The sequence below is a fragment of the Ammospiza caudacuta genome, chromosome 9 (assembly GCF_027887145.1).
Source record: "Ammospiza caudacuta isolate bAmmCau1 chromosome 9, bAmmCau1.pri, whole genome shotgun sequence".
Lineage (NCBI taxonomy): Eukaryota > Metazoa > Chordata > Aves > Passeriformes > Passerellidae > Ammospiza > Ammospiza caudacuta.
This window is the reverse complement of record NC_080601.1, coordinates 14,986,890-15,057,806: the sequence shown is the minus strand read 5'-3', so window position 1 is coordinate 15,057,806 and position 70,917 is coordinate 14,986,890. Positions and strand designations below refer to the sequence as shown.

General features: G+C 40.3%; 2 protein-coding genes across 3 annotated transcripts; one reads left to right on the top strand and one right to left on the bottom strand.

The window, feature by feature from the left end:
- Positions 1 to 35,990: 35,990 nt before the first annotated feature.
- On the top strand, positions 35,991 to 56,154 carry ANXA11 (annexin A11). Of its 2 annotated transcripts, none has more exons than XM_058810955.1 (15): positions 35,991 to 36,062; positions 44,238 to 44,298; positions 45,390 to 45,502; positions 46,629 to 47,003; positions 47,550 to 47,637; positions 47,993 to 48,087; positions 48,532 to 48,645; positions 48,861 to 48,951; positions 49,066 to 49,145; positions 49,303 to 49,359; positions 50,165 to 50,258; positions 50,955 to 51,050; positions 53,639 to 53,697; positions 54,257 to 54,379; positions 55,421 to 56,154. In XM_058810955.1, exons 2-15 carry the CDS (start codon positions 44,247 to 44,249, stop codon positions 55,478 to 55,480), a joined length of 1,497 nt encoding a protein of 498 aa, XP_058666938.1. In that variant the 5' UTR covers positions 35,991 to 36,062; positions 44,238 to 44,246; the 3' UTR covers positions 55,481 to 56,154. The 2 variants fall into 2 exon arrangements, with proteins under 2 accessions (XP_058666938.1, XP_058666939.1); XM_058810956.1 differs by lacking the exon at positions 35,991 to 36,062 and adding an exon at positions 42,105 to 42,152.
- A 917-nt stretch (positions 56,155 to 57,071) lies between these two features.
- Positions 57,072 to 68,680, bottom strand: PLAC9 (placenta associated 9). Its single transcript, XM_058810773.1, has 4 exons — positions 68,552 to 68,680; positions 59,498 to 59,595; positions 58,404 to 58,524; positions 57,072 to 57,254 (listed from the first exon to the last, which is right to left on the bottom strand). Exons 1-4 carry the CDS (start codon positions 68,607 to 68,609, stop codon positions 57,244 to 57,246), a joined length of 288 nt encoding a protein of 95 aa, XP_058666756.1. The 5' UTR covers positions 68,610 to 68,680; the 3' UTR covers positions 57,072 to 57,243.
- Between the last annotated feature and the right edge of the window lie 2,237 nt (positions 68,681 to 70,917).

Here is a 70,917-nt window from a genome sequence, read left to right as displayed (position 1 = left end):
GTGCGGCCGCGGCTGTGCCCGCACCACCGGCCCCTGCCCGCCGCGGTCCCACCGGCTCCCTCGCTCACTCCCCGGCCTTCCTTCTCCTCCTTCCTGAACACGCGCAAAGCCCTCCCGAGGGCTCCTCGCTGGGCCCTTTTGGGCTTGTTTTTAACTCGACAACTTTCGCTCGGCTCTTGTCAGCCCGCCCGCTCTTTTTATTCTCATTTCTGTTTCTTGCTGGTGCTGGGAGTTCATTGCAATCTGAGGTTCCTTCTGGTTAAATCTCTGTCAGAGCTCCGGGTTTGCGAAGCGCTGCGCGGCCGCTGAGGTTGTGCCAAGCCGTGCAGAGTTGGGTTTTCCAAATAAGGCAGGCGAGCGGCGCGATGTTCCCTTTGAAATCCATCTAGGTAGCCCTGGCGTGGGCTCGGGGGAGCCTGGCTCTGGTGGGATACCCGGGAGTTAAAGCTCACTAGGCCTTTTAAGGAGTCGGTAGCACAAAAGAGGATGATGAATGATTCCTGCTTTAGGAAGGAGCCTGAGTGGGTAAGCTGGTAATTACAGTTCATAAACTCTTCCCTGCTGCCCTCCCTGCGATGAGTGGAACAGGGCAGCTATTTCTTGCTTTGGTACAAACACCGTAGTAATCAAACTAGGAGTTTTCAAAGGAGCTCTCAGGAGGTAACTTAAAACTTGATCGTAGCTCCTTGTGCTCTTTGCCGAGTGACAAAAGGGTAGAAATTAATGTGTCTTCCCAATATGGTTTGGGGGGGGGGGAAGCCTTCTTTACTTAGATAACAGAAAAAAAAATCTGACCTTTGAAACATCAAAGTTGGTATCTTGGTTTGCTGTAATAAGCCATATGTCTCTGCCAAGATAGGAGAAAAGTCACTCTTCTGAAAAGGCCTGGTTACAAGCAACAGAAAATGAGGGTCAGTGTACACACAGTAGAAAAAGCTGTTCAGTTGTCAGCTGCAAACACCAAAGATGGATGCATTCAACTTTTGAGACCTGCTAGATAGGGCAGCAGAGCTATCTGTCTGCAGGAATTTAAATGCAGGTGAAGATTCTTACTTTCCACAACTGCAAGGTCAAGCTTAGAACAGCTGGATCGAGCTGAATTCCTTTAGAGAGGCTACTTTTTTTTTTCTTTTCTTTTCTTTGGGCTTTCTTAATTTTTTTAGTGACCAAGTCCTTGCAGCACAAATGGAGTTCACTCTTTTGTACACTCTATTAGAAGCCCTTTGAGGCACATTTAAATGTGTGTGCATCAGCATGACAAGGAACAAACTTCTACCAGTGTAAAGGGTCTGTATACTCTGTCCACAATGGAGATCATAACAGAAGAATTCAGTCAAATTGTATCCCATACTCAAACAGTTCCATAGTGTTTTAAACAAGGAAAATATGGATGAGGCTTAGTGACTTAAATTGTGGAGGAGGATTTTCCATGATTTGCTGGTAAATGAAGAAAAACCCCAAGAAACAGATATCACATCTGAGGAACTTGCCTTTCTGGCAGATGGTATTCAAAAAGTCAGGATATGGTAGGAAGTCCAGAAGGGGGAACTAGGCTGAAGCTGCTTGTTTTGTTGTTGTGGACTTGTTTGGATTTTTTTTTTGTAAGCATGCTAATTCCTTCCTTAAAGACAATTTCTATTCTTATCGCTTCCCTCTTTTACTTGCTAAGTTAAATACATGTATTTGTATTTTGCAGCTCCACTATGCACTCTGTTTAGTAAGATGCTGTGAAGGAAATAGGAATTCTGAACAGGCAGAAAAGATAACAAAAAAGGGTTCTTGTAGCAATAGAGGTCAAAAGCAGAGGTCGAAATAAAAAGTGGTCAAGGTGGTGCAATGTTTTGGATGAAGAATTTTTGCTCTATTTTGATACTTTTTCTCCTAAATTGAATATGGCTCTTATTGTAGGTGGTTGGATTGCTTTAGTTAGACAACACAGTAGAGATTGCTGTGCGACAGGGGAAGGTGGAGTTAGGGTGCATTTATTGCAGCAGCTGCATTTGTGAATGCAGCAACCCCTTGTGATGTGAGGGGCACCGTGTGCTCCACCAGGTGCATTTGAACACCCAGAGCTTTTGGCTGTCCCTGCCCCTTGGCAGCAGCCCTGGTGGCTTCTAGTAACCATGCAGAGTAAATTGAATAGATCCTTTGTTTGGCATATCAGGGAAGGGAAAGGCTGCAAGTGCATGCATTATGAGGAGCCTAGCTGAAAAGCACCCACTCTGAGGTTCAGTTGTCATCCTGGTCTCCTGTGCAATTTCTTCTGGAACAGTTTCAGGAAGTTCCTTCTCATTTCTGTATTTAATACTGCTCTTAGCTTAGCAAAATGCTGCTGCCACACTTGTTACAGTCCACTTAGGTTCATGATAGCAATTTTTTCATTGGAAGGCCACTCTTCACCTCTGGGAGTTGTAGATGAGTGAGGAGAAGATGGATACAAATGGTCTGTTTAGCAGAGACATAACAGTGCGGAAAAAAGTGCTAAGGTCAATTGCATCTATTTTTCTCAAATACTTGAGACAAAAGTGCCCAATAAGGTAGTGAGATGGCTTTGAAATATCATCTAGATATGCGCAATATCTTCCTATTGATTATTTTGGAATGGAGTATAAGTGACATTAACTACATGGATTTTACATCTGCCTTATGTTGCCAAAACATCTATGAATCCTCTTGGTTTTATTTGAGTACTGCTAATGAAATAAAAAACAACTGGAACTTTAACATCAAACATTGGATAAATGGAATAGCTTAAGTGACCTGGGAAATAGAAGCCTTGAAACAAGGCAAAGGCAAACACAGGGACAGGATTCAGCTGCTTCAGTCCTATTGTTTAAGTGATCATGTATTTATCCAAATTCTCCTTATAACTGCTCACTCAGCCTGTCCCCTTAGCGATCTGGGCATCTTGTGGCTGCACCCTTCCCACAACATCTTTGCAAGAGTAAGGAACATGATTTTCCACTTCTGGCCAGGACTTGTTTCATAGTCTAATGTATTTATGTTCTTGCTTGCAATGTTCATACCTTTAGATGATGTCAGCCTTTAAACGATATATGTGATTTAATTTTCTTTTAAAGAAAATGTTTATGCTCCTCCATATTTTAAAAATGCGTGTGCCCTACTACAGATATTCTGGATTCTTGTGCTTTTAAATTTGTCTTGGTCTGAATTGCTGTCTTAGTCATCTCCCAGATTAGATGGGGCTCCAGTAGGAAAATAGAGCAAATATCCAAAACTGCCAGTAAGACTAGAGAACATGGGTAACTTGAGCCCACTGTATTCTCTGGTTTCTGTAATCAGGATATACATAATGCAATAGGCTGTTCATCTGCAGTGTAGCTGAAATATTCCAAACAAATGTTTTTCATCTGCTGCAGCAGAGATTCTTATCTTATTATGAAATAATTTTGCTATGCGGTGGAAACGGTGTGAGCCCTCCTCGAATTATGAGAAGGCAGTTCAGCAGAGTTGTAAACTGAAAGCACATCTGCATGTGGCATTTGTGAGTTATGGATGTTAAAACCACTTGTGTTTGCTGGGTAGGTACAACAGTTCCACTGCCAGCAATGAAATGTAGCATTAACCAAAGTCAGTCAGAGTGAGTCTGGGAAATGCTTGTGCTTGGGTATGGAACTCCATGGATTTTTGCACCTATCTAAAGGATCAGCTGCAACCCAGTGCTTAAGTACAAAAGTAAAAATTCCTGTTTTCTTCCTCCTATAGTTTTGACATATAAAATCCTGGAAATATATGGGTATAAGGTATAGTTCATCCATATGTAGAATGTTAGTAAATATATACCATATGCAGTAACAATGCTGTGGATAGTGTGTGAAGCACAATTCCTGCAAGGCTGTCTCAAGCCACCAAGTAGGTAATTGGTGTAACAGATCCTCTTGGAGCACACAGATCCTGCACCTGGCCAGTTTGTGGTTTCCAGGCCTGGGGCCTCCTTGCTTGCTCTCTGTTAAGATGTCAGTGCATTGCTGAGTAATTGCATGAAATAAGCCCTGGATCTGAGTAGCTGTGTGAGAAATAGTGGTTGATCTTTCTGTATTGTTTTATAGAGCTTCCTGTACCTTCAGCTGCAGCACAGCCATCTGAATTGTTCCATTATTTCAGTTTTGAAAGGCAGTATCTCCTTGTTTCTAGTACTGATCTAAAAGTTCGGCATCCATGTCCAAAACAGTAGCTGAGGTATCTTGTTCCTTCTCCTTAGCCCTGCCTAACCCCTTTGACTTGCTTGACCCAGGAATCCAAGAGAGGGATTCCAAGGAAAAGAGCAGAGGAAATGAGAAGAGCAGTAGCAGTTAGGGAGAAGTGGGTGCAGGGGAGCCCATCTGCCTTACCTGAAGTGTCTGCATCGGAACAGCTGCTGATGGTTGCTTCTGCAGGCAAGTGGGGAGGCCCAGGGATTTTGTGTCACCTGGGGATCCCTCTAATCTGCTTTATGCTGTAGGAGACCCCTTACTGAGGGTTAAATGGCCTCAGTGCTTTGGTTCCCAGCTGAAGAGTAAGTTAGGTGCTGTTTACGGAGCCCCTTAAAGACCTTGGTGTTAAAGTGGGCAATAAAAATCCTCAAGCAAATACCCAAGGAGGGAAAGGAGGATTCTTTACTTGATCCTTTTGGCAATGCATGGATGGTTTGATTTGCATTTTTCTGTGTCCCTTTACTGTATACAGTATCTCTGCCCATCTACTTCTCTCACCAGTTCCACGGCACTGCAAGCTCCAGGAGACAGAGATAGTGCCTAATTGTTTGCCGCTTCTCTGCTTTTCCCTAAGAGCTCCACCAGATCTTTTTCTTACACCCTGCTTGCTGAGGCAGGACAAGGCTTTGAGTTAGAGCAACTGCAGGAGACAAAAAAGAATGCCAGAGATAAAGGTACATGTAATGGTGATTGGTGGATGGTACTGGCCATAGTGGTAAATAGGAGATGAAAATGACAAGAGGGAACTGCTGGGAGCTGCAAACAGAGTGGCTGTGCTGGGATGGGAAGCTGGGATTGTATCTACAATTGTCTTTTGATTAATGGATTGTTTGACTGCTTTTTGGGATTGTCCTGAAGTCAGATGGGGTCTGGAAGCAGTATTTTATTCATGGTATGGCAATCTGCTGTCACCCCAGCCATCACAGAGCATACTGCTACTCCCTGTGTCAGTGCTGCACTCTCATTAATTTCTTCTTAATGCTTTCTTTACATACCCAGTATTGTCAGTGGGTTTGCTTTTTCTGTTTTATCCCCACTTTCTGTTAGTCTGGATAGCAGAATGATTTATTTGTTCATGAGTGTAAATATTTATCCATGCTGAGCTGCCATGTTAATTCTAGAGCAGGCTAGAATTAGTTGCCAATCTTAATTGGCACTAACCCTGTTGCAGGGAAGTTTGTTTCCTAGGTACTTTGAGTCAGCACAATGTTTGTATCAGACTTGAAAGCTCTCCAAGCAGGTTTCGGGCAGTCCTTCAAACAAAAGGAATGAACTGCAGATGACTGAAGACACAAGGGTTTTTTCTGAAACTTGGACCTCTGTCCCACACAAGGGCTCAGTTCTTGCCTCAGCACACCTCACACACCCACAGAGTTTGCCAGGGCCATTTGCTTTTAGGCTGGCTGGGGCAGGCAGTGGAGTGGCAGTAAGTACTGATGCTTTCACAGCTCTGTGCAGGAAGAGGCTGTTCCCTGCTACTGTCCCACCAAGGGCCTAAAACCATCAGCTTTTATAACACAAATGTGCTCTACAGGTTTTGGATTAGGTTTATTACATCAGTCCTGGTATATGGTTTAATGAGAACAGTGATATTGGTGCAGACACATATGGACTAAATTCTAGTTAGAGAACCCTTTCCATATATATATATACACATCTGTCAATCATAGATTAAAGTCACAGTGATATTGCATAAGTTAGCACTGCTAATGGAACCCTAGAACTACTTCAAAACATTAAAATCTGTCCTCTTCCTTTTTAATCCAGGGTTGTTTTTCACCTCAATTAATACAATTGACAGACATCATTCGATCTCACATGTATGTCTTGTTTAGTAGAAGCACTACATTCCAGTCACTCACCAAGAAAAAGGAAATACTCACAAGGAAAAAAGTGCTCTTTTGAAGCCTGTGTAAAAACAATTCTTGGTATAAAACTGCTTGTCCCTACTCAAATCCCTATTCATGTTAGTCCAGTTTAATTCAACTGAAGGCAAAACAGGAATTTCTAGCAAGACATTTTCTTTGTTTCTTCAATGCAATCCTGAATAAGAAATATTCAGTTATAGTGAAGATTAAAGTAAATAAATGAACCAGAAGGGTAAAGGCATTCATGCCGTAGGGAAAAGTATACAACTCTTCTTGGTGTAAAACTGGAATATTTTGAATTCTTATGGTAATTTTTCTTGCCTGCTAACCTGAAACTTTATTTTTACTCTCTATGTTGGCCTAAACACTACTGCAGACCCTTACAAAGAACCTCTTAAGCTAAGACTGGTGCCAGCCTGTGAGTACTGACCTGACCCTGCCCAATGCAGTGAGACAAGGAACTTCTCCTATAAAGGGCTGAACAAGCCTACCAGTGTCTCTATCTGAAACCCAGCTGTTAATTTGGAAGTGTTAACATGTACCACCTGGTCCTGTGAGGATGGGATTAGCCAAGGGTATCATTAACACTAATAACTCATTGAATGAAAAATAAAAATGAAAGCTGAGGAAGTCTGCAAGGGTATAATTGCTCCAAAATTAACTTTCCAATATTTCTACCTAATGGAATGTCATATTTGCTCAGAAATGTAGACAGCCAATGAACAGATAGTATGTTTATTGATTACAAGTGAAAAAAGCTTATTTTCCCACCTTTAATATTGATTGCACCTTGTTTGCTTCCACTTGTCTCAGCCCAAGCTGCAGGCCAGGGCCAGCTACGGAGTGTGTATGTGACTGTGTAGCTACAGAAACGCCTTCTCCAGCTGATGTGTGTGTGTCCACCTCACTTTTTCTGCCACAGCATCCCTGTCCCTGAGTCAAAAACATTCATCCCAATCAGCACTGTCAGAGACATTCCTTACAAGTGTCACAAGTGAATTGCTAGGTGAATAAGGACGTGAAGGAATGGGTGGATGTCCCAGTGGAATCTTAGTTCTCACCTTACAAACCATAGCAAAAGGTCTTTTTTACCCTGGCAAATATAAAAGCTAAGTATAGAAAATCATAGTTTAACTCTTTTCTTGGTGGTTTACTCCAATGCTGGTTGCCTTTCATGCCTTCAGGTGAAACATCTTTCAGGAGAGGTGCTCCAGCTCAATTGCACAAACACCAGTGCTGTCAAAGGTACTCTGTGTTCCTGCCATTGCCAAATTTCAGCTTTGTCAATAGCACAGTTATGTATTGCATTCACAGTTGTTTTTTCTATATCTAAATATTTTAATTAAAAAATGCTACAATAAAATTATATTCAACAAGAACGTATCCAGTTCTCTAGCAAAATGGGACACTACTTGAGCAAACTTAGCTGGTTTTGTTACATTGTTTCTGAGTTAGTGACATGTCTACTAAAAAAACCTATATTACTTGATAATATTTTCACTGAAAAAACCTAAATTAAAATCATCCGCGTTGAGTCTGTGGGTCCCCAAACCAGCTATGTTTTCCAAAAAACAAAAAAAAAGGTTGAAATTTTAGCTAGTAATTATGCATTTATTTTACATATGTGGAATATGCAGTTTGTTTGCTGTCACTTCTAGTGGTGCAGATGAAATTATTGAACATATGAAATTGTTGAACCTTTTTTCTGACAGTCTGGCTTGTTTTTGCTTAGTTGCAAATGTGCTTTGAATCAAGGACATGGCAGTGAGTAGGAGTTCAGCTGCTAGTCTGTGTTCATCTTTGCTGTCTTGGGTTCGGAGGAAAGGAGAATTCATTTAAAAAACCCTTTAAATGTTAGAAATGAGTTATTGTCTACCATTTTAAGAAATAGAACACTGTCATGTACAGATTACTTCCAAAGGAACAGATGCAAATTGGTTTTTATGGTCTGAAAGTTGGGGTGCAGGGTATTGCCCCTCATTAATGACAACCAGAGGGGTCCAGAGCACAACTGAAGGCTCTGCAGAAAACAGTTCATGTTCTGCTTTACCACTGGTGTAATGTTATATGTGCTTGTCATTTTGCCTCTGGTGTAAGCATGTGTGTTTTGACTGTATCTATATCAAAATACAGCAAAATGGGGATGACAAATAGTAACATCCCCAAGGAGGCACAGCACAAGAAAGGATCATGCTTTTCAGCTGTTTCTTTCTAGGTCATGAATGACTTGCATGAAGATGTTGGTATCCTGCATCTGTTTCCCTATTTTGTCAGATGTTTTGAGGTGAGATAAGAGGATTCATGCAGCTAGGAAAAAAAACTCCACAAGCACTTATCTGTATTGTGGTTTTTATTGTGTTAGCAGAAAAATATCAGGCATCCCTTGGCAAACTGAGTGCTACCAAAATGTTTCACTTGTCTTAAGCTTACCTAATTTTAGTAGAGAATTCAGCAATATATTAGAAATAAAATCCTTTATTTATTTTAAAACTTTCTCCTTGATGAACTGAAAATATGACTGTGCTGCAATTATTGCCAAAATTATGATTCTCTTTAAAAAGTCTTTTGAGAAGAACTGACAGTGACAACTAATATCCCCAGTAAAATGTTGTGGTTTGGCTTTGATTTGTGGTTAACTGTGGCTGGGGTGTCAGCTGGAGTAGCAATTTGCAGAAGTACTTCCAAAATCATAATTAATTTTCAGCTGTAGTTGGACAGTTTGAACAGGGTTCAGATTTGGTTCTATTCTCTGTTTTAAAATACCTTTATCTTGTACTGTTTGTACACTTCAAATATTCTCTTTTTCCTTCCGCCATCATAGCAAAGTGATTGTAATTCTTTCATAAAGAATGGCTCTAGAAGACCAATAAATAAATAGTTCATGCTATACCCCATAAAGATCTGCTTTCTGGATGGCTTGATGGCTGTATGGTAGTAGAGGACTTGGGTTACATTGAGACATTTTTAAATTAACACTCACACTTTAACACGAATAATTGCTTTTCCTCATAATAGCAGCCAGTCTGCAAGGACCAATAAATTCCACTGAGTTACCAGAGATAGAGCTTAGTCCCCTTGGGTTCTAGAATGCATTTTTAATTGGACTACTATGGCTCTGTGGTACTTGCATATTCCATTGAAAGCTTGAAAATCACTCAGTTAGAACTCCAGAGAAATTGAAAGAGTAATATATCCTGCCCAGGTGCCTTAAATTTTTGGCTTCTTGTAATTCTCAAAGTTTGGGAGAAAAGCCTTATTCTTTTCAATCTGCTTCTCTAATCATTCACTTCTCCTTATTGAGTTACTCTTTATCACTGAATTCTCTGTTCCATTTCCTGGCCTGTAATAGTTTGTGTGCTTATTGTTTTGAATGTCTGTTTGGAGAAGTACCAGCCCAGCCCAAGGGGTGGATGGCAAATAGGATTATATCTGTGTTAGTGATTTAGTTCTTTATAAAAGGCTCAATGGATCTGGTATCCCCATCCTACACATTTTTGTTGTTCTTTCTCCCTAAGGCAAATGATGGTCTTGCCATCTAGACCAGCAGTCAGAGCACAGATTTATTTAGCACGTGCTATGGATGCTCTGGGATGTGAATAAAAACAAGTGAGAACAGTCCCAACAATATTTAAGATAGGAACTGCTCCTGGTCTGGATTAAAGCATTGGCATAATGTTCTCTAGGTGAGCCTACCTGCGACCAGAACATGAACTCCACTGCTCCTCTGCCTTTCCTCCTTGCCCTTAAGAGAGATGAAGTGTATTTCTGTTACTTCTGAGCTGATCCTGGGGCTAAATGCAAATTTCTGCCTTTCCCCTTCCCATCCATTCAGGATGTATTATGGTAGTTCTCCACCTCGTGTGGGTTTTTGTTGTTGTTGCTGGGTTTCTTTGTTTTGGCTCTTTGTTTGATGGGGTTTGTTTGTTTCTGAGGGTTTTGTTTGTTTTTTTTTTTTTTTTTTTGTTGATTTCCTCACCCAGTTATACAGCTTTTTATGCTTTCTCTTCTGTGGAGGCATGAAAGACAGCTCTCAACCAAGCATTTTTGTTAGCAAGGGTTTCAAAACGGTAAGATGACCCCCCTCTGTGTTTTTGAAGAGCACAGAATATTACATGAAAGCTTGCCATACTGACATTTCTGGAATCACAAAATGTTTTCATGCTGTGATACCTTGAATAGTTTGTCTTTACTTGTGCTATTTTTATGTTTCTCTCATTATGGAGGCTATTTGTCCTTTCTCTGAGGCTTAGTGGCCCAATGCAGTACTGATGTTTACTTATTTGCTTGGAATGGAATCAAAAGTATGTATTATTTGTCACAGGACACTAAACACCCATTAAGTCAGGATTTTATCAGTGGTGTGAGACAAGTTTCAGCCATCAAGGGAAAAAGAAAATGGCCTTGTATAATTATTTTCACGCTCTAAAATATTTTTCTTCAGTGGCCTTCAACTCAATGGTACTCTTGAATTGCTAAATCCTTTATCAATATTAAATAAGGGTTGGTGTATCCATTTGCTAGGTGTTATTAAAACAAACTCTGTAGGTATATAAACTTGGGCCAAGGACCTGATTTGAATGTGGATAAATGTGAACCCCTAGCAGGAAGAGACAGGCAAAGCTCTGACCTCTAATTTCTAACTCCAATCACTAACTCACATAGCAGGGACCTGATGAGTGTGCTTTAACAGTGGGTATTCTTGAAATACATCCCCTTCCTTGAAAAAATGGTCTGCACTTGGGATGCAAAGTCTCATCCTGCCTTTACCTCTGAAATTAGAAAAAATTTCAGTTAAAAAAAATCCTAGTCAGCCAGTCTGCTTCCAGAACTTTTGTCCCACTGAATTCTAGTCCTCTTTAAAGGGCTGACTAGAATCTGGACACATCAAGAATATTTGTCTTTTATTTCATTGTTTACCTTTGAACTAGTTTTCTGCCTTTTCTAATGAGCTGACTTGACTGCTAAAGCTGCTGGCATCCCCCAGGACCCGGGAGCAAGGAGGTCTCCGAGCCCTTTGCTTTAGGCTGCTTTGCCACATGAATTTCAGGGGAATGGTTTCCACTGTTTATTGGCACTGGGATTAAGAGTGGCTGTGTTTTGAGTGACAGAAGCTACTGGGGAACTCTAAAAGCCGCCATTTAACTTTCTGCTTTCTTTTCACAGCACTCGGGCAGTGCTGTGAAGCTGCAGCACTGTTAAGGCAAGTACCCTCACCCAGAGCCGTGAATTTCAAGCGCCCGTCTGCCTTTGGCTCCTCCGTGTTCAGGCTGGGAAAGGCGGTAATGTCAGCCCCACCCTCTGCCTGTGGGACACTTGTGGGGAGCCAACACAGGGTTCTTCTTGTTCTTGCCATGATCGATTGTGTCTGTCAGACACCTCACTGCACAATGTCAGCTAGTTCTGATATCCCTTCAAGCTCCAGGTCGCCAGGAGAAGGCAGTGAAACCCCAAAACTTCAGCGGTGGCTTTGGAGCCCTGCAGCAGCCAGGGTTTGTTTGGCCACCTGTGTGTTTGTGGCTTTTAAGTGCCTGCCCAGATCCCTGAAGCTTCGAGCCTAAGCTAAGGATTTATTACGAGTTTTGGACTTTAAACGTTTTTTTTTCACGTTAAGTTCTTCTATTACTGTTCAACTTCTGCTCATGCAGCAATATAGGTACAGGCTAAACTTGAGTATTGGTGGTTTTGGATGACATTGTTAGAATTAATACTAACCAAAACCCAACAAAAACCCCCTAGCTTGCAGTGAAAAAGCCACTTTTGCTATAGCTTCAGTGGAATATCTCCAGCTCCCTTGTTTCCCACTGGCTGGTTGTGACAGTTTCCCAAACTAATAAGCCACCCTCTTCTAACAGGAGGAAGGCTCTGGCTCTGCCATAATCACTCCTAGCACCCTGGCTCTGTGTGGAATGCTCCCACGTCCTGGGAGGAATCCAGCATCAGCTCTGCAAACCACAGTGCATAGTTATGCATATTAGAAATACTTTCTCAGAGATTTACTTTCTCAAATATACTTGTATAAAAAGCCATGACCTAACAGTTCTTACTGGCATATCAAACAAAGTTATTTGGTCCTGACTTTACACTTGATGCCCATTAACATTCTTCTTGAAAAATCATATTTTAAAATTATTTATTTAATAGCATTATGCTCTGCCTTTTTGTGTAATAAAAATTTAAGTATTGATAGTGTATTTCAATATAAGGCAACAGAGAATATACTTTTCCTCTTGATCCCCCGTATTCCTCTAATTCTCTCTAAAAAAAGAGTTCCTTTGCCTATTTATTCAGAGCACCTTCATTTCCTGACTCTCTTCTGGTTTCAAATCTCTAATAAATGTATCAATAATACAATTAATAAATGGAGATTGGTTGTCCCAGTACTATTGTTCTTCCCTAGCAGGAAGAGAGGTGGATGTCTCTGGTTACGTGCATGTGTGCTCACAGTTACTTGTTTTCCTTGTTAATATTTGTGAGACAGCTCTTCACAATGCCTTGTGAAAAAAGCACATAAAACCATATTATTGGCTATTCTGTTAACTTATTAGTGTAGTCAAATTGTTGAAGGAGGAACAGATTTTCTTTAGAGGAACCACACTGCTTTGACTGAGCAGCTATTGCTTTTTATCTCAATGGTCGACTATGCTGTCTCCAATAACTTTTTCACTAGTTTCCCAGTAAAAATTTTATTATTATTAAAAAGGAATTATTTATTATAGACTGTGGTTAGCTAGAACTTCTCAAGTATTCTACACTGTAAGTCTTTGAGTTGACTGAAGCTGTAGCACTGACAAACTTCCTCCATGTAGACCTTTAGCTTTTTTTCCTTTTTTTTTCTCACACAGAAGGAACATGAAGAAAGAAGAGTTTAATGTGGGGTAAATATTTCAGTCACCGAGTGATAAAAAATTATTTTGGTCACTCTAAATTTAACAAAATGAAACATATAGGATGCCAGCATTTATCTCATGAAGCATTGTGAAAAAAATTACAAATTAAAAATTTAAAGCAGCTATTAAATGTTAATGTGCATTGTTAGCATAGTTCTGGGGTTTTTTTAACTATTATTTGCTTTTTTAAAAATGCTACAGAGTACCTTCTGCTTTGAAGAAGTACATTTTGAAATACTGAATTTGCTGCCTCCTAGCTGAGGCTGTACCTGTCTTAAGAATAAAGCAATAACCACTCAGACTTTTTCCAGCAGCAGTTATTATAATTATCAATTTATTTGTTTTCAGGTTTTAAAAGTGGCTATTGGAATGGTGCTTCTCAGTTGTTTATTTTAACCACTGGTTAATCAAGACCCAGTGATTCTGTTGCTTGCTCTACATGGACAGTAAGTTCATTTTCTGGAAGGCTTTTGATGATCTGTTAGCAGATAACACAGCTATTTCTTTTCAGCTTTCACCCAAAAGAAAATGTGGTATAAGTGTAAAGGGCTGTGCTTCTTTTTAGTCTTATCAGCAACTTCTGATTACGTCAGATTCTGTTGGAAAGTGATGTACAAATATGACTGTACAAATTTTTAAGAGAAAAACAGTGTCTTTCCAAGGACAAATTATTAGGATGTTATTTTTCTTCTTTGACTATCCTGTCCAATATCTGACACCTGTTATATTTTTGAGATTTAGCTTAAGCTAGATTTTCTTGCAGAATTTCTTCAAAACCTCTTGCATTAACTGTTAACCTGGGAGTGCCTAAGGATGCATAAGGGAATTCATTATTCACATGACTATGCATGAGCTAATTTTTTTTTTCTTTACAGGTCTTTCTCTACTGTCTTGAAAATAATCACTGGTTAAAGCTCCTCAGTGCTACACAAAAATTTCGGATGAAATTTCAGCTATAGATTTGAGATGTTGCTAAATTGCATAGGTGCTTAGATGAAGTGAGTTAGTTTAGTTTAGCCTTTCAAGTGTACATGTCAGTGGAGCCTATGTCTTGGCAGACTAGGAAATCATATATATTTATCCTTTGGCCAAGGGTTGGCCACAGTGCTGCTTATATAGACAGTGACACAGCAGATCTTTCCAATCAGTAAACCACAAACCTTAGTCCTACTGTGTAGGACCACACGTTTCCAGTCTAAAGAGAAAATCATGTAATTCTGGCAGGGTTTGTCACACAGCATCTGTACAGCCTACAGTATGACTGAGCCAGTTGAATGCACAGGCTCTTGTCTTTTGGAGTTCTGACCACTTTCCTCAAAATACCTGTTTTTAACCTTAGCTGCAGTAGATAATAGTAAAGAAATTTCTACATTTAATTAGTTTGGCTGCATGTTATTCTGTACACTTATTAAGCACACTGTAAAATATTTCTTTATGCAGTATAACCTTTCTGTAATTACCCATTAGGACTTGCTGATGTGTTCTTTATCTAAGAAGAAAATTTTCTTACTTTTTACTTTGCCATAGAAGAACAAATTACTTACATTCATAAGCAAAAGCAGCGTGACTAAAAATCAGTAGTTATATGTTGAGAACTGAATTTTGATATCAGTATACTACTACAGTGGGCTTCTGATAAAGGATTGTCAGTGTTTCTAAATGGCTGCAATAAAAAAATAACCAAAACCCCAACACAAACCCTTTGCTCCTCTGCAGGGTGTTTAAAGCATTTTGTGTCAGTAAAGCCTGCTGTTTTGAATGAGTTTCATATCAAGACCAGAAAATACGTGACGTGGCTTTATCAGCTTTGCAGCAAGTCAGACTTTGGGAATGTTACTGTTATCTTGTTTGTGCCTCGGATAACTAATCTGCAGGGAAAAGGCTATCTTGACCTATCTTAGAACATTTTTATAATTATAGATTTATTGTCTGTAAATAAATTTGAGACATTGCAGGAGTCTTTTTAGAAGTCTGAGTTTTCACAACTGATGTTTTGACCTTTTTCCCACTTATTATTCATCGCTAAAACTTCTCCTCTTCTTTGGGGAATTTATTTTCACTGCTGAATCTACCAATCTTTTCTTTCCCCCAGCCCCCTTAAAGAGCTTGACAAAGAGCTAAGAAATTTTAAACCTTTAGCTGCTGAAGTATCTTCTTGGAAATTGAACTTGGAAAAGTATGTCGCTGCTTGGATTAAGAAGGGCTGCATTGTTGGTTGGAGAGCTCCCATAAATGCTGTGTGGAAGCATCTCCTGGCAAACAATGGATGCTGGGAAGGAAATTAACAGTGATCCATTGATTTCTTACTATGCTTCTGAACTGTTTGTCTGTTTCCAGCTTCTAAACAGTGAATCAGGACACAGGCAAGTCTTGATCTCATAGAATAATCACTGGTATGCAGCAGCACATCTTGTGGTTAGGGCAATACAGGGAATTTGGGAAGAACTGTATTGCAATTACTTGTTTATTACTTGTTCAGCCACTGAACTACTCTATGGCATTAGAAAAACCCTTTCACTTCTTTCTGTTAACTTCCTTTTTTTTTGTTTTTTTTTAGATTTTGTGGACATTTTTCTAGGTATATTTTATCCCCTGTTCTCTTTTGCCAAGCTCAGCACAAGGCCTGCCTGGACAGAGTGGTCACATCTACATAGCTCCATCCCACGTGCCCTTTATTGTAAGAAAAGCAGCCTAATAGGTTTATATTGTTACATTGGTTGTACTGTAGAGGAATGGGAGGCAAAAATCATATATTCTTTTAAGTATTTTCAGGTTAATTCCTTGGCTTGACAGATGTTGCTGAGTAATTTCATGGTGTTTGAAAAACAATCTATGGTGAAGAGCACAAAAAAGTCAAAATTTCTCCTTGGGAAAAAACCCAAAACCAAATAAAAAACAATACCCCAGCCAAAAAATAGAAGAATTGAGGTCAGAAATAGTAACTATAAAATTATGGTGAGCAAAAGAAAAAAGGAATGCTATATGTTGTGCCCAGAAAACAGAAATGTATGAGTTTTTGTAGACAAATGTAGGTGTTCAGGAGGTGGCTGTCAGCAATCTATGTCTTTCTTGCCTCTTATTTGTCTCTTCAATTTCTTAGCAAAGAGCTTTTAAGCCTATAAGGAGGCTTCATGATGGAAGTCTGCATAGTTCCAATCTCAAATACATACTCTTAATGGTTTCCTTTATTTTGATCTGTGTCTGCAGTAGTGCATAGCTTTGTGCAGGCACAGCAAACCTGCTGATCCAGGTTTCAATAATGAGTTTCCTCATGAGTGTTTTCTGGTGTGTTTTATCAGTGTGTGATTTATTCCCATTCAGTTTTTCTTGGAATGGAATAGGAAAAAAAATCCCTGTTATATTGCTGCCTGCTGTTTACAAACAGACTTACCTAATTAGTTGACTACTCAGCCCTACAGACACGGCTGGAACATGGCTCACTTTGCTTGAGCTTGCACTTCAGCACTGGGTTTAACAGCTTTGTTGTGTGTGCTCATATTTCTTCTCTTCTACTGCTGTGAAGTAGCAACCTTGTTAAAAATACAGTTGTTGTTACAAGATACCTTAGTGGATAGCAGGAGTTGGTGTAAAAAACTGAATAAGAGCCTTCACCTCAATATGTTTAGAAGAAGGTCTAACTCTTCACAGAGTTTAAAGCTGGAAAAGGCTATGGAAATGTTTGCTCTGAGCAACCCCAGTAAGCAAGAGAGTAAATTTTGCCAAGAATTTGATAATCTTTCTAGTATCGTTGGCTAAAAATATCTTCTTGATCATCTTCTTGATCTGAAAAACAGCCCTGCAGCAGAAAGGGCATCAGCTCCAGTGGGTAATCACTCTCCAAATTAAAATTGTCCTCAGCTGCTAGTTATCAGATTTTTGGGTGGGGCTAATTTTTTTTCTGCTGAGGCTCTCCAGGCTAATAGGTTTTGGTTTTTCTAATTACATGGTGCTTCATTTCTCTGAAAGTTCTTTTGTTCCATAATCATATTGCCTTTTCATTTTACTATAATAAATTGTTTGAGGCCCTTTATTACCAAGTAAAAAATCAATTCTAGAATATCTTTTTAAAATTTTTAAGTGTTTCCTTCCTGCTACCCTGCTCTCCAAACTACATCTGGTCTTATTAAAATGTGGATGTCATCTGTACACAGTTTTCTAGTACTGATACCATATATAGAGATAAATCACTCTGCCACTAAAAATCAACACATCTGCTTTTGTTTGTATATCTAAGAAACTTTTTTTTTGCCTGGAGCACATGGAAAGATAATGCTGGTTCCAAACTCTTTTTAATATGAACTGCAACTACATTACTTGCTTTTGGATATCATATTTTGTGTACCTTTTTGGACTTGCAGGAATGTGGGGTTTTTCTACAAGTAATTGAGGGATTTTTATCATTTGCCTTCTCAAAAAAACCTCAAAGTAGAACTTTAGAAGTCTCTAGAATCAGAATTCTTTAATGACTTCCTTCTCTTTCCTGTTTCCCTGTACCTGTACTCCCAAAGCTGAGGACAGAGCTTCTCCATGTTACTGGTCTAAGGCCAGGTAATAATAATAAAGTGTGAAATTCTGCACCTGCAAGAAGTGACTGGAACTCCAGGCAGGTGGATGATGTACTGCAGTGCATGCAGTTGTTAACTTGTGACACTGTTACATTTATAACAGTTGTTAGGTTTATAACATTGTCTTGTTTATAAAAGTTGGATCGAGGTAACTCTTGGAGTATAAATGGCCCAGAACTGTCCAAATATGGGTAACAGGGCTTGAGTTGAGGCTGAAGCCAGCAGTTGGAAAGGAGCAGTGAAAGGCTCCCAGGGCACAGGAGTGATATTCTAGCCCTTAGGGGGAGATCCTATCAAACATGTTCTCACTTTTCAAGATGCTTCCCCCTCACCCTACCTACTCCATTCCTCTCTTTGCCTTTGGTGCATATTACTTTTCATGGCAATTTAGGTCATGAGCAGTATCATGAGTAGCTTGGTTCTTGCTCATGTTTGAGGTGGCCTCAGTTTGCTTGTTTCATCAATAAGACATTTTTACAAACTTCTGTTTGAAAAAAGAAAATGGGCTAGACTTTTCCAGACCTGTTGTTCTGTAGGTTTCCATTTGGAAAGTTCATCTATGCAATAATTATGCTGACAAAAAACATAAAAGAAAAACAAGACTGCAGATAGCTAGTGACTAGTTTGAATGTTTAAACATAGAATAATGGAGACTGATTTTAAATTTTTTTTACATTCAGTTTACTTGCTCCAGAAATTCCATTTTAATAGTTGAAAAAAGACAGGAATGTCTTTTCAAGCAATAAACTAGAAAGTGCTGGCTCATAGAGCAGTGCAGAAATGGAGGCCTATACTCTCCAGAATTTGGCAGAAGAGATGTTTTAGAGTAACACCTAGATGCTACAGAGCTTCGTTAAAGGAGAACTTAAGATTTAAAGCTTAAGTTGCACTTTTTCAAGCCTTTTTAATTCTTTTGTTATAATATTTGATACTGCTTACACACAGAATGCAATTATTTGATGTATATGAAAAGAAACTGCAAAGCAGAGTTTGTCAGGAAGCATTCCTGCTGCCAGAGCATTCACTGCAGCTACCTGCAGCCATAGGGAAGCTCTGGAGCTCTCTCCTGAGGCACCTGAGTTACTGCTGCACATCCTAGAAGCCTTGCTGAGGATTTTCAGAAAAACCCCAGTGAGAGACCAGCTCACATTTCCCTAAGATGAGCAGATATCCATAGAACTGGGACTTTGCCTGGGTCTTATAACTCTTGGTTCTTAATGAATTATGAGAGGTAAATTCTTTGATATTTATGGAGTATTTAACTGTGTGGGACAGGAATACTGAAAAATGTAATGCAAGGGGAAAACATGACACCACAGCTGTGCAAACAATGCTAAGATGTTCTTCATGCCCTCTCCTCACTCGCTGATTTGCATCTCCTTCCTCCCCTCACATGGTCAGAGAACACCAAGTTTGAGATGCTCGAGGTGCAGAAAATAGCTACACTCTCATGTGGTTTATTATGGGTGTAAGTTATTAATGATTGTTTAAAGAGCACAGTGAGACTCATTCTGTTACAGCCCCTGGGACATCAGCCCTAGTTTGAGTGTCCAAGAGGATTCTGAACTATGATCAACATGACACATGCCAGTAGGTGTATCTTCAACAGAGGAATTGCCATGGGGCTATTTTTAGTGTAGCTATCAGATGTCTTAGGATGGAAAATTGTAGAGCTCTCTTCCAAAAGATTCTACAAAGCCAGACAGGATGGCCACAAAAATAAAAGTAGATTTTTAAGACTCTAGCAAGCATGAATATGTTTTCAGAAAGATGAAGGGGAATTTTTGCTAATTGTGCAAGAGATGGAGGGACATGCCTTCCTAAAATTGTGGTAAATTTTGAGTTCTTTAAATTTGTTTCACAGGTTGTTACTTTTTCTCATGCTTCATAGGGTCAAGTCCTAATATCTTCCTAATTTACACCTGCTACATATAATCCCCTGCCTATTTTAAGCCTTGGCTGTACAGACTGAGCTGGTACATTACTGCCACGTAGAGTTCAGTGCCAGCTACTGAATGCTTTTTATTGAAATTTATACAGCCCGTGGTAATCAAGAGATCCTTACACAGGACTGCTTTCACTAATCATGCAAATAAATCAGTGCCACTTTTTCTTACTATTGTATATGCAGCTTCCAGACAATAAAGCAGGATAGCATTAGTCATGTGCAGCAATGCTAAAATAGAAACTCAAATATTATAGCAGGTATATATGGTAACAGCCACATTTGTTTGGAGCACAGAATGCATATGCATATACAAATGCATGGGCACACACTGCGTAGCTGCACTGAATTGCATAGTACTGAAGAAGTATCTGCTAAAGATTGTAATGAGAGAAGGAACTATGCTGCAAAGCATGACATGTGGCTCCAGGATCTTAATTTTAGTAGTATCTAATCTCTCTGTGGCAGCAATGCAGCAGCTCAGTTTCCACAGTCAGGTGTAACTTCTTCTTAAAGTCAGGCTTAACTACATGAGAACAGAAACAACTCTGAAGATATTCCTTTAAAATTCCTTCCCAAACTCGTGTAGAAGTGTATGTGAGGATGCTTGCTTGAATGAAGAAAAATCAGTTTGAGGACAGGACTTAAATAGTCTCTTGTTTCACCAGCACTGTGTCACTGATCTTATTTTCTGCAAATATGCTGGTGGAGGTTTTCTGAGGTTTTTCTATTTATCTTGGATATGGAGGTTTTCTGAGATCTTTCTATTTATCTTGGTTATGGAGGTTTTCTGAGATCTTTCTATTTATTTTGGATATGGAGGAAAAAAATTTGCTTTACTTTTGAAGTGATAATCATGACAATTGAGTGGCTGCAAAATTGTAGTCCTCCATAGGAGTTTTAATTGTTTCTCCTCATCCTTTTTATGCAACAATTGATACAAATTTTATTCCAAGCCAGGAAACGATTGAACAAAGGCTCACATGTTGGTGAATATCAGTGAAATGTTACCTGAAAATGTCTGTAGACGGATGTGCCTGCATCCCACTTCAACAAGTGAAGTGTGTGACTATTTCCTGCTGTTTGCAGATGGTGATCCATAAGGGTTCTTGCAGGTTACATGTTACATTTTTTACTAGTCATAGTATTAAAAGGAGTTATAGGACTGTAACTGTTTTATTGTCTATCTGGGCCCTCTGAAAATCAACATTTTGATGGTAATGTGATCTCCCCATTTCCTGTGCAAAATCTTTTACTGTGCTCCCCAGCTGGAATTTCTGCACTTTCCTGTTTCAGGGTGTTCATGTACAGTGACTGTTGGTATTTATAAGTTTGCCTTTCCCTAGCCTAAAGATTTTTTTGATAAAATGTTAGCACTTCTCTGTTGCTTTATTTTCTTCCTTGTCCTTTGGCAGCTTTCCACAGCTTTTGGCAGTCCCAGCTCTTTGCCCAAGCTGTCCAGCAGGAGATATTCTCATTCTGGGTACATTTCTCAGAAAGGACAACTTTTGTTGCTGCTCACAGAAGCCTCATAGAAATCCACACAATGTTTCCTTTTCAACCAACAACCTACTGTATCTCTAGGTTCTAAAGGAATCTTCCTGCTATCAAACTGCACAGAGGTGAAAGTCATCTCTTTCACCTCACCCTCGGCCTTTCCTTACACATCACATTAAGCAGTTAATTATCAGTTTAGTGTAATTACACTGGGGACTGAATTTTATTTTTTTTTTCTGCCAGAAGTGCTGTGCCCTAGTCTTGAACTGCAGACATTAGATGGCCTGTTGAATGGAAATCTCAGTGCTTGTGGAATTATTACACATATAAAGTGGCTTTTGTACTTAAGCAGTAATAGGATCAGTAGTTGTGTCAATTTAAATGATAATTTATTAAGGACAGGATTATTAACAGCTCACTTGCCTTTGGGAGTAGAGTTAGAACCTTGCTCAAAATCCCATCTAAATCTTCTGTGCCTCTCTTTAGCCTGCCCTTGTTTCATTGTGTTCAGCTGATCATTCAGCAGAACTTAAAATTAGACAAAATTAGGCACTGAATTAAAGGTTTTATTTTTATTTTTCTTAAGTTAGTAGTGCTTTTTATTCCCTTGCAACTTTCAAGCTGTCCTGCAAGCACAAGTGCATTGCAGTCATAGTAGCAGCTGCTATTTTCTATTGTTCTAAGCAGGGCATTCTCTGCCACTCTATTCTTATCCCTCTGCATATTCAGTTTCTAAGCAAGAGCCTGTTAAAGGGTTATCTTGAGGGGAGAGTTCCCCTATTTCAGTGGGCCTTTCCTGACTAGAAATCCAAGTGTATTTTGAATGTAAACTTTCTTCAAACACATCAGGCACTGTTTTGTGGAATATTCTGAAGAAGCTCTCTCACTCATGCAATTCAGCTTAGGTTTTATGAGATTTGCTCATGTCAATCTCTTGGACACTGGTAGCTAATATGTATGTGTAGGTGCACAGTTTGTGTTAATTGGGGTGGGGCTGGGCTGAGCCTCATCCCCCATGGGCACAGCTGTGAGCAGCAGGTGAATCCCATTGGAGCTGATGAGCCATGGAGCGCCCAGGGGCACTGAGCAACCACCAAAGGGAACAGAGGGCACACAGGGGCAGTGCATCAGCAGCAGGGGATAAAAGCCTGGGCTGAAGAACAAGAGGGGCAGACACCTGAGTTCTTCTGATGGGGTAAGGTGTTACTCTATAAGGGTGAGTGCTTAAAGCCTTCTGGTGTTGTGTCGTGATACTCTGTGTGTTGTGGCCATCTCAACTGTGATGTGTATATATGTATATATATATATATATATGAAGGTAAGTAATTCCTGTTAATAACTTGTACCTGGTAAAGTGGCTGCACTATTAAAGCCTTCCCCCACCTTTCCCCAAATCCTAGGAAAAGGATTTTAAAAATTAAGTTCCTCAGTTCTTCTATTTCTGGCAATTGAGGTAGAAGTAAGAGTCTAATTTGACAGAGATGGTAAGTAAACTGTTTCTTCAGTTTCCACTATTAGGACTGTAGAGTTTGAATTGATAAGCTTCAAACAAATTTTAAAAGCCTAGAGAATAATAAATTTAGAATTGAACTCAGGGTTAGATGCAGTAGATTGCAAATGCAAGGCATAGTGGGAGATAACACTGAACAAATGCTTAATCTTTTTTTTTTGCTCTCATGTACATACATGAACTACTGATTTAAATGCATTCATTGAAAGAACATCATGAGCCTATTGTAAAAGAAAATAGAAGCAGCATATTAGTAAAATATTAATATAATACCAGATTTAGAGAAACTGTAAACATTAGAATGGGCTGAGAACTAACTGTGGAAATGCAATCCCTGAATAAGAGATAAATTATTCAATGTTCTGGCAAGGAAATACATATGATGCAAGCTTGGGGTTGTAGGTGCAGAAGGTAGTGATCAAAACTGGCCATTTTATTGATAGTCAGGACCCAGTTATTATATTTGGAAAACATGGACAGACTAGAAAATATGTGCAGGGCTAGCACTTCATATAGTACATTAGTAGAGGCATGAATAGGGAATGTAATTTTCTTCAAATCCTCAAAGAACAGAAGTCCTCCTGCAGAGAATTCAAGGTAAATGCCAGCAAATACTTGGTGAACTCCAACATTGGAGAGTGAAGTGAATTATTAAACAGGTGCAAAACAGAGGCTATCAGGTTGTAGTCAGGAAAGAGAAATTCTTCTACTCTGTTGATGGTGAACACTATGAGACTGCAAAGATGAAGGCAGTGGAATATTTTTTTCACATAGAGAGTAATTTGGTATAAATGCACAGTTGAGATCAGATTTGTTTAGGTATGGAACACAACTAGATGAATCAATGGTATGTGCTCCCCATTTTTAGCATCTGTAATCTCACTCCTTCAAAACTATTTCATTATAGGAAAATAGATAGCAATCTCTCCTTTGATATACTTTTTCAGGGTGCTCCAGGGGTGCAAAGCCACCATGCTGAGCTGTCAGAGTCCTGGATAAAACCCTTCCTTCACTGTGCATGGTGTGCAATGGCAGGCCATGACATGGGCTGCAACAGTAATTAGGTTTTATAGCATGAGTATTTTTGCCTTTTTACCATCTATTGCCAGACTGTACTATTTTAAGAGGTGAGCATGTGCCTGTTGAGGCTTGATCTGAGCTCACTAGCTGGGGTCTTGCATGCTACCAACAGCTGACAGAACAGAGAATTTAGCTCCAGTCCTGTACTGAATTTCATGCAAGCAGCCCCTGAACACTGTTTATGGATGTGCCTCCACAGATCTCACTCTGGGGGACTCAAGCAGGCACCAGATTGTTCTCTATACCTGTTTTTCACTGTGTGTGAAGTGAGGTGGTTCGTCTTTGTAGCTGGAGCAGGCTGCTGGCTTACTGAGGAAATGCTATGTTGCCAGGATCCTTGGAAACACCAGAAAGGAATGACAATGCTTCTACGTGTTTTCTTGATTTTTTTTTCCTTTGAATTGTTTTCCCAAATGTTAAGTTTAGATACTAACATCCTGCAGTACATGCACTCTTTCTGGCTCATCTTTGCCAATGCTTTCTGTTCCTGATTGCAGGAGGAGGCAAGCCAGGCTCCCCCAAGGCAGAGCTTCCTTTGGGGTGATGATAATGCAGAAATCACCAGAGGGGAGGGAGGACACAGCAGCCTCCATCTCAGTCCTGGTATGCCTGGCCTTCCCTGCTGCCTGAAGCTCCCAAAATCGAAGGCTGGCTTGATCCCCTCCTGCTGTTCTGTCCCACATACTGCAAGCATTTTCTCACAGGAGTTTTGTGACCTATGAATAACAGTCCCAATTTTGGGGACCATCACATTCTATAAATTAGTCAAAAGTCCTCCTTTTTATTTTTTTCCTGTATGGAGAATGGTATTATTTCAAGATCATGTCAGGACAAACCTGACCATTTCAGACAATTTCTTTCGTATCTTTGAGATGCTCCAAAGATGCTCTATGGCCAGACAGCAGTAGAAATGTACATGAGACATGCAATGTTCTGGTTTGAGCAGTGTTTCCAGCAGTCTAGGAAAAAGTGAGATCTATGTCAAGTCTTCAGGTATAATTTCAGTGATACTTAGCTGATATAAACCATCTTAACATTACAGCACTCTCCTCAGTTTTGTAGATCATCACCAGGACTTTCAGGTGGGTGAATATATTGCATCTCCACTTGAACTGATTAAGAAAAACTATGTTTTTTGAAAATAATTTCCTTTACACTTCCCTTTGTAATTTCCATGCTTTTACTGTCACCATGTCTTTAAAAAGATCCTTTTACAATAAAACAGAAATATTAACAGAAAACTCTTGCAGATTTTAGTTCCTTTGAAAACACTAAATGTATCTTCAGTTCAGCATAGTTACTGTAACTCACTTGACATGGTTCAACTTCTAAATAACTTGGAACTTTGAGAAAATTGGAGTAAGGAGCTTTTTTAAGCATAGGTGAAGTAGTCTGTGACAACGGAATAGTGATGCCAGTTTTTATCAGCTGGTTCAGGAACTGCTGCCTGATTACCTCTGGGCTCATCTGTTCTGAGTCTCAGGTAACTTCACCTTACCAGACTTGAGAAGGAACTACTCTGACCCAGTGAAAACTGACTTGCCTAAGCCATGGACAAAAGACAAAACATAAAAGCTATATTTGATTACTTTACACTGAGGGATTTGAAAACCCAGGTTAAAGCCTGAGATGGTTGCTCTTTGAATTCAACTTGTTTGAGCAATGGGCTCGAACTGAGGTTCTGAAGGACTCGATAGAAAGATGGGAAAAGTTTCTGTCAAGAGTTTTTTCCTTTGTACTGACTTAGTCTTGCAATAGTACAGTAGTAACTCTGCTCAGAAGGCTTACACATTCAGCTTGTGTCTTTGAAAAAGCTCACTGTGCTGTCATGAGCAAAACAGGAAACGTGTAATGGTATGATCCCCAGAGGAGCCCATCCAGGGCAAACTCTTCTGACCTTGTGGAAAACGCATCCAGCCCAAACTCACAGTCAAATGGAAACATACAAGTTAACCACAGAAGTTAAGAAATATCCTCATCATTACGTTGTTTTAACGTGGAAAGTCTCTACATGAGCAGCTGAGCAATGAATAACACAGCCTGCAAGCTGATGCCACTGCAACTCTCTTCATCTTGTTTTCCCTTTTCTTAGAAGCAATATTGTGCCCCAGCTTGTTTTCATTTTGCAAGCAAAGTTGTATTTTGGAGTGAATGATATACTTTCAGATTTACACACTATTAGATATTGTTGCTTTCCCCAAAGAGTAAGCAAAATGTAAATAGCAAGAAGAGAGAGACATAATTCAAATGAATCTTAGCAGCAACAGCTAGATTGTTATTTAAAACTAAGATTTGATTGAGAACAGATATTTTGGTCCAGAAATTCTCTATTCTGGACCAGACCAGTTCTCTGCTCTATGTAGTTTTGCATGTGTCAGGGTACATTCTTGCCCTGCACAGGTACAATAACAGGATCCAAACCCTGTTCTGAGCAATAACTGAGGCCGTGTTCCTTGAAATACATGGCCAAGATTTATTTCATATTAAACTAGAATTAGGGAAGGAACATAATATTTGAAACCCAAACAGCTACATTCTAGTTTTAGAAGTTAATGGCTATAATAATTGTTTTTTAAGGATCTGGGAAGAGTTTTAAAATTAGAAACCCTGTGAACCGTGGCAGTTTTATATATTCCAACTATAAAGCCTACTACATAGAGATGTATTAAATATTTATGGTCAGACTAGTATTAATATCTTTCCTTAAAATTTTGGTTACTTCAGTAGCATGTGTCTTCACCTACTGATTGAAACAATATTACTTTAGCAGTCTTTCTGTTAAATACAAAGCCGAAGTTAGTCAGTGCAACATAAACATTTAGCTCTACAGTTTAGTCTGTAAACACTTAAAAGGTTGGAATGTTTATCTAAAATGGCCAGACGTCCAAAACTTGCAAAGCTGATCTGTTTGCAGTGTTAAAAGAATTAGAAAACAAAGAACTTGACTCATCTGAAAATGAAGAATAAAAAAATCTCAATTTTACTCCCATCAATAATTAAGCTCAATTTAGGTGCAGTTCTGAGTTTTCTTGGCACTGATTTACTGATCCTGAACTCGTTTTAAAAGATAACTGGTTGAGATTAGGACTGCTGCTGGAATCTCAGTGTAAGTCCAGGTCCCAGTAAAAGGATGAAAGGGGATGGAACAGATGCAGGTAATACTGGTTTTAATTTTTATTTTTCTGAAAGACTCACTGGGATATATCAGGCTGAGAAAACCCACAGGTTTAGGAGTGCTTCATGAGCACTTCAGTCTTGACTACTGTAAAAATGGCAATTTCTGTGAGAAGGAAGGAGCTCCTTTCACACAGATGTGATTGTAACCTCATATTTTTGTCCTTATGCTACTGCTAGGAAATCACCAGACCTATTTGCTGCTCTGTTCTTGGTTTGATTACTTAATATTTCACAAAACTGTAAGCTCTGGCAATACACTGTAGTTGTAAAGTGTTTACTTTGATGTAATAAGTATAATGCTGTTTCTGCCTTTTTAAAAATTTTCCCTTAAACGCACTGAAATGCTATGTCCAAGCTAATCTGGAACGTGATGCATGTCATTATCACATCAGCTGTTGAAATCCTTTCATCAAGTCGTAAGGGAACTGAGCACTTCAAGTAAGGGGTAAGCAGCAGAAACCATAATGATCCAAACAGTGACTATAAAATACTATATTAGTATTTTCATAGTTCACAAGAAAGTTTGGTTTATTCTGTGATGAAAAGGCAAATGAAGTTCTGAAGGTCTAACTGTATACAAGTTAGTTTGGTTGGGATTAAAATTATATGATCCTTTAAGGAAATCACAATGTAGAAGAAAATCTTGGGTTTTGGTTGGTTTCTTTGTTTGTTTGAGGGGGGATGGAGGGGATGTTTTGTTTTGGTTTCTTTTTAATTATTTTTTTTCTCCAAGCCACAGCCTGAATAGTTGCTGTTTCATGAGCTATGACTGTAACAACAGGAAAGAACTCAAAGGAGTTTTACAGTTAAGTATTGATTTGCAGTCATAAGGGAACTATATGTTTATCTGGCATAATTCTTCTCAATGTATTTAAGAGTAATTACTCTAATAGATATTTCATAGCTCTGCCCATAGTTATAATTGCTGTAATAACACAAACGACCGCTTGAATCCTCCAGTGCACTTCTAGTGATTGGATGTCTGATATTACCCCATGTTTTGATTTGCTAAATACCCCGAGGTGACTGTTTTGCAAACCTTTTTCATCCTTGCTATTAGTGCAATGAAAGCTGCTCAGCAGGGACACCGTCACTCCAGCAAAGCTTTGGTAGACAGTAAGAGGACTCCCTCTGTTGGCAAATCTATGGGTAACTGAGAGAGAATGAGCATTACTGTGTGCTTGTATCTTCCTGGGATGCTTGAATTTTGTGAAATCTCTGCAATTTGATTGATGATGTTGTGCTTCAACAAACAAAACTAACTAGCCACAATCTGCAGCTGAACTGTAAACTCAGACTTTAATTATTCTGGTCTATTTACATCTGAGCATCATTGTTAAATTGTTTCTCTTACCCCATTTTTGTGTTCTCTGCTGTACAAGCAAATTAAAACTGAAGGAAGCAGGAATATCAGTGGGTCATATTTATGAGTGTTAAGTATTTCTCAGGTGAAATAGTATGACTATTTTAAGAAAAGAAAAATGCTTTTCCATATTTTAGGAGAGGGCTCTGACTCATCATAGAATGTTTTAAAATAGACTGAAAATCTGAATCAAATGTTAGCACTGAGCTGTCATTCCTTTGTGCTTTCAGCCAGCTCAGATAATAGGCTTTGCTGACAGCAACTGCTTTGTAGAAAACAACAATTTCTTTTTTTTTTATTACTTCTAAATATGAATATGAAAGTCTAGTTCAGAATGCAATGAGGCTCCCTTCCTTAACACTTAAATCAAAGGCGGTTTGCCGTGTTCAAAATAAGGATAAGAGGTGCAAACCAAAAAGCATTTGAGGCCAGCTGTAATCACCAAGGATGGGGGGAGTTGGAGAAAGAAAAGAGATTTCCTTGGCAAGGGTGGATGACCATGGCAGTGGGCCTGTGTATTGCAGAGCTGCAGGACCTGTGCCACGAGGCCACCCGGGGCTGCACTGCTGGGCACTCCCACAACACCAGGAGACTCCTGCTCCCTGCAACTGCAAGGCAAGCCAAGAACTACGTGCTGATTCACAGTTCAGCTGGGTGGGCAATACTTGTTGGAAAAATGCTTACTTAGCTCTAAATTTGCCTTCTTCCTTTTACACAAACGCTGCCTGGTTGCTGCCAATACCAAGAGCACAAATCTGACTCTATTCAGTTTTAGTTAAATACTGTGTTGTCCAGCTCCCTCAGGATCTGATCCCTAGTCTGTGGTTAGGGTGCTTACCTGCAAGCAAGGCTGGGCTGTGACAGCTATGAAAGGCAAAATTTCAGTGCTTGCTTTTCTTAATAGTTGCGAAATATTTCGAGCAATCTTGCTTAAAAGGTCATCTGTGCTAAAGATGGCTTGAATGACATGGTTTTCCTTAAATGTGGAAAAGGCTCCTGGTGAGTCAGGGCTGAGTCATGGGAAGATTATGCTGCTTCTCTATACGAGACTTGGTGTATTGTGTCCAAGAGTTCTGTCCCAAAGAGCTGTTTTGCCACAGCAGGAGGCATGGTTTGAGGAAGTGCTGACCCATATCATTAGTGAGGTGAAGAAGCCCCAAACACCTCGCTGTGCACAGATGACCCCCACAGGCATTAATGATCAGAACTTCTGAAAAGCTACACTTTTAACTGCAGTTTGAACTGGTTTTTTTGTGGTCTTGAGAATTTTTTATTAAGCCTTTCAATTCTGACTAATAGTTACAAAGAAGTCTAGTACATGTAGGATATTTATGTAGCCCTCTTAGTTTTTATCATCACACTGAGGATTGATTAATGGTATTTATTTCCAGTGTTAAGGAAGAAAATTTGAAGAATGAACAGGCTAAAGTCACCTACTAGGCCTATAGTCAGCTAAAATTACCCAGATCTTGATGTTTACTGAGTAGTTGTATTTTCAGCTCCATGACTGTTTTGATGTATTTAGTACACATATAAGCTATAGGCACTCCTTTGTTCACAGAATTACCACACAAATATGAAAGAGGGGCATATAGCAGATGAAGGAAAAGAAGAATAGTTCAATATGTGTATTCTGACATTGGATTTAAAGGTGAGGAGAGCAGAACAGAAGATAAATGAGAGGGTTCAGTTCTAATAAATAGGACAGTAAAGGTAGAAAGCTGTGGGTTCATGACCTGATGGGAGGAGCTAAAAGGTGTCAAACCAGAATCAAGGCTAAATGGACCTTTGTGAGTGACTCCAAATCCCACCTTTTTCTATTAGGAGTACAACAGAAGCATTGCTGTGAGACAGAAGTATCAACAGTTACATCAGAAGTGAAGGAGTATAAGAATTGAGATCTTTCTTTCCCAAATCCTTTCTCAAACTTTATGGTGTAATGGGCACACCTGATCTGCGTCAGTGGTACACCATTTGTTGGCATCACCAGCAAATGGGCTTGGCTGGAGCCAGCTCTGCTGTGCAAACCTTGAGGAATTATGCTAAGCTGTATCTCTTCACCTGAAGAGTTTGGGTCTTACTGGGAATTAACAGGACCAGCCTGAACTGAGACCAGACATACCTAAAACTTCTGTGGCTGCCACCAGAGAGGAGTTTGACTACAAGCCAATCGCTTTACACTACAGGTACAGTCCAAGTGGCAGTGGCTGCACAGTGGTGATGTCCCCTTGAGCAGGGGTGGCTCCCAAGGCCACTCCTCAAGACCAAGAGATCCCTTGCCTGGCATCTGAAATCTACAGCAAGGTAAGTGACACTTGATGTTAAATCTAAAGCATCCTCTACACAAGCTAGCTTAATTATTACAAGTGTGGTAAGTAATAGAGTGTTTGACCACCTTGTTGTAATTGTTTAGTAGCTGTTTAATCATCATTGTTAAATCACTCTTTAACAAAACTTTTTGCTTAACCCTACAATAATTACTTCTATTCATAGCTTGAAAACGCTTTGATACTGCTGAATGGCTGAGTTGCTTTGCTCTCTACTTCCTGGAGGAGCAAAAAATAGGTAGGTATTTGTGTTTGCATCATATTAAGTTCCACCCAGAAACTTTGTGTGGCTGAAATGTCATTTACAGTGATGATGCAATCAGCTCAGAAGGGCATTACAAATTGCCACAGCTGACACATAGGGATGAATGTCTCATCCAGAATGCATTCAGATGGGGTTCCCATTCAATCAACTGAACTGCATTCAGCAGTACTTAAAAATACTAGCAGATATTTATCTATTTCCCTATACTGGGAGCTTAAACTCTGTACGTGAAGTGTGTGTTCAGTCTGTTTCTGTGAGTTCCTTTTCCTGTTGGCTAACTCTGTTACTTAGAGTTAAATGTTGATTGGGGTTCAGAATTCAATTTTACACAAGACACAATGCAAAGCAGAAAATCTAAACAAATGGTAGAAAACCTGATCAGTAAAGGGGTAGACTAGTGACTTCTATAAGTGCAGGTGGTGAAGTGTCAGCCCACAAAGTCAGCCAGGAATGCCCACCAAGCAGGAAAACACAGAGCTATCCAACTGTAACATTTCAAGAGTTTAATGAGAAGTTTCTGTTAATACAAAATGAAAATGAAAACACTTCCATCTGTCATTCCTTGATGAAAATGTTTATTTCAAGGCTATACTCTGCTGCATGTGAAGGGCAATGGTTTACATACAGATGCATGCTCAACACTCCAATTCACTCTTAACTTAATTTGAGTGCCTTTAGTAGCAATGAAAGATGTTCAGATTGACAGCCTCACAGATCAACGCTTACAGTGTGATGGTTTGGGGGAAAATGTGAGATATAGGCAAGAAAATAATTTCAATTTTTTTTTTATGGTAGAGACCTACCCAGGTCTAAGGCAGATAGTTTGATAACATAGTTTGTACAGTCCATCACAAGTTCTGGCCCAGTTATAAAATGGCTGTAGGGTTGCATTCCTCAGCATACAGCAAGTCGAGCCCTAGGCTGTATTACCTTTATTCCAGACTAGTGGCAGAGCAGACATTAAACATTGCAGTCTCCTGTTGCAACAAAAATGCACTGAGGAAACTAAGCTGGAGTGCAGAGGTCATTTCAGCTAAGCCTGCCTCCAAGCAATGGATTTTAAGCAGTAAAATTTTCTCAGGAGTGTAACACAGATTGAGGATAGTGCTGTTATCATCAAACGCTTGTTATCTTCAAGTCTGATAAGCTGGCATATACAAAGAACCTGTGGAGGAACAAGCAGGGGAAGCAAATCCCAATGCATGATATTGTCTTGCAGGGATCTGGTTTAACTGAAGGCCCAGTTATGAAGAAGGAAAACAGGTGCATAGAAGAGTTGCAAGCTGATGGAGTTAGAAACCATGTGCAAAAAAAAAGTAAGTATAAAATCTACAGAATGCTCAGGAGCAGTAAAAAAGCAAGGAGGGAAGATAAATGTCTTTTGTGGCTAAAGCAGAGTGAAAGGATTCAGGCCAACGTCTTTCTAAAACCTCCATCAACCAATAGGACTGTAAAAAGAGTGAATTACAACTCAGCATGACTGAGAGAACATCTTTTCTCATAACAGAGTGAGTTACAGATGAGGTATATCAGTTCCTTAGGGCTCAAAATGAATGTAGGCTGTATGTATGTGCACCTTCAGAGATGTGGACCTGACCTCTGGGGTAACCTGGACCATTTGGGTTCCAGGCTAGCACTCTCAAAAATGTACCTCACACTGACTGGTACTTCAGGGTCCTAGACTGTCTAAAAGACAGTGTTATAATACTTGAAGATTTTATGTTTTCCTTAGTATTTTCTGCTGGCTTTTACTGTGTAAACACCCAAGGTTTTTCTGAGTTTTCAACAATGGAATATTTTAATGATAGAAATGAAATGCTGTAAAATGAAGAAGACAGCACCTGTGAAATCAGGAGTGTGGATGTTTTGTTGTATTAAGTTTCCACCACTCAGTTCTGGTCTGTGTGTTATAATGGCACAAATCCACTTGGAAAAGTACAAGGCTGGAGCTTGCAAGCTTGGAAGGATCACTAGGAAAATGCATTGCTTGCAGGAAATGCTGCTGTGATTTTTGTGGTTTCTCCCACAAAGGTTTCTCTGTTTCAATTGGTACTGAGTCAGTATTGGCACAATGTCAGAAAGCAGTGGGACTATGCTTGAGATGACACGCAAGCTCCCACTGTCCCAACACCAAGGATTCTAGTTTCTGCTTCATTTCTGACTGTGGCATCCCTGTCTGTATGAATTTGGTTTGAAATGCCAATACAGAGTGACAGTTTTTTTAATATGAGTAAAAGTAAACCTCTGTTCAATTGCACAGCACATGGTGCTTTGGGGTTCTAGCCTGCTTAAATACCAGCTTAAGTATTAAAACCCAAGGAGTTGGTAAATAAAAAGATATTAAAACTCCTGGAACTTTAAGTAGATGCTGACAAGTACATATGCTGTCTGTAGCAGTTTTTGCAGGAAAAAGGTTTTACTCCAGCCAGAGGTTCCAAAAAGCATGGGCTTAGAGGTTATCATTCTTGTGGAAAAATTTCCAGAAATAAAGTTTGTTAAGCAAATGTCTCAGTCCCTGACTGTCTGAAAATGGCAGGTAGTGAGGTTTCCATACAATGATTTCTTTGTCAGAAGAATATTCCATATGCTGCCACAGCTAGTCCAGTTTTCTGTTTATGAATGGAGCATCAAAGGTGTGAGACTTGCAGTCACTGAGCCTGGATAAATAGAGGGATTCATAGAAGTAAGCCAAATCTAGACCTTGGTTAAACCCATGGAGGATTGCAATTGACTTGAAAGCAAGCACAACCTGGTCTGGAATGAATACCAGGCCAGTTGCAGCAGTACAAGCTTCCTTATACACCCCCTCCAGCCTAGGCATTGATACTCAAAGGGCTTTTCTACATGAAAAAATAGCAGTACTAAAGTTGTAGAAATATGAGTTTGGTTTTTTTTTTCAAATGCTCCTGGAAGAAATAATGCTTTGTAGAAGTTGCTGTGTTCTCATCTGATAGGAGTAGCAGCTCCTCTGAATGGCTCCTAACCTGTTTCAAAGCTACTCTGGTTAACAGAACTCTTTTGTTGGAGCTAATGTGGCCCCTTTTGGCTGGCACAGGTGAGAGGCGTTTAACTCCCAAGAGAAACAATACCAGCAGACTCAGAGCACAAAGATCCTTGGCCTTCTTTCCACCTGAGCTGCTCTGGGCACATCTCCATTTCTCCATCTGCCTGCACAGTGAACATCAGGATACACTCTGCATCAGAACCTGTGTTGATGTTTAGCTTTGCCTATTAATGAAAAATGTCTTTATCAGTGAAGCTTAAGGTATCTTAAGATAATTTATAATTTGTGCTAAACCACAATAAGCTAATGTGCTGGTTTGGACTGAGATGCAGTGTATCTTCACAGTGGCTAGTGGAGGGCCATGTTTTGGATTTGTGCTGAAGACAGTGGTGATAATAGAGAGGTGTTTTTGTTATTGCTGAGCAGGGCTTGCACAGAGCCAAGGCTATTCTGCTTCTCACCCCACCAGTGAGGAGTCTGGGGGAGCACAAACAGTTGGGCAGGGACACAGCTGACCCCAAGGGATATTCCAGCCCATTTGTCATTGTACTCAGTCTCTGAAAGCAGGGAGGACATTTGGAGTGATGGCATTTATCTTTCTAAGTATGTGTGGTGGAGTCTTGTTGTCCTGGAAAAAATTGAACATCTGCCTGCCCATGGAAAGTGGAGAATTAATTCCTTTTTCTTTGCCTGTGTGCATGGCTTTTGCTTTTCCTATTAGACTGTCTTTATCTCAACACATTTTCTGGTTTTTACCTCTCTCATTCTCTCCCTATCTTACTGGCCAGGGATGAAGAGAGGCTGTGTGGGGCTTGGCTGCTGGCTGGGGTTAAACCACCACAGATGTTCTTATATTCAAATATATTCACCTATATTCAAATATATTCACTTGCTTTAGACTACTTTAAATGTAGCTGTTTCCCACGAGTGCAGCCTTGGCCTCTACAGTAACAATTAAAATTTTGATGAGGGAGAGGGGAAAATGACAATTTCTTTTCTCTAGTTCAATCACAGCTGCTGTATTTCAATGATTGGCCATTGTGGTATGTGAAATTTGTTTGGAGGAGAAAAAGCCCAGGTCCTCCTCTGAAAGCTATTGGTGAACAGGATGCTTTAAGAAGTGTGAACATATCTATCCAGATTTAGTTTCATTCTAAATGAAATTACCTGTTACAAAGCATACATATTAGAGAAGCAAGTGTTGGAAAAGAGGTTCTGGACCCTGCTCACAAAATTCCCAGCTGCCAAGTTCGTTCTCCACCCAAGTTGTATAATGCTGTGATTCAGTTAGATAATGCTGTGTTTGCTATTTTTATTAGTGTCTTGGCAAAAGAAATATAATTGGAAAATGTTAGCCCTTTTTATTTTCCGTTTTTATTATCTTGGCTTTCTCTCTCTAAATGCTTCCATGTGAGCAACTTCACTCATCTTTAAAGAATGCATGTAGGGGGAAAAAAAGTTTATTGACGCCTTTAACTGTTACTGCTTGTACTAGAAAAGGTCGACACCATCAGTCTCCTTCCTCTTGATTTTTTGTGGAATTTTACTTAAGGAAAAGTATGTTTTATACAAAATGGGCGGGGGGGGGGGTGTGGTTCTGTACCACCGTGTTTGGAAAGCATGTTTTCTGAAATTCCTGGTGAGAAAAGTCAGGGATGGTTTGGGGTTTAAATCCGACGTTGTGCTAAACGTTTACAACCTTGCCTTGACCCAGGATTTGGTTTTGCCGTGTCCAGGTCGGCAGGTGCCTCGGGCGAGGCTGCGCTCCTGGGGAATGCCCGGGCTGCCCACGTGGCGGGCGGAGCTACCTTTCCTACCCCGGGTTTGTTTTTATACAATGGGCCTCTGGCCGGAGCCGCCTCTTGCTCAAACCTGCTGAGCGCTTTCCACCCGCGGCCGGTGCGGGGCTGTCTGTTCACTCCGGGGGCCGGTGCGGGGCAGTCTGTCCGGTGCGGGGCTGTCTGTCCCCGCCTGGGGCCGGTGTGGGGCTGTCTGTCTCCCCCTGGGGCCGGTGCGGGGCTGTCTGTCCCCGCCTGGGGCCGGTGCGGGGCTGTCTGTCTCCCCCCCCCGGGGCCGGTGCGGGGCTGTCTGTCCCCGCCTGGGGCCGGTGCGGGGCTGTCTGTCTCCCCCCCTGGGGCCGGTGAGGGGCCTGTCCTGCCGGGGCTCACCACGCCCCGCAGCTCCCGGCAGGTTTTTCACCGGCCGGCCCCGGCCCTCCCTCGCACGGAGGCCGCGGCGGGGCGGGCAGAGTGAGCCGGGGCCGCAGCGGCTCCTCCTCCTCCTGCCGCTCCCCGGCACCGCCCTGCAGCGCCGGCAGCACCTGGGACGGGCGGTGATAGCAGCGGCTCCCAGGACCTTCGGTAGGCGCGACCCCGCGGTGGGACGGGACTGGGGCGAGGGGCCGGGGCCGCCCGGTGCGGCAGGACCGGGCCGGGGCTGTGGGGTTATGGGCTGGGCCCGTGTCCCCGCCGGGACGGGATCCTGGGGCGGCCGGAGCTCGCAGGGTGACAGGCAGCGGCTCAAGGGCTGGCCGGGCGAGCTCGGGGCTTGCGGCAGCTCCGCCGCTGGGAGGAAGCAACGCCTGCTTCCTGGGGAAGTGTGCTTTCAGAGCAGAGGGCATGTTTTGGTGTTGTAGCTGCAGTTCGGTCCTTTGCCTGTGTCCGTAGTTTATCTTGAGTTTATAATTTTGGTGTGTACAGTTGTCAGGAGAAAGCAGCCTAAGATGGTAGGCTGGCCATTACGCAGTGCTTTTTTACTCCCCCCGAAGGCCTCTTTCTCTAAACTGCTCGTAGTATACTTTATCTCTTCTTATACCATATGTACTTCGAATGTCTTTAAGATAATTGTCTTCAAGCCACTTCAGTTGTCTTTAAACGAAAACTCTTCAAACTCTTGCTATGCTGTAGCTACATGTGTGACAGAACACAGCACAAATATCTCCATATTCAGAAAAGCAGTTCCTTCTTGTCCCCATCCTGTTTCTGTAAGGGAATACTTCTGTAAGGCAGTACTTCTGTGGAATATATTTTTCTTTTTAAATATATTTATAGTAGTTCCTGGAAGCTTCTTCCTGTTAAGGAGGAGCTGTCGAGAAGTAACGTTCTGAAGGGAGTGGCAGAAGCATGGGAGGCATCTCAGCCTAGGACGGGGACAGATGGCACTGGGGCAGGAGGTGTGGAGGGAAAGCAGACCGGCCAGAGAGGAGAAGTGCTGCTGCGGTGTGTTTCGATGAAGGAGCTGATTATGGGGGTTATGCCCCTGAGAGCCCGGCTGCTGTCGGTGTGGGAGGTTCATTCCCTGATACCTCCCCCAGCATACAGTTATTTTCTGTGGAGTGAGTCAGTGCTTTGCTGGAACACCCCGGGTCACGTCAGAAACGATACAAACGCAGTGCAAGTGTATGGTTGCTGTAAAGCCTGAGTGTATGAACCCTTTCCCCATAGCTTGGCTATTTCTGTAATTTCCTGTATTTTGAGTTGCTGTAAGAGTCATGTGTACCACTCTCCTCCCACTGATGCAGCAGATAACTTGAACTGAGTATTGCTTATGTGTTTGCCTGTAACCCTGTCCCCAGTACATTTCTGCTGAGTGCCTAATGATTTTATGTCAACAATATTTATGATATTTTTATTCCTTTCTCTTGCCTGACCTTAGTATAAGGTCAGAGGCCAAATGTCTGCCTGGATTTAAAATTTCTGGAGTAGCCATCACATTCATTCATATGATTTATCCCCACTTTAGCTCATTATTTATAGTCCCCAAAAGTTTTGGATTGTTAGACTGAGAACTCTGTGAAATGTCAAAATCACTAAAAATGTAACAAAACCAGCAGTGGGATGGACCTATTTTATTGGGGGTGTTTATGTAGTCAGCATTGTAAAGACATAGTGTTAGATAACAACTTAAAATACAAAACCTGATCTGCTATAAAAAATCAAGCCGAGAAGTTTGTCTGATTTAAAGATTATGGGAGATGCTGTTTGCTAAACCTCTAGCAATTTTGGAAGATGGAGCTTCAATAGGGTCTGTTCAATAGCACTGCTTTAATCAGGGCCAAGATAGAGCCAACCTAATTCTAGATCTGTGATAGCAATGGAGGTATATATAAAAAAAACCTAGTTGAAGCAGTGATGTAATTGAAAACAGCAGATGGTTGAATTGTGACAACAGAAATAGTAGGGCTTTTCAACAAACTGCAAGTCTCTTTTTAGCCAAGCCTCTATATAATAATTTGTAGAAACTTCTCTGTCAGTTTCAAGTTGTGCTTGGAGGCTTCCATTACATCAAGTATTCAGCTAAGTAATGGCACCAGTGTTATTTCTTTTGTTTATTTCGTACTTTCATGTTTACTACCTTGAACCATGTTTCCTATTGTATGTATTTTTCAAGTGTTTTATGTAAACTGTTGGAAATAAGGACAGGGACTTGTTAGCTGCATGCAGTGTGTTTTGTTTTGAGTTTCTTTTGAAGGTAGCAAAAGACTTTTTAAAGGAAAGGAAAAGGCTGCTTATTTACCCTTCAGTGAGCAGCACTTTCACCTATTTGAAACTTGAGTTGTCCCTTTACTTCTGCCAGTTTATTTGAAAGTGGGTGTGGCTGATACAAATGCTGAATTTCCTTCTCAGTTCTCCAAGCTGGGAAGAATGTAAAGCAGATAAGCAAACCTAAGAACAGCAATAGGCATTTATTTTGTATTGCTTCTATTGTTGCTCTGTGCTTGTTCCTGATTTTATCAGCACTCGCTAGACAACCTTGATAAGAAGTTAGATCCTGAATGGGTAAACCTGGAATCAGCTATGGGACAGAGCTGTGGGACTCAGTGGTGTCCTTCCAAGAGACAATTCTGTCACATTCTTGTGTGATTCTTGCTTGGCACCTAGTTTTTTTTTTGTATGTATATCCATACTGTTCAGCGGTGACAGATGCTGAATGTGGAGCAGTGCCAGCCGTTAGATTGTGAATAAACTGAATAAAACAAACACAGCCCCACCCAGCTCCACTACCTGGCTGTTCCTGTGCCGTGCGCTGACACTGTGCCCTCTGCTCGGTAGCAGTGGTCTTGTTTGAGATCTTCAAAGACAGGGAACCAAGTGTGGCCTCCTTTTTTGCCTTATGTGCTGTCTGTTTGAGAGAGAACTTGCTACCTTACTTGGTAAGGGAAGGTTAAAAATCTTTTGGAATTCTTATTTTGGTTGGTTTTATTTGTTTTGGGTTTTTTTTTCCCTTTTGCTGCAAAGTATGGGGGGTGAGGGTTTTTTTGAGGGCATTGGGAAATTCTTCACCAGTAGGAGAGGTGGGCTTCCAATTCAGGCTTTTAGATCTTCTGGTGAGCTTAAGAACTGTCAGATACATCAGTTCCATATTAAAGATCCAGATGAGTTTTAATGCTTCTGAAGGTCTCTTTATTGTGCTAAACTTTACTATAGTCAATATGTAGCGAAGTGATACTTGCTATAACTAATTTTTGCACCCCAAAGACCTCTGCCTTGGCTAGAAAAACATGTCTGATTTTGGACTTGGGCCTATTAAGTTGCTCTGAATTAAATGCTTAAGTTGCCTGAAGCAGACAGGCTGAATATTTCTTTTATTATTGCTAGAGATAACAACTTTAAGCTTGGGAATTTGCACTTATTTAGTAAACAGTGTACTTATCTATAGTCACAATAACTGGTTGTTTGCTATGCTTGGCAGTGTTTTAAAAATACTTGGTTTTCTATTAGCTAGGAGAATAAATGCATCTTACAAATGTTGGGATTCTGGGGGAAAAACACTTCTCAGTAGTAAGCTTTGAGGACTAAAGCTTGCTGATCTCAAGTGCAGTCTAGATTTGAAGGCTATAGTCTTGCTTTCTTTTCACATCCCCTGTTAATGGTTGCTTGGAAATACTTGTCTGTTTTACTACTCCAAGCTGGTTCTTGAATAATTGTGTTCCTGGAAAGAATTAATCAGCTGAAAATGACTAACTCCTTATAGCCTGGAGTGAGTGAAGGTTTGTCCATTTGCCCACTGAGTCAGTAGAGAACATAGCTCAGACTAATTATAGTAATTTTTTTTTTGCAACAAATTATTTTCTGTAACAAGTTATGAGTTTGAAATAGGAAAACCTCATTCCATTACTTCTTCAAACATCTGTTAACCATAATTTGTTTTGTTTTTTTTTTTTTTCTTGCTTGTTTTGTTGTTTGGAAGGTGTCTATCTGTATTGTCATAAATATTTTGACTGAATATTTTATATATTTGAGAGTGTTGATGTGTGCTACAAAAGGAAGAAGTTGCATCAGGGCAGAGTAGGGATCCAAAATGAAACTCATCTCTTGGAATTAACTAATGTTTTTGCTGCATATAGATCTTGAAAGTCCATGCAGCTCAACTAAGTTATTTGGGTTTTGAAGCCCTGCGTAGGGCTTCTGTCACTGGAAAGGCTACAGGAATGTTATTAGTAATATTTTTACAGCTCAGTTGTAGCTTATGTGGGTGTGTCTTCCCACTCAGCTTTTCTTTGTTGAACATGGCATCTCTTTTCAGTTCAATTTTGGCTAAAGCTTGCAAGTGCTACCTTTTTCACCCCCTTGCCCCAGCAGGTCAAAGTGCTAGATTATTTATTGTAATAAAATAGATTATGGTATTGAATTAGAAGGATCACTAAAACTGGCAGAGCTCCTGAGTCATAATACTGGCAAGCAATTCAAATGGATAGTTTTTAGAAAAACTTCATATATGAGTTTGTTTTTGTTACACCATCTATTCACAGCTGTGAGTTGGTTTGGGCTTTTTGTTAAGGAAGCTTTTTTTTTTGTAGGAGGTAGATGATGTGTTTTAATACTCCTTAAATATACATTGTTGGATGAAATCCACTAAAAGTTTGTAAAGGTGAACAATGAGTGATAAGATCTGTGTAAAAGAGGTTTCCTGAGTGTTGGCTGGCATGAACTCAGCCTTGTTGGAAGATAAATCCATTCCACTAAATTAGGTTTTTTTTCATAGTGAAAGGAAGGCTAGGCAGGAGTCACATACACAGAAGACTTAATGATAAAACAAAATTTCCAGACTATTTATCCATCAGGATGAAAAATATTACAACTGATACAGGAGAGAACGACTTGTATGCTGCAGTGCATGAGTCAAAGATAAATCTTTCTCAGGCTGGTAAATAGCAGTTAGCTGGTTCAGTGCTGACTGTGGTTTGTCCTTGTCTTGGAAAAGCACAGTGCTGGATGCCTGAGCTCATATCTGATGAAAAACGACAGCATATTGTAAGGTGGTAAATTCTGTTCTGCTGGTTTCACAATCAGGGATCAGTCTCAGAGCAGGTATTGTAATTTATAGCTTCAGGCTGCTTTGTCTGCTGTATCCTGGTAATTAACCTTGTGGAGGAGTCAAGGCCAAGGGTTTAACTTTACTCAGTGATACCTGTGAAATGGGCATAATTAAATAATTTTGAACTAATAAACGTTATGGTTTTTCATCTCTTTTTGTTCTGAAGTTATTGTACCATGGCATAGCTGGAGCCTGAACAGCAGCCACTAAATAAACTCCAGGAATGGGTGTGAATGCAGTGGCTGAGCTTATTGCTATTGCACCTTGAAGCATAACTTTTCTGGCAGCCTTGAAGTTTTCTTCTTTATTTCTGCTGTTATGGAATTTGTAGTTTTGTTATAAATTTTTCAAGTTGTAGTCCTTCTGTACTGTATCTTACAGAGGCATATTTTCAAGATTCCTGTTGAAAGTCTGTCACAGATTTAATCTTTTATGAACATGCCTGTTCCCTCTTAGCTTTGCAAGCAGCAGAAAAATGCTCAAGGGCCTGAATGGTTTATAGTTTGCAGTGTGAAGCATGATAGCAATGTTGACTGTGGGAGTAAAACCTCAGGTCTTTATTTACTGAGGTGGACCTCTGGGATTGAATACTGGGACTGGGGAGAGGACCTTGACAGTAGTTGTTCTTTATTTTCTTCAAGGCACTCCCTCTTTCCATGTGTGGTTTGGTTGTTTGGATTTTTCCCTTGTCTTATGCACTACATTTTTTTTTTGACTGAGCAAACAAAGACCTTGCTGTTCCTGTGTCCTCCCACGCAGTGTTTGTACAGCAGGGTGGGTTTCCATATCTTCTGTTCCCTTGCCTGTGTCACCCCTTTGCTATCAGCAGACAAGTAAGAATTTTAGTAAAATATGGTGGATGTAGCAGGAGAAAGTGTGGAAGATGAGAGTAGAAGATGACATGGAGGCTTTGTTGAGGGAGTGATTGGGAAAGGTGACTTCCTATGTTAATATTTCTAAATTTAGAGTATTGGCCAACAGAGGCTCAAAGGCACTGTGGAAAAGGTGGCGATCAGGGAAGTTTCTGAGCATGAAAAGTCAGTGTGTTTGCAGCTCCAGTTTGCCTGGAATCAAACCAGTCTGGGAAAATTTCCCCTTGGAAAAGCCCTGGATAAATACAGTGTTCAAAAGAAGTAAGTGGAACATTTTTATATAGAAACTAGCATTTTTTTTCGGGTTGCTGAAGTTGGCTGGTTTTTTTTTCCTCAACCTCAGTTTTCATAGCCAAAAGGCTCTTTTAATCTTGGGGGTTTTTCCAGTTTGAAATGAGCGTTCTATATGGGATTAAAAGCAATCAAACAGACTTGCTAAGAAAAACAAAACCTATCCCATTGCTTCTCACCCTCTAGCACAGAAAACGGTTCTTTGCCTTAAATTTGTGTCTAAAGCTTTATTGAAAAAGGCATCTCAAAATATTTTTGAGTACCCTGTTGTTACTGTATCTTTATGTAAAGCTAAAAAATAACTAAAAATATAATTATGATTTTACCTGAGGAAGTAACACTAATTTTGGTGTTGTAAATGTACACATTGACATCACGCATGCTAGGAATCTAGATTGTGGGGGTTCTGTGGTTGGTTTTTGAGTGATGTGGTAATAATTGCTCTTTTATTTTTCCATGCTTTATTACGCAAAGCCCATTTCTGAATGAGAGAGGCTCTGAAGTGTGCCAGGCTGCCTTCTGTTGAGTTTTTGTAATGTTATTTTTATTCTGCTGGCCTCTCTGCCCTGCCATGCTCGGGTACCTAGCCGGAGGTGGCAGCGTGGGCCCAGCGCTCGCAGCTCCAGCCTCTGGCAATGGTGGGGCCAGGAGGGAGGAAGCTGCCGGCTCCTTTTCCAGCAGCAGAGGGAGAATACTGTGTTCTGCTTTTTCTTTCTCAGCCTCGTGAGTTTGGGGTCAGTCTTGGCATGGCTAAGAGCAGGCATTGCTTTTCTAATGCTGAGAAGCTGCATTCACGTATTTATTGATTCTGTTAGGTGCCACATACTGGAGCAGAAGTAAAGTAGGGTTATAACTTTTAGTGTACTCTGTTCATTGCAGTTTCTGTTAGTTCATTTCTCGCTCTTGAAATTTAAATGAGTATTGCAGCATGAAGTCTGAACAGTTTTTAAGTCAATTGCAGATTTCCTAATTGTATTTCCATATTAAAAAATAAAACCACAAAAAAAGCTGTTTCTCCATTTCAGAGTTGCTATGCAATAGAGCCATGCAAACCAGAAAGGGAACTTAATGTGATAATGCAAAATGAAAACAATTTCACAAGAACAGCACCCCTGCCAACTCAAACCAAATTTAAAACAAAATTCCACAGCTGAAACCCAAAACACAGCAAAACATGCCAGATGCAAAAGGTAGTGCTTTAGGGGAAAGGGTTGGGGGGGGGGGAAATGGGATAATTCACACAGCAGTTCTAAAAATAGAATGTGGCTTGTCATTAAAAATAGCCTTCAAAAAGTTAACAGTCATTATAGATATTTTCTTCTAGTTACTTTTACCGTTCTTCCTGGTAGCTGTTCTTTTTAAAATAAGGCCCTTGTATTCTGGAAGCCAGTTTTAATTTTGTCCTTCATTTAGCTGTTCTTCCTTTCTGACCTCCACTTCTATTTTGGACAGGTAATGACTTTGTGCAGTTCTGTGCTGACAGAGGCACTATCCATTTTGAGAGACTCAATTTGTTCTGGTGATCTTACCCTATCAGTAAACCCTTCCTATTTTATGGCAATGCTGTAAGCATGAAAGTGTATCCCTTCTGCTTCTTACTCTGACCTTGCCCTTCTGCAGATGTTTGCATTTAGGTGCCTTCTAACAATTTCTTTTAGTTACTCACTTGAAAATGTAGCATCTTTGTCAGATGATTTTCTACTCTTCCTTGATAAGACAGTTCTGTATATGCTGGAAACTTCTGGAGGTTTTAATAGCACAGTAAAGGAAACAAGTTCAAGTAATACATCCCTAACAACATCATAGAGCAAGCAATAAGTAGCAACTGCAACAAATGAGAAAACAAATAGTGTGAGGAGTGACTCTGCAACTGCTTAGCTGTCTGTTTATTAGTCAGGAAGTGGGAAGAGGTTTCTAAGGGAAAAGCTGGGACAAAGTGTGCAGGTTATGTCTGAATTTTGGTAACTGGCTATTGCATACATGTTGCCTCTTAGTGTTATGTGGTGTAGTGAGTGAAGCATTACAGAAAATAACCGCGTCACACAAATTTTGCAGGTCTTTGCAATGAGTTACCCAGGCTATCCCCCAGCGGGTGGATACCCTCCAGCTGCCCCAGGTAAGTTGTTCAGATGAAGTAAACATTAAATGCAGTGGTGGTTCTATCTGGAGTGGAAACATGGCATAGATGAAGAACAACAATGTGGAGGGTTTCCTTGACTCCCTAAAGCTTTCTGTACTTGCTTGTTAAATCCTGTTTTATCTGGGCTGGGGATTCTGATTTGTCTAATATGTGTGTTCTGCCATGTGCTCATATAGTAATGTCCAGTTTCATTCTCAAATAAAGCACAGAGCATTAGGAAATGGTCTCAGCTTGACCAAATCCAATAAATGACAAGGATCAATGTCTGGTTCATTCTGAGTCTTCAAGGTGGGTAATGAGACAAATGAATATGGGGAGAAATCATTCATACAACTGACAACCATATCCCCCAAAGAAATAGGAAATTATCCTTAATTTACTATTCTTAGGCAGGTGGTTGTGTACAAAATGGAGAGGGCTATTAAAAAGGGTAACAGTAATAACATAAAGCTGATGAAATACTCAACCACTGCTTAGTTACCAAGCTGAACTTTACAGTTCTTAGTGTTGTTGTAAGCTAGAACGAAAGGGCTGGAGTTATGTAGGTATGGTGAAATGTGGCATTAGGCTAGCTCAGGAAGGGGAAGCAGTGTACAGTGAGAAGCCCAACCAGCCAGGAGGATAAAACCTATTTTTCAGCAGAGTATTCTGTCTAAAGACTATACTGCTGTGTGCAGACAGGTTATGACTTTGGGTGCCTGGAAATGTTCTGTTGTGCTCTGTGGACACCTCTCAAATTAGCAAAGTGGAATTACTATCTTGCTACTGGAATACCCAGACAGCTTTGTACTTTAGGTGCTCTCAAGTCAAAATATGGTGTTAACAGTCTTTAGTGTAAACCTTCAAAGAGGTTTAGAGTTAAGTGAGATCTTACAGACTCAGTGATAACTGACATGATTAGAAATACCCAGTGAGACTTCTCCTTTTATAATAATTGCACTGCTACCTTGCACTTCTTCAGTTGATTATCCTGATAGTGTTGAAAATACATTACATTAGAAATTTAAGTAGTAAGAACTTTCAAAAGGCATAGTTTCTTGTTTCAGCACATGTGTGTTTGATTTCAGGTAGCAGTCCTTGGGGTGGTGCTGCCTATCCTCCTGCAAATCCACCTCCAATTGGTCTGGAAAATGTGGCTGGCTATGCCAACCAGTTCAATCCCAGCCACATGGCTGGAATGGTGAGTTTGCTTTCATTTAATGTGTTCTGCTGTGATGTCCTTAAGGGCAAAGTTGAGCTTCTGGAATTGTCACTGAGAGGTTTATCACTTGAATTCTGTGCCTTTCTGTCTAATCTGTTTAGGTGTTGAGCATTCAATATCTCCTATTGAGGAAAATGGTTCCTGCAAGCTATTTCTTATTTTAGGAAAACAGAGCACTAGTTAAATGTTGTTAACAGTCTAGCTTCAAAAGTTGTGGACATAAAACTAATATAACTTGGCATTTGCTGTGTAGAGGAATTCACATGGGCAAACGCAGTCTGGATTTTGCCTATTTACCTGGATTTTGACCAGTCAGAGTAATGAAAAAAAGCTGTATAATTAGAGGTATCAATGATTCATCCTTGAAAAAAATATGGGATCAACAGTCTCTTACAAACACTGATGTTAAACAGATGGAAGTAAAAACCTTTTACATTGGAAACATCTACATTTTCTTCAGTCAGTGTGATTTATTTTTTTTTTCCTAGAGCAGAAGTGAGTGACACTTCTGACAACTTTAGTCTTCAGAAATCTGTTATGCTGCATAAGGAATGCAGTTTGTAGGAAGATATTTGCATCATAGATGTTTTTCTGAGGAAGTGATTAAATGAAGCGATTTGGCAGCCAGCAGGCAAATTCAACAACAAGCTATCTAGGATTCTTGAGCCGATATCCACAGCAGCTAGTTTCTGACAGTGCTGCAGTCATCCAATGTCACTTCTGGTTTCTCTCTAGAAGAAAGATTTCAGTGATAAGATTTTGATGTGAAGTGGAATATCTTAATTTCAGTTTCTGCAGAAGTCTTTCCAAATATAGTCCAGGAACTCCTGCTAGTTGTAAACTACTAACACATCCTAAAACAGCCAAAGGTTGCGTAAAGTCCTTGCATCCAGGTGCAGCCTTGTGATCACACAAGGCAGCAATGGGCAAAGAAAGGATTATTTGGTGTAAAGTTTTAGGCAGATTTTTCTATCCTGGTTGCTATCTTCTGCAGATAAAGAGCTATCTGTGTTGGTGGGAGGGAGGTTGTATTGTATTAAGCATGTTACTGAAACTCAGCTGTTGGTGCTCCTTCCTCTCTCTTGTTTTATTGCTGTCACTGCAGGCATCCAACCTGGCAGGAACCTTTGGAGGGGCAAATCTTCCACAAAGCATGTATCCTTCCACACCTGGGGGTTATCCACCGGTTCCTCCAGGTGGTTTTGGGCAACCCCCACCAGGACAGCAGCCTTCCTACGGAGGATACCCTCCGCCTGGAGGAAATCCCCCCTCCGGAATGCCATCTTACCCCGGATACGGGGGCGGCCCCGTGCCAGGCCAGCCCACACCACCTCCTGCCCAGCAGCCCATGAGCTATCCAGGCCTTCCAGCAACTCACCCAGGGCAGCAGCCCATGCCAAGCTATCCAGCAGGTCCAGCTGTGAACCCGTCTATGCCTTCCTACTCAGGAGCTACAGGGCCTGCAGTCACTCCTGCAACAGTAAGAGCATTCACTGCTTTTCAGTTGAGGTGTGACTGTATATGTGTTCCTCTGCCTTTTCTTTGTGTGTATTAGTGTAAACCGATCCCAACATTGAAAAGAAAGTTGTGAAAAAAAGTTTGAGTAAAGAGAGTGACAGAACCTTTCCAAATGCAAGCACTATGAGCTTATATTGTCTTGAAACAAATTATGTTTTACCATGGTATCCAAGAAAAGAGGTTTGATATGAATTCGAATTAATTAATTAATCTTGCCTTTCCTAACTTTAGCAAGTATTGCCAGTTGTATATACAGTATCATCAAACCTTAATTGGAGAGCAGATTTAATGTCAGTAAACATTGATCTTGAATTTTCCTGTAAATTGTGTCTAGGCATTAACAAATTGCTTAAGGCAAGGTTGGTTTGAGTTTTCTTTATTACTTTTCTCACATAAAGAAAACTGATAAGTGATCATCTTCCTTAAGTAGTAAACCACAGCATTTCACTATTTGACACTAATATGCTGCTAACACTGCTGTTGTTTAACACTACTGATCTCATTTCAGCACAGAAACCGAGGTACAATCACTGATGCGCCAGGCTTTGACCCTCTGAAGGATGCAGAAGTCTTAAGGAAGGCCATGAAAGGGTTCGGTGAGCAGTCTGAGGATTTACATTTCAGTTAAAAGTAGGACTGCATCTCCATTCAGCACTGATATTTATTTCTTGGTATGTGTGTACTGAGCAGGGCTGAGTGTGTACTGAGTCCTTCGTTATCAGAAGTACTACTGGAAGTTCATGTGGGCATAAACAATACCATGAGTTTGGTTGAGTTTTTCTTTGTATTCTTACTGTGTTTGTCAGCTCAAAGTTCTGTGGTTGTACACAAGAGTAGATACTGTAGATAAATTCAAGGCATTCATGTCCTTCTGCTGGGTTTAGAACAGGATGAAATAGAGACAGAAAGCTGAATCCTCACTCATTCTGTGGTGTCTCTGTGTGTGTACAGGAACTGATGAGCAGGCAATCATCGATTGTCTTGGAAGTCGTTCAAACAAGCAGCGGCAGCAGATAATCCTGTCCTTCAAAACAGCTTATGGGAAGGTAAGTACATTGTGAGGACAGAAGGAAGAAGAAAGAAGAGCCTGCATCCCTTCAGTGGCAGTCAGAAGACATAATGGTGGGAAAAAAAGATTGGAAGGTGCATTAGGGGAACAAGGTTCTTGGGTCATAACCAGTTCAGAGTTCTGCATTTTTACCCATGCTTGACTTCTTCATGCAGTGTTGCAGATGAAACATGTAAAGCAGTTTCTATGCTAAATGGTTAACTTTGGCTCTTGGATCTGTGCAATCTATTTAATTGGACCTAAATGGCCTCAGTGTACAAATACCATTGTACTGTTTTAGTATTAAGTGGAATAGCTTTACTTTGAACATACATTACTGGTGCTTACACATAAAGAATTCTTAGTAAAATGTGTATTTTTGGTGTTTGCTTTGGTCAGGTTTGGTCTTTATGCATTTTTCCTTGTTTTTCCTTCTCATTAGGATTTGATCAAGGATCTCAAATCTGAGCTCTCAGGTAACTTTGAGAGGACAATCTTGGCAATGATGAAGACACCTGTCATGTTTGATGCTTATGAAATCAAGGAAGCTATAAAGGTTTGTGTAGGAGATACAAATTTACAACATAGAGGAAATAGTTGTGCTGGTAAAATACTTGGTTGTCATTTACAAGTTTGGATTTATTTGGGATTACTTGCTTTGATTTCCTACAAGGTTTTATTCTGCATTTTTCCCTATAATTTTGTTACATTTCTTTTGTACTAGGTTGTAGAAATCAAGAATCTGAAGTGTTTCTCCTTTGTTTTTTTTAGGGTGTTGGCACAGATGAAAATTGTCTCATTGAAATCTTAGCTTCCCGCAGTAATGAGCACATTCAGGAGCTCAACAGGGTCTATAAAGCAGGTTTGATCTTTTGCATCAAAATTTTCTTCCTTTTCTTACTCAATCACTGACTGCTAGTAAGAATTTAGGAAATGAGCAGGGTTGTATGAGGATTCACGTCTCTGTCTTTTCCAGAATATAAGAAAACCCTGGAGGAAGCAATAAAAAGTGACACATCTGGGCACTTTCAGAGGCTTTTAATTTCACTTGCTCAGGTACTTGCCTGCTGGGATTTTGGAATTTGTTTGCTGTGTGTTTGTAGGTGGTGTGGATTTTGTTTGGTTTGGTTTTGGTTGTTTTGTTTTTTAATGTAAAAAAAGGCAGCTCCTCAAAGCCCACCAGTAATGTTTTTGGGTCTTGTAATTCTTTCAGGGAAACAGAGATGAAAGTACAAATGTTGACATGTCTGTTGTCCAAAGAGATGTACAGGTCAGTAGAAATGCTTCATTTTTTCTAAGTATAGTCAACTCAATATGCTGAAATTTGGCTGTGTGGATTCTGCTTACTGTTAGTTTTGGACACCTTGTGATGACTTCTGATGCAGTGCTTATCTTTAAGTGGATAGAAGAGAGATAAGAAGCTGTGACAGCATTAGACCCATGTAGGTGCAATATAGAGATGAATTGGCTTTTCCAAATGTTGGATTATGCTGCTTTCTAAGGAAATTGTCTGAAGAGATTTGAGATGATAGGTGTGTGGATTAAAGTTTAAACTATTCAACACCTGCATTAGCCTTTGCATGTTGTTTCACAAATCTGGAGTTTTGCAGCAAATAAGGCACTTGGACTTAATAATGCTTGGCCCATTTCTTTTTCTGTATCTTCCTTTCACTACATAGCAAAGTGGAAACCCTGCATTGTTTTAGCCATACTAGAGTCATTTAAATAGTAGTGTCATTAGCTTTCTATCTAGTGTGCCTTAGCCAAAACACAAGAACGTCCCAGAGCACACCTAGAATTGTTGAAGGGAACCTAGATGTAAGGACTGTTAGGAAGAACAATGTCCCTTCCTTCAGTAATATGGAGCACTTCTGTTTCAGCAAGCTAGAAGACTGAAGCATAGCATAGGGAAGGTTAGAACTAGTTGCTATTTATTGCTTGCTCCTGTTTTGCAGTAGTGCATAGGCTAAGAAGTTTAAAAGGAGGAGAGGCTGCAAGGAAGCAAATCTGTAATTCAACTGTTCAGCCTGAGTGCTTTTCTGAGTAATGACGTGTGAATTCCCTTCTGTGCTCAGGAGTTGTATGCAGCTGGAGAGAACCGTCTAGGAACTGATGAATCCAAGTTCAATGCCATTCTGTGTGCCAGAAGCAGGGCCCACCTTACAGCAGGTAATGATGTCTATATAAACTGTAACTCGATTCTGTTGAGTGTAATGATAAAAATGTACAGCACTGCTCTGTGCCTGAATTTCCTCCATCTGCAAAATGAGCCCAGAAAGATACCAATGAAAAGCAAGGTGAATTCTGCTGAGGAAAAGAAAGGATCACCTTTCTTAGATACCAGAGCAGGTAGAGGGCATACTTGTTCAAGTGATCCTCTGATGAAAGAATTGCAAAACTGGAATTGTTTCAGTCTTGCATACTTGTGTGTGCAAGACACTTGAAAACGTTCCCCTTTTACTTGCTAACATAAGGCGCTACATCAGTCTGTCGTGGTGGAAATGTTTTAGTAACTACACAGAACTTCTGCATTGTGCTATTGGGTGCAAGGTACTTATATGAAGGAAAGGGGTGTGTATGAGAACCTGAATATTTTCTTCTTAGCTTTATTGAGACCGGAAGCTTTCCTAAAAAATGGCTGTGCTTTCTTGGTCTAGCCCTTTAATGAAAAGGGCACATCTAGACAAGCTAGGAGGAGCATGATAGCATGTCAATGGTTGATAACAGTATTAATCCTTGAGATGTTCAAACTAGTGTGAGTACACTGTAGTATCCAGCTGAGAAGTGCCACTGAAATGAAGCCATCCAGCACATTGCAGTGCCACCTCTTGTTGTGGAACTGGAATCTTTCTTTTCCATTTGCAGTCTTCAGTGAGTACCAGCGGATGTGTAACCGGGACATTGAAAGCAGCATATGCCGTGAGATGTCTGGAGACCTGGAGATGGGCATGCTGGCAGTAGGTATGTGCCACCTCAGCAAGGTCATTCCTGCTATTCCAGTACAGCTGCCTCAGGTGGGGTCCCTGACTTCAGCTAAGGGTGTTCTTATTAGTGGTAATTCCAGTTTTCTGCTTTTTATGTTGAGCTTTCTGTGAAGGCATTTGGGATTAGTAAAGTGGGGCACTTCACCTCAAAATGACAGATGAAGCTTTTTTATTTCAGGCAACTGCAGAATTTCAATTTCACATGTTAAAATGGGGAACAATTCTATAATATGTAATTATTAACTATAATTGACACTGCTTTAAGAAGTGAACTTTACCAACTCATGGGTCAGTGAGAATGGAGTATTTAGGACAATTTTAGAAATCATTCATTAAAATACAGCATTAGCCCTCTAATTAGTTACTTCTACCTCTATTTAGTAGAAAGAAAACTTAAATTTCATTGCAAAAGGGTTTTTTTTTCTCACGTTTACTGTGGCTGCAATTTTTTAAAATCTTGAATTGCCCCCAGTACTTCTGAGGAGTTAAACCTCTTACCTCAAGTCTACTGTTGTCTCTTCAGAAGTAGTAATTTGTTTCCATGAGGTTGGGACAAGGCCTCAAGTTGCTGTGCAGTAGTTTTATTTAAAATGCTTTATTATAGATAGAACTGTGAACCACTTTCCTGTCTTTTTTCTTTACGTCTCAATTTCTTTTTCTGTTTATTACTGTAAATATATTGTGGTATCTAGAGCTCCTGCTTTAAAAGTGTCATTCTTTGGTTTTGGATATGGTAGTAATGGAACCAAACCCAAAAACTCTTACCAAAATGGGAAAAATGGACTTTGCATCACTTGGAAATGAGATAGAAGATATTTAGTTCAACCACAACAGATTTTTTTTGCTGAAGTTTGTAACAAAGTCTTGGCAAAATGAAAATCAATTTTAAAAGCCTCATTTTTTCACTCCTGTCTTGTGCATGTGTGAAATATGTAACTACTGTTCTTATTCTGCTTGGCCACATTGTCGTTGTACTGATCTTTTAATGACACAAACTAGATCTAGGTCATTGTGTGTGATTGTTTTACAAACCTTTTCCAGGATTCAATCTTTGTCACCTCAGAAACTACTGTTAGAAAACCAAGCTTAGGGAAAAGATATTTCTGTTTGTAGAAAAATATTGCCTTGGTAAAGTAACTGCTCAGCATTTAGAAGGCATTTGACTTCATGGAGCTTCATAGTGACTTGACAGCTCTCCATGCAGGTCCAGATTTAAAATTGAGACTGTAGCTGGCAGACAAGCTAGCTTGTCTCAATAGCCCTTTGAGCAGGGCTTGTCATTAATATTTACTGAATAACTCCCTTTATTAAATAGATTCTGTGCGGTTTTTTATTTATATGTACATACACATGTATCTATATCAGTAAGTTATATTAATGTCATTTGTTCTGTGGACCTTACTTGCAGGAAAAAAGGGGTTTCTAATTGAAAATATTTGGTTTTGCTTTCTTTAAAGCTTTCTGGATTGTACAACTGGTAACTTACAACAATATCTTTAAACATCTTAGAATGCAGGTGTGTTGTGTTAGCTAAATAGAGTGATACAGAAACATGCATTTCATTTTGTCATTCATTTTTGAACAGCGCTGTACATATCATTGACAGTTTTGTGGTGAACTGCTATCTCTCATCTACATTTTCCTACTGAGAAAAATACTTCTTCCTATACAGAATGTGTGTTCTATGAAAAACATGTCTGGGTTGACACCTTTAGTTCTGTATTGATTCTGTGGGATTGATTTTGATACCTTATTGTGCTATTAAATATCAAGTGTGGTCTGTTTCCTCTGTAGTTTGCCACAGTTTGCATGATTGTTTACTTGTAACAACGTTGCATCAATATATAGATTTTAATTCTGATCAGTGATGGAGGATTCTTTCATTATCCTGATTAACATGACAGCAATTTGACTTAGATTTTGCTCTTTCAGATTTCTGATGAGCTATGCCAATTAAATATACCATCCAGTCATTACTAAATAAGCATGTTAAAAATTTTTCATGAGTCCTGATGAACTTTGTGGCTAAAATAAGACTTTAAAATAAGGGTTGTGATGACTCACCCTTAAGGAGAAGGAACCACCTAAGATTCCCTGCTGTCATAGATGGTTTCCTAATTTGTCCTAGGGCGGGACTTGAATTTGTCACACCTTGCAGATGCATGCCCTAAAAATTTAGAATTAAGAAGCCAGTAGCACTACTACCTATATATTACTTCAGGTCTTCTGCCCCCTCCTCATCCCCTCTTTTCCCTTCATAAACAAGAATCTGGTCATTAGAATTCAAAAGTTTATTATGGCTGCTTCACACTAGATGGTTGCTACTGACAAAAATGTTTGCTTTGAGCCATGCGTTGCAGGTTTTTTAACTGTATTGCAGCTAGTGTTTGGATTAAAAAGAATTTCAGTGACTAATGGAAGGAGTGGAAGCTGCATTGTATCAAGTGTATGTTTATGTAAAATTCAAGCATGTGACTATGTCGGATAAACTCAAAAAATTACTGACTTCTGATTGAGGAGGAATGCCTTATTTCTGTAATACTGTTCCTCTGTTCCTTTTTGCAGTGAAGTGTCTCAAGAACACACCAGCTTTTTTTGCAGAGAGATTACATAAAGCCATGAAGGTAGGTGTCTGTGACAAGTTACATAAACTTACAGCGTGGAGTTTTTTTAAATGCTTGTACAGCTCTTGGGAAGGAAGTGTGCAGCTGAAGGGATTACATTTTTCACTGGGCAGATGACTAACAGTCATGATGCAGTCATTATTATGAAAGGCTGGAAAAATCTAGCTGAGTTGATTCACCTTAACACAGCAATGAATACAACTGTGCATTAAACAATAATCTTCACTTGGTGTAACACAAATCTACTTAAATCATTGCAATTGATACTTTTTAAGTAGGGAATTCTAGCAGAACTAAATGAGTAGGCCATTTAACTCACCAAATTTTCTGACCCCGTTGTATCTCTGTCAATCCCCCTATTTTTTCTGAGCTGTTGTTGTGCAGAGAAATTAGTGTCCTACTGCTGCTAAATGTAATTTATTTCAGCATGGTAGGCTAAATTCTGTTTAAGCTTATTAAGCTAGTGGGGTTATGCCAGCAAACAGTCATTTTATTTTCTTTTCCTGGTGTTATATCATACACTTTGCAGTGCATTATACTGCTGCTTTGTTTGTTTCAGGGAGCAGGAACCAAGGACAGGACGCTGATCCGCATCATGGTATCGCGCAGCGAGGTTGACCTGCTGGACATACGTGCAGAGTACAAGCGGATGTATGGCAGATCCCTCTACTCAGACATCACTGTAAGCCCTGGAGACCTGCCCTGCCCTGCCATGACAGCCCTTATGCTGGCAGAACACTGCTCCTTGTGCTGAGCAGCTGTTACCTGCACTGAGTGTGGCTGGCTGGGTTGGATTGCTGCGTTTGCTAGGAGCATGGAGGCTCAGGGCCAGAGGATGGAGAGCACTTGGGTTTGCATGGAGGCTTGATGAGCTAGAGATGGGGATGAAGCTAACAGGCAAATAAGGAAAGGAAAATTGGTCCAGAGGAGTTTCTGAGGCCTCTCTGTCCCAATCTCCTTATATGATCTTGTGGGAACCACTCAGTCCTCCAGTTGAGTAACAGAGGTGCTCTACTTCATTTGTGTATTGGAAGAATATAAAGCTTCTAAGAATCTAAAGAATTGCCTCCTCTTTCTCTTGAAAGTACAAGACTTTGCAAATAGATTAAACTTCAGATTCATTAGCAGTTGATCCACCTTCCTTTTGCTATTTAGAGCTGTACCAACAGCCCAGACTCTGGATACCTGGCCAATGGTAGGGTAATAAGAGCTGGAGGAGAGTGAGTGGTGCCACTTTTATTTACCTTGTAATGAGGGTGCCAAACCTATTAAGCCCCTGTTTATTCCTTCTGCTGTGGACACTGCGGGGCTGTAACTTGGTAGTGTTTGGAAAGAATCCGTAGAGATTCTGGAAGATAGCATGTTCCAAGTGTTTCTTCTACAGTAGTTGCATGCCCTGTAACCACCAATGTATGAGTAAAAAGCAGTGAGACATTGGTGAAAAAGCTCTGTATTACTTCTTCGCCGTGTTCCTCTTTTGATCTGGCATTGTAATTTATCATTCAGAAGCAGAGCAGGCCAAATCTATTTAATGGACAATTTTTGACCAAAATTTGGCTTCAGTAAATATGGGGTCTGTATATCCACCTATGTAAGCTCTGCTGCTTATTTCTGTAAAAGTAGAGCCAAAAATGTCTCTGGAAAGAAAGTTCTTAGTTTTTCAACTGTAGCTTCACCTCTTTTGGTTATTCTTCAACTTTTCTTTTTCTGGGTTCCTTTTCAGGGTGATACTTCAGGAGACTACCGGAAAATCCTACTCAAGTTGTGTGGTGGAAATGACTAAATGGAGCATTGAGTTTTTCTTAAAAAAGCTGCTGCAGAGCATCTTTTTTTCTCCATAAGTAAATATGTAAACCTGTAAAACCTGTTTCTTCTAAAGCAGTTGCATTTTAAAAGATAATACTACATATATCTTCAGTTCAAAAGTAGTAGGTAATAAATGCCAAGGCCCCCAAAATACCAAGCTTATGTGCCATCTGCTCAGGATTCTGTGTAGTACACTCAGCAATACATGAATGGTCATTATTTCTCTTCTGCTTATATCATATTGAAATAATGTTTGTTTAACAACAATCACAATTGTACGATTTTAAGGTGTTCTTTTGTATAAACATTGAGTGCCATTTTAATGCAAGTTTTATATCTGTTGTATGCAGAGTTGGTTTTGGGCTACCACTTCCTGATATGTGGAGATAGCAGCCTTGAGGTTTTGTGTCTAGTTAAAGCTGCTTTAAAGAAGTTTTGTCCAGTTCTGTTTCTTTACCTTGATTCTTTTCAAGGAAGTTATGTTCTACATTTCATTCTTGCTAAGGCAGACTGTCACAAGGCAGGAGTAATGTTGACAGTAGTCAAGATTCTGTCATTAATGTTTCAAGGTTTGGGATTGTGCCTTAAAAATATATATATATATATGTAAGAAGAGATTATGAAATTAAAGCTAAGTCTTTGCAGACTGTGCCTTTTGATGTCATATTGATGTATGTGAGTGATGACTCAGTTTATGTAACTTAGTTTTTCCATAGAAATTCTCTGCCAGAGGATTATTCAGAAATTGTTGTTTTGGTTAGAGTTAGGGAGTTGTGTGCTGTTGATGAGCAATTGTCTGTACATGAGACATGTAATCTGTAGTTACTGCTCAGTATTTTCAGTTTGCATGTTGTAATTTCTCTTACTCTTGGAACTCTTGAGTGTTTTTTCCCTGCTGGCATGGATGACATCTCTTCAGCTCATTGTTCTCAAAATAAAAACACATAGAGGTAAAAAGTACAAAGTGGGGGAAAGGTTTCTGAACTAGGTCAGTGAAAATAGATTGCTTGTTAATCAGGAACGTGCAACCTCCCCTTACTGAAGTACATACATGTAAGTGTTCTCCCTCTGTTGTGTAAGGGTCAGGCAGGTCTTTTTCCTAGAAGCTGTATTGCTATTTGTCTTGAAAGAAAAAGGCAATGTTGTGGATTTAATTCTGGGTTGCATTTGTCACCATGGCAAGGGAGGGGAATGTAAAGATTACAGAATATGGCAGCCATGTGTCCAAGTGATGGATTCTGACTGGAACTTGCTGGCAGGACTCTGTTTGGTCAATGGCAGCAGTATGTCCTGTGTCCAAAGGCAGACCATACAGTTAGTTCTGTCAGACAATCTGAGCATGTCTTGAGAGGAGTTTGCAGCTGGAAGTCTATCTTTGTTGGCTGAAACCAATAGCAAGGGTTCACTTCCTTGCAGGGGAAGGAGGAAGCTTTTGAATTAAGGGACGTTTGTTAGCTGTGCTTTAGTCCTGAACACTACCTATCTTGTTTTTTTACTGACATTTGAAATGCAGTTTTGATAAAGTAGGGCACCTGAAAGATTTAGCATGCAAAGTTTAAAACTGTGTCTGAAAGCAAATACCTTTTTATTATAAAGCACAGTAACACAGAAGACAAACTACAGCTGAGGACTGTTCACCCTGCAGAAATTATGCAAACACAAGCTTATTAAATGATCAGAAGTGCAACTGTTTATGACACCCACACTGTTACATTCAGCTGTCTTCTGTCTTCACAGTGCTCAGCTGGTATCTGTATAGAGAAGAGTTTATGTGATTATTTTTGGTTATGAGATCAGGATCAATCTTTATGGATAAATCTCTTCTAAAACATGAATCTTGCTACTCTAAAGTGGGAAATTGTCACTTTGATGCACAAAATCATAGAAGAAAGGTCCAATCTCTAATTCTTGACCAATTTGGCAGTGGTAGCAAGATCCATCTGAATAGTACTTGCTATAGATTTGCTGCAAATGTGCTGATTTCTGTTTTAAATTCACTGCAATGCTTTACTGGAATATTTTTCACTTTTACTAGAATAGCCCCTTCCATTGCAGGGGAGTAACTTAACAATTAACCTGTTAACTGCCCCTCACAGAAAACTGTAAGCTTCAGTGGATAACAAAGTTGGTGAGGACAGTATCAATCATGGTTTCCAGATCCATACAGCAAGAACCAAAAACCAGCATAAACTCTGCTGCTGTTTACTTCAAGCCTACTTGCATCATGTAAGTGCACTGTGGTGTGCCCAGGTACAGCTACCTTAAGGAACAAACAGCTCAGCACTGACAAAACTGACTTTATAAACATGTCTGTGGATGCTTTCATCTGTCCACAAGTGATTTATTTTCCACCAAGAGTGTCTCACCTTGTTAAATGCGCTGTTGATATTTAGGCAGAGGATGAAGAGCATAGAGCATTATAAGAAAGTGAGTAGAAGAGGTGGTCTCATCCAACTAATTTCTGTTGTGATTTAATTTATTCCAAAATCGTTTATCCAGGAACATGTTTTGTGTGAGGGGCTTGCATATCAAAGTTGGATTTAGGATATCAAAATGGCAATACCTCCAATTTTGTAAAATCTTTATGCCATCCTGTATTTTGTCACACATGAAGCTAAAGAATCACAGGATCTTAAATCTGGAAAGGACCTTGAGATTACCTAGTCTGTCCTGCCATTCTAAGGTGAGTTGCTTCCTTTGCTCCCAGCCTTCTCTTCAGAGGTTGTTGAAATCTGGTTTTCTAAGCTGGACATGCAACTGGGGTCTGAGGCCCCCAGTTCTGAGGCCTTACCTACTCTGAGCTGAATTAGTTCACATCTTTAGAGAGAAAATATGGCATATATAATAATAACATATGTAACCCTTTTTTCAACTTAGGTTATACCTGACAAGATACTGACCATCAAAGATGTCTATAAGTGGAGTTCCTGGAATGGTGGGGATATTCACTGTTGTCTCACTGATGATGTTGAGGAGTGATTTGACTTCTGATTCTAGGTGCTCCACTGTTTTTATTACCTTCTAATGGAAAACAAGGGAGACAAATGGAGAAAGGAGGTAGTCAGAGGGTCAAGTGGAAGGAATTGCACCAGATGTGTTTGCAGAAATGCAAACCTCATATCCTTTAATGCCAGCAGCTAATTTAATCTGTAATGCGAATGCGCATTGCAGGTTTAAACATTCCTTGTGTTCTGCTGGCCTCTAGTGGCACCAAGTATTAGCACTTGGTTGTGCAAGAGTTATGTTACAGCAGCCCTGTATAAAGAATAATTTAAATTCTTGGAACTTTCCATTAGTTTGTTTTTAATTCCTTCTCGTTTCTGACAGAAATGCAATTTATTAAATGCAATAAAAGTATCTGCATGGACGATAAGAGAAGCTGATGGGGTGTAAGGATGAGGGCTGGGACTAGGGCAGAAGAGAGGTCATGTTCCCATTTGAGAACCACAGCATGATGTTTGGGAGCTCCCCAGCTGAGAATTAACAGGTTAGTTAAGCTGAGTTAACAGGTATCTTGTGATACCTGCTTAAGACACCAGGGGGAAAAAAAAAAATCAAATTTTGCAGCTTTCCTGGAATCCTCATCATAGAGCTCATTTAGCTCTTAAGTGTCAGCTGGGGTGAGCAGAAATTCCTCTATCAGTCTTGGAGTCACTTGCAGAACTCACATCTACCCATAAGTCAGTGTGAAACTTTACAAATACAGATTCTGAGATTTTTAAAGGCACAAATTAGAATGTTTAGATTATAAACATTAGAGCAAAGGCTGATATATAAAAAGTTGTTAATCAGTTTTTTTAAATTCATTAAGATTACATATTCCTGGTGATAATGGCTTTATGGATTTATGGATAAATAGGACATCTGAAAAAAGTAGTCCAACCTTGACTAATAAAGTCAAGAAGGGACACTGTCTAGAAACATCCTTTTTCTTTGGTCAAAAGGATAGGGCAGAGGTCTGGTAAGGTTCAGGAGCCAGCACAATCCCTCTTACCTCTTCAATAATATCTAAGCGTTCGTGGAGCATGTGTTCATTACACCAGGTTCCTGTTTCCAGACCTCCAGGTGCCATAGTGACAGGATCAGCAGCAGCTGGAAATAGAGACACAGGTCATTGGCAGAGGGTAAATAGCAGTCCTTGCCTTTCTGATTTCTGAAGTGGTATTTTGCATGCTACACAGCATTGTTGATGAACCAAATGTAGGATTTCAACTTCTTTTCCAATCACTACAGCTGTGCCCTAGTAGTTGCCTACATGTGTCATGTTGGTTGGAACAAGGTGTTTTCTCTTGCCATGGGTGTTTGTTTTGGTTTTTTTTTTTGTATGTATGTATTTTTTTTTACATAATCTATTTTTTCCTACATGTGTAGGGTAAGTTTATAGGCTGTGACTCTCTCTTGGGTGTCAAACCTAACTGTTGGGAAGATCTGCCTAACACAACAGTTCCTCATAGACTTTGTTCAGAAGCAACTGGTGCTGTAAAGCTTTGAAGACTAGCTAAGCTTGTCCACCTTGCAAATGGATGCTGATGGTTCCTCTCTGCCAGAAGGTTGTCCCAGACAGTCTGACTTTGCAATGGGAAGAGAAACAATAAAAATTGTTTTATTGCTGAGCATGTTTGCTGACTTTGCTGGCTGTGCTCCATGAAAGATCAGTAGCTGATAGTGTCCATGCTTTAGTGGAGCCTATTTGCTTTTCATTTGCTTTTCTGTGCAGCATTCAGTAACAGTTAAATTTTCAAAAGTGTGCAGAGGACTTTAGTGGAATATTTTAAACTCTGCTAAAGTGATAACATATCTTCCTGCATGTTAAGTTAGGTTTTGCTCTTGTTTGATGCTTGAGGCAGCTGTGATAATGAGGAAGCAACAGTAACTCATTCTGTCATTGTCTGTAACAAAGACAAAACTGAGCTTGTGTTGTAATGAACAGTAAGACAGACAAGAGCAGTAACTAATTCTGTCTTCAGTGCTGCTGTGCCAGAGCGGTGGTTTGGAACTGCTGCAGTACTTCATCTCAAGCCTGTGCCAAGATTTCTGGAGTGTAGGTGTCAGGTGATGGCAAACGTGTCAGTAAGGATCACTGCAGTTTGGAGACCATAGGAGATGTACTCTGAGTTGGAATGGCATCCTTGGAATTGGGGGGATTATAAAGTGACCTGACTTACTGGGCATTATATAGAAATTGGTTTGGCAGAGATTTGGTTAGGGTTTTTTTTAGTGCAGTACCAGAAGGTGGTGCTGTTAGGACAGAATCATGAAGACTTCATCTACCTGTTTACAGAAGAGTGCTGAAATAGAGCAGGTGTTTCAACACCAGCTGCTTTGCAATTACCCTTTTTTTCCTCCTCTTTGCTGCTAGTGGTGGTGGTTTATGAGTCTTGTTATTGTCTTAGTGGTCAAGTGTACTGTGCTATTTCTCAAAATTTTTGCTTCTTGACATGTCTTTTTTTCATCATGACTGGAACAGTGTGGAGATACTGAAATTGTGGTGGCTGATTCTCTAGTCAGGTGTTTGTAGGTGGGGAGGTTAGATATGATGGACTGACAGTTACTCAAAGCACATGTATACATACCATGACAGGGATGTACAGCCAGTGTAATATTGTTGCATCTTGCTGTGAGCTTAGCAAAGCGCTGCACAGCTTTGTGTGCATCGTGTGTACGCACACACAGCTTTGTGTGTACCTAGAGAAGGAGATAAAGGGATTGCTATGGGACACAGGACTCAGTAGCTCCTGGTTCCTTGGGTTCCTCTCCTGACCCAGGAGACAGCTTTCCATCGTTCACAGCGCTTTGCTGCCTTACCAGCTGTAATGGCCATACTGAAGGAGGACAAAGTCCTAGTTTGACAGGGCTGTAAGATATCGCTCAGAACCACAGAATTAGTGCAGTGCCTAAAACTTTGACAAACAGGCCAAGCCTAAATGTCTCAGGAAGCACCTGACAGCCGATGTTAGCAAGGCTAAGGGTTGGTATAAGCATAAGTGTGTCTAGTTGTAGACTGCACAGTATGGAGCTGTGAGAGGGCTGAGCTAGGAGAAACCCTCTCAGGACCTGCATGTCCATGTCTTGTTAGTGACTTTCACACCAGAACAGAGCTGCTCCAGCTCTTGCAATTGCCCCTTCACCACCACACCAGAACAGGCTATTTCAGCTGCCAGTGGCTGGGCAGTCAGTGTAGATTTCTTCTTTTTTCTCAGTCCTGGCTTGAGGCTTTGGCTTCCCAAAACATTCATTGTTATTCTGTTGTTTGGCTTTACCTCTTAAGCCACAGCTCTATCTCTGGGATGGGCTGTTCACAGGACACATCCGGTCCCTTGTAAATGTGGCATATATCTGGGTCACTATGGTCAGGCAGTTCAGCCAAAGCAGTAATTTCCATGTGCTCCAAGAGAGCACGTGGAGTGTTGCTAGGAGCACTGCCCTTCTCTGTTGCAGTTGGTGAAAGAAAGGGACACAATCTGCCTTTGGCACTGACCTTACTCCAGCACCATTTCTACTTCATATATATGAAGTCACCATGTGACTTTACAGTCACCATATAAAGGAAGTGAAGAGCAGAAGGCTGCAAACTATGTAAGCAAAAGACTAATGACTTAGGATACTTCCAGGTACTTTCTTGAGTTACTGAAGAAACATTTTTAAAATGTAAATTGGAATTTTTACTTGTCTGTGTTTCAAAGCATGTGCATAGAGACAACTTTAGTAGTAAGTTTTGAAGCTAACCACTTTTAAGAGTGAAGTGTTCTTTGTATTCCATATAAATTACATATTTAAAATGTGTAGGTGTTTGCAACTTCTGACAGCTTAGGCAAGTGTGTAGGAGGCATATTTCAATGTCTTAAATATCTCATTTGAAACTTAATAGATTGTTTCATGCAGACACTTGCAACATTTCAATATGGCAGAGAGAACATTACCTTTCAGTTAATGTCCCATCTGCAAATTTCCACCTGATGTTTCTTGCAAGTAAGATGTTCTGTTAAGTTCTTGAAATCCATTCTGTTTGATATATAGGGTGGTTATTTTCCATCAAGAACCAGAACTCTCGTGTTCAAGATAAGGAAACAACTCGTGCCTTTTTGCTCTGATTAAGTCCTCTGTGCTACATTGATGGTGCCCATAAATCTGAGTAGTTCTAACCACCCTGGGCTGTGATGCAGTCAGACACCAGCAGGGAAATGGAGCATCTCTGAACTGGTTGTTAATAAGGATCTGTTTGCTAGAAGAACATGCCTAAAGTTTGAAAGAAGTAGCATGATGGAGAGCAAGATCTGTGTATTATGGTCAGCCTGACTGTACAAAACTTGGTTTTATAGCAAGGGAGAGAATTAGCAATGAAGTAAGAATCAAAACAGCCTTGCTAAACAGGTTATGAGCAGAGGCTTTTGATTAAGAATATCCCTCAGTTAAGCTCTTCTGCCTCCTGTACATTTGATATATTCCCCCAACCCACAAGGTGTTCCTTCTCTGTGCTCCCTGATGAAGTTCCCTTCTGGGACTGTGAAGGTTCTTTCTGTCCAGGTGCTGTTAAATGGTTCATTTTGATCATCCAAGTAGTTAATGATAAGCATCAGAATAAACCCAAGGCACTGCCTCTCTGCTGTCATTTTCTGTGGTTACTGGGACTGCCAGAACTGAAGTATGTGACCACACAGATCTGGTAGGTCTTCTAAAGTAACCTTCCTAATGACACACTGCTGCTCCAAATGAAGTTACAGGCTTGATCTAGAAATTGCTGGGTTGGGTTCTTTGGTCTACATTACAAAGAAGGTCAAGGTGAGTGACCACAATGTTTCCCATTGGTCTTAAAATCTGTCAAATTCTTTGGCCTCATTCTGTGATCAGTGTGGTTTTGAAAGTTGACTGCAAGGTCTTGTTTGTGCTCAGTAGGGCGGGAGGGATAAAACAAAGCAGGCCGCAAGCCAAGTGGGAGACATGGGAGATTGAAACAGGAACCAGATGGCAAATGAGGAAACCTGAAAACACGTGATAGAGCAAGGGGAATAAAGGAGAACATGACTAACTCTTCCAGCAAACATGCTGTGCTCTGTGTTTTTGTTTGCACTGCCTTAGGTTTAGTAGTATTATTTTATTCCTAAAGCATGGAGCATAAGGTGGCCAGACAGCCTTTGATGAGAAAAGGAATGGCAGTAGTATTGATTTATGTTCCAACAGGAAAAAGGTCATGAACTGGAGGATCATGTTCAAATGATGAATCCACTATCCAGTGTGGGAGGAATGCAACAGACTTCTGAATGGATTTGTTGACCCTTGCTTAAATTATTTTTCTCTAAATATAAGTGCTGGATTCCACTTTGAAATTTGCATGTAATTTTGAAATGCTAGCTCAAGAAATCACATGGTTTCCAAAGGTGATTGGTGAAGATAACTTGCAGCTGAATTCAGGAAAGATTCAACTGCTTTGAATCTGAACTGATACTAATAACTATCATTACTGGTGCTTTCAGACCATAGACTATGTTAAGCTAAAACTGCTAGTCATATTTAAATTTGGGGGCTGTTCTTCACGGCATCAAAGTTAGTTTCCATTAATGTCAGCTCTTAATTAATTACATTGGCATCCTTGGCTTTGGAAGTACTGAACTAACTTTCTGTGTCACTACCAGTTTCATTATCACCAGTACATCCAAATTCATTTTAAGCTGTGCTACATAACTCAAGCCAAATAAAATTTTATTGTTAGGACATCAAAAATAATTTATTTGGATAGCAAGTGTTGCATTGAAAATATTTTTTAGGGCACAGATTCCCTTCAAGTTCTTAGCCACTCAGAAGCATATCTTTAACTGGACATAGAGCATCTTTCTGGCTGTAATCCATGAAGCAGTAATGCTTAGCTGTGACTTTGACACCTCTGGGTAGTTCTAACCAGGTAGTTCTACCTCTTTTTAGAGTTCAGTCAGTATTATCTTAAAGATAAGGGAGTTCTTCCCTTTAGTGATTGCAATAAAGACTGCAGGAATTGCAATAAATAAATAAAATTCCTTAGCAACTTACACACTGCCATATGCTTTACACTGGAGAAAACTGCATGGGTTTGCTTATATTTACACGCAAATATATACATATACATGTAAATATATACATACACATGTAAATATATACATACACATGTAAATATTTAACTGTGCACACGCCTTTACTACGCTCTAGCTTTTATGGCAGAACAACAAGGCACATCACTTGTGCTTGTGAAATGTGCAAAATCAGAAATGGGACCTCGTAGCAATTGTTTCTGAGTAGATAGCATACATTTCTGTGTTAAACTACTTCATTTACAGGCAGCTTTTGCTGTTGTGACCCATGTAATTCTCCTAAGGGGATCCATCTCTCACTTACCCAGCAGTGGAGACTGAGAGGGAGTGCACAAGACCAGGGATAGTTCATGCTTCCAGTGGATGGTTTGTTTTGACACACAGAAAAATCTGGGCCCTTGCCATGGCTATGTGCCAGAAGCAATATTGCTACTTGAAAAACTACTTTCCTTTTTCTGCCATTTGACCATATCTGTGATTGTAAGAAGCACTTAAGTTTTGTGTATTTTCATTCAAAGGAAGAAGGATAGTAATTAAATGTTCCTGTGAGGGAACTATTGGCTTGGAGAGTGTTTTCAGCATGCTGGTCTCCAGAACAAGCAGCCAGAGAATATCCTCTTGCACTTGCTTCTGCAGTGGAAAATGACTACTGGGAGTTGGACTGATAAGAGACACAAGCTACATAATTAGCAGGTATGTTACTCTGCTTCATGCTGTATCTTACAATGATGCTTTGGGCTCCAGAAAAGTTTGCCTTTATTACGGATTTATTTTCGTGTGAATGCATCTTTGTAATGGAAACCAAGGCTAAATGTTAGGAGGATTATAGCTAGAAGCTCTATAGGGCACACTTGTGTGTAGAGAAGGGGAAGTTGTTTAGGAAGAAGAGGAGCTGTGTCTTAGTATCCATAAAGAATCCAAGTTGTGCAGAATTAGTGTGCTTAAGGCTGACTTGAAAGTGGAGGATGTGAGATGAATAATCAATTTGAGGATAACCACTGGTATCAGGGGATAAAGAGTTTCTCAATTTTCTGAGAACATGGCTTTTGTTCTGTGTTTAGTAATAGAAATGATGGTCATGGGGAGTGGATGGGGTGAGTCTGTGACTTATTAGTCAGCTCTGTGATTGTGTAGTTTTCATATGTCTAAGTCATGGCAGTAGAAAGATGTAAAATGAAAGAATATAATTTTAGGATTTTTCCTAAAATCTAAACAAATCTAAGGAGTTGCTTGAAGATCTATTTTCTCTTGGCTGACAGTTCATGCAGTCTGCAGCAACTCAGGAATGGTGAGAGAAGGGCAGATATATCCACATACATACATAGTAGATTCTGACATTCAGGCCCAGGACTTACATCTGCTTCAGCCAGAGCAGATCAGCTGTGTTTATAAATAAACCCTCATCCTGCAGGTGAACAACAAGAGTCCTATATTTCTAAACTCCTCATTTTTTGGGAGAGTTTGATAGTAACTTTTGCTTTACATGTAGAGGTTATGATGTCCACAGAATTGAAATTCCTTTTAACTCAATATATAAAAACATAGGGCTTTACAGATATATAAAATCTCTTTATAAAAGGCTCTGTACTGAACCCTGATCTCCAGATAACTCACAATCTTAAAAAACACAGTGATTTTGGGGTACACTTTGTTGTTGCAAACTTTATTTCTCCTTCCTTGTTAGAGCTCAAAGGTGGGTTCTGCAAGGACTGTAATCCTTGTGTTGGAGACAATAATGCTGGTGGGTTTCTATAAGGACAGGAAATAGCTATAACATGGAGTATAGGTTAAACCATTATTAATTTGTTAGTAGAGAAATATGAGTCCAAGTCAGGCCTAAAATAGGATATCTATCATAAGTTTTTACTGTGTCTTTAATTCTACAATGCGGTGTTTTAATCTCCAAGAGAAAAAATGCTTCTCTGTGATAATGCAAATGGTCAATTTAGGGCAGAATCTGGCTGTTCAGAAAGGAATTTTTTTTTCCCCTTTTCTAGATCATGGTTTAGCTTGTAGATCTTCCCAGCTTTGATATTGCATGTGAATATCGGAGGATTCAAAAAACGTTAGGTGTATGAAGAGAAGCATTCATACACTTGATTTACTTTAACTCGTAGTTAGAGCAGGCTGAAACTTGTGCTGTTGGAAAGCAAATCACGCCACGGTGTGGAGCAGCGGCGCCTCGGCTGGAAGCTGTCCCCGGTGGAGCGCTCGGTGTCCGGGGCTGCGCTGATGGCCCGGCTGCGCGGGCTGGGCTCGGTACCCAGGAGCTCCAGGTCACCTCTCTGCCACGCACGCACGCACACGGAGCACAGTGTTTGCTCTTGGGGTGCTCGCCCCTCGGAACGATTTGCCTGGAAACGCGTTTAAAAGGGGCAGGTATTGTGCTCCAGGCTACGCTGTGCACTGCATTTGAGCAGTGCCCCACAAATGAACCCAGCGCAGTGAACTGTGGCAGGAGCGCATGGTTGCATCCAGAAGGGCTCCCGTGCCAGCCTCTCCTCCTGAATGATTTGCAGGCTGAGCTCTATGAATATGAGATTTTTTACATTAATGGCTGAATTGTAAGGTAAATTCTAGTTTGGCTGAATAATTTTTAAGAGGAACCCGTGGGAGTTAGGTTGGGGGATTCTGCAAGGGAATCATAACTTCTCTTCCTAACTCAAGAGTAACAGAGGGAAAGTGGGGATGGCTTTTTTAAGCCTTCAGTCTGGCATGGTGCTCCCCTGGCCATGACAGACACAAAATTTCTCATTTTGCATGATGAAAACCATTGAGACAGTAAACATGGTTTGCTGACTGAGTAGCTGCCACCTGGCATGATACTGAGTGCTAGTCTCCTCTGCAGTTATTATTGAGATGCTATTCTAATTAACTGAATTTTATCTGAGTTTGCAAATTATTTTAGGTTAAAACCCTACTTTTATGGGAATAGAAAAAGCCTTTTTTTATTTTCTTTTATTTCACATTTATTTTGGTGAAGCTTACAAAACTCACAAGAGTATAGTGAATTCTTGTGGAGTGAAAACAAGCTAGAGTGCTCTTGCTGTTGCATTAATAGTTCAGTTCATCACTGAGATAAACATCACAAAGCCAGTTAAGAAGGAGGGAGTCAGGGCAAGGAAGAGTGACTAGAACTTAGGGGCAGAAGGGACTAAAAGTTTTTTAGGAAATGTTTTGAATGTAATAGGATCTTACTACCCTGCCATGAAATACAGCTATTGTCTTGTCAAGAAAGTAGGAGCAGAGGGAAAATAAATCTGAGCCTCAGCCAGCAGAAAAGATGCAGTACAAACAGGCTGGGAAGCCAGGCTTGTGGTTACACAGGGACTGTAAACCTTGAACTAGCCAAACTGAATAGCTTTGTCACACTACAATGTGATTACAGGTTATGCAGTGCTAATCTCTTGTTAATGAAAGTAGAATTCAGATGCAGGCTTATCAGATGTTCTCTGTTTATATTTTGTTCTCCCAAGGCTTTTGGAGAAGTCATTCTCTACCTCAAAATCTCAGGAATAAGCAGTCCAAAGCAGAAGAAACAAAGTGGTGATGCTGTTACCCGGAAATTTAAAAAGAAAGCTTTGAATAAAGCTTTCTCTAATCACTTTGAACTTCAATCTCATTTCCAAGTGGATTAGTGTGATATTAATACGGCTGCCAGAGCAGTAATTATGGAAATTGAGAGCGCTGTCTGCAGCACCGCAATGTGGTCCTAAATTTCTGAAGGTAGAGTGATTCTATCTCCTGTAAGAAGTAAAAAAATCTCCAGATCTACCAAAGCAATATGTCTATAGGACAGACTTTAAGGTCACAAAAATGGGGTTTTACCTCTCAAATCAGAGAGTTTTGACACATACCTGTGTCACCTTCACAGAAAGTCCATAGAGAAATTAAGCAATTATTTGCCTTCCCCTCCCACCCCAGGCAAAGGCTTTGACCATACTGAGACTAAGCTACAGTTTCTGCTTTGCGAGTTCAGAGTCACTTACCTAAAGGGTCTTGCTCCTGCAGGACTAGAGCAAACACCAGTGCCCAGAGGAAAAGCATGGTCCCAGCCTGCCCGGGCTGTGCCGTGGCTGTGCTGGAGAGCCCCGCAGCCTCCTCCCCTCCCTCCTTCCCTCCCTCCCCGGCTTCCTATCGGCTCCTCGTCCAGCCCTTCGTGCTGAGCTTTAGCCAGAGTTAGGCGGAAATATGCCCAGCCTGAGCCAAGATTCTTAAGCTGTTCTCTTCTGCTTCCCTCCTTTTAAAAACACCCTTCCAGCTCCATGCACAGCCCAGCTATCCAGCCAAGCTGGAAGTGGCCCAGGCTCCCCAAAGTTGGGGGTTTTTATGCTTGTATTTATTTACACAGATTACAATGGAAATCGATGAAAAGCTTTGGATGCTGTAAATATAGCAAGTGGGGAAAGGCAAGGAAGGGAGAAAGGAGGAGGAAGGGGTGCTGGATGCGTCTGTCCCTGTAGAATTTCATCTGGGGCAGGCAAAGCATTGGAAAAGAGTTTCCAATCTTTAGATCTTGTGAGCTTATAGGACTTTTACCATTGCTCTTTTTGAAGAGCACAGAAACATCTTCGTTGGGCAGTACGATGTGCGGCAGTCTTGTGGAAGAGGTGGCTGTGGTGCTTTATGTTTGGACATTATCATAGGATCTCCTGATCTCATCTGAGCTCTTCTCAGTTTGGCAGGGCTTCTAAATTGCTTGGGCTTGGTAACATCACACGCAAAAATAGCACTGGCAATGTGTGTGATTTTTAACAGGATCCTGGTTGAACATTGTCTTGCAGGTTCCTGGGTGTTGACTGGATAAGTATCAGTCTTTGACCCCTCTAGGCTGATGTTAAAACACTTAAGGTGTCTACTTCCTGGTATTATTCCTCGTGTTCATTTGAGTTACCTTTTTTCAAACTACTGCAAGAAAAAATGAGAGACCAGTAAGGCATCCTAATTAATCCCAAAGGCAATTGTTCAGGATAGACAGTGGTTTAACCACTGAAAATAAACCCCTGCAAGCTAGAACAGATTTCCTTGGTCTTTACCAACCCCCTAGCAGTCAAAAAAATCAAGTTATTTGAATATCTGAAAATGGTCCTGTAGAGATGCTGTCCTAGAGTTCAAAGTATAATTGTTCTTAGTGACTTCCACAACAAGTTAGGTTGTAAGCTCAGTTGCAAGGTAAAATAATAACAGATTCTGTGACTGGAATTTATCAGATAACTTTGATGAGGCGTAGAACAACCTCCATGTTTATTAAGCCCTCAGGCTTGGTTTGAATACGTTAACGTTTTTAAGAAATAAAAATTTAAATTAGCTATGAAAATTGGAGTGGCAGTGTTTTTAGCAGTGTTTTAGCTTGAATCACTATGTAGTGTACTGCAATTATTTCAAATTCTTGTTTTGAGAATAAATTTGATTATGCCTGCTGAAAACTTACATAAGTCTTAATTTCTTATTAACAGGTCCTGAGAGGGGAAGTGCAAAAGGTAACAGGGAGTCCAGCCTCAGTTGTACCCTGTGTTTCTGTACGAGATGCTGATGTGTTAGGCTGTGAGTTTTGAAGTGAGATGTTATCTGTGTGCTGTCTGTGCTTTAAAGAGAGGGGACTGGGGAGTACAAGAAGAATATTTATGAATAGCTGGCTGCTGTTTTCTGAATGTGTTTGTCCTTTGGCTCTGTCCTTTTTTAAAGCAGAATCACCCAATGCAATCTCTGTATTTCAAAGGGAGCCTGTTCATAGAGGATTTCTGCAAACTCTCTCTGCCATCCTCCGTGCCACACACTAAAAAGCAATGAATATTCATTGAAACAGTTTTCTCTTTGGCACACTGTAAAAAATATGGCAATTTCCATTCCAGACCACCTTTGCTGAGGCCACTCACCCCCTTTAGAGCACGTTTCCTTGAGGTTCCTCCTGAATTGCTCTCAGACTGCAGGAACAGTTCAGTCTCTAAGGCAATTGCTGCATGTTTTTGCATACTGTGTTATGTTTGACTATAGTGAGGTGCTGGTCTGATAGCCATGGAGAACTAAACAAAATAGTGTGGGTTTTCTCTAGTATTATCCTCCAGGGGTTGTTTCTGTAATCAGAGAGTAGTTTTTTCCACTGCAGGGAAATGCAGCCAGAAAGAATATTTCTGCCAAGTGGGATTCTGCTTTGCAGTAGGACTACCTGTCCTGAGATTTTTGGTCATCGTGGGTAATTACCTCAGATTGCTTTTGTAATTTATAAATACTCAGAAAGGAGCTGCAGGGTAAGACAACTGGCAACTAAAGTACAAAAAATCTGGGTATGTGGCAATGCCCATTAAATTGTAAAGCAGGTTTTTCAGAAGACAGAGGATGTGAGAGTACAAGAAAG

Bases quoted from the DNA above. Each gene is read 5' to 3' on its own strand.
- PLAC9 (XM_058810773.1), bottom strand. From the start codon at position 68,609: ATGCTTTTCCTCTGGGCACTGGTGTTTGCTCTAGTCCTGCAGGAGCAA. The intron at 59,596-68,551 runs GTAAGTGACTCT...CTCTATTTCCAG, and splicing joins GCAGGAGCAAGACCCTTTAG to CTGCTGCTGATCCTGTCACT. The intron at 58,525-59,497 runs GTAAGAGGGATT...GTTTTCCATTAG, and splicing joins GCTTAGATATTATTGAAGAG to AAGGTAATAAAAACAGTGGA.
- ANXA11 (XM_058810955.1), top strand. From the start codon at position 44,247: ATGAGTTACCCAGGCTATCCCCCAGCGGGTGGATACCCTCCAGCTGCC. The intron at 49,360-50,164 runs GTCAGTAGAAAT...TTCTGTGCTCAG, and splicing joins TTGTCCAAAGAGATGTACAG to GAGTTGTATGCAGCTGGAGA. The intron at 53,698-54,256 runs GTAGGTGTCTGT...TGTTTGTTTCAG, and splicing joins GATTACATAAAGCCATGAAG to GGAGCAGGAACCAAGGACAG.